This window comes from Phoenix dactylifera, chromosome 4 (assembly GCF_009389715.1).
Source record: "Phoenix dactylifera cultivar Barhee BC4 chromosome 4, palm_55x_up_171113_PBpolish2nd_filt_p, whole genome shotgun sequence".
Classification (NCBI taxonomy): Eukaryota; Viridiplantae; Streptophyta; class Magnoliopsida; order Arecales; family Arecaceae; genus Phoenix; species Phoenix dactylifera.
This window is the reverse complement of record NC_052395.1, coordinates 30,191,313-30,262,526: the sequence shown is the minus strand read 5'-3', so window position 1 is coordinate 30,262,526 and position 71,214 is coordinate 30,191,313. Positions and strand designations below refer to the sequence as shown.

At 42.5% G+C, this 71,214-nt stretch overlaps 5 protein-coding genes across 5 annotated transcripts; 2 read left to right on the top strand and 3 right to left on the bottom strand.

Annotated features, from left to right (window-relative positions):
- Positions 1-3,831: 3,831 nt before the first annotated feature.
- On the bottom strand, positions 3,832-5,063 carry LOC103707202. The gene is made up of 2 exons (XM_039126275.1): positions 4,887-5,063; positions 3,832-4,779 (listed from the first exon to the last, which is right to left on the bottom strand). The coding sequence occupies exons 1-2, from the start codon at positions 5,061-5,063 to the stop codon at positions 3,982-3,984; spliced, it is 975 nt and encodes a 324-aa protein (XP_038982203.1). The 3' UTR covers positions 3,832-3,981.
- Positions 5,064-41,020: 35,957 nt separating this feature from the next.
- Positions 41,021-44,289, bottom strand: LOC103707137 (protein RICE SALT SENSITIVE 3-like). The gene is made up of 9 exons (XM_039126099.1): positions 44,271-44,289; positions 44,069-44,143; positions 43,581-43,968; positions 43,420-43,470; positions 43,174-43,302; positions 42,730-42,835; positions 42,380-42,421; positions 42,204-42,260; positions 41,021-42,092 (listed from the first exon to the last, which is right to left on the bottom strand). Exons 3-9 carry the CDS (start codon positions 43,715-43,717, stop codon positions 41,322-41,324), a joined length of 1,293 nt encoding a protein of 430 aa, XP_038982027.1. The 5' UTR covers positions 43,718-43,968; positions 44,069-44,143; positions 44,271-44,289; the 3' UTR covers positions 41,021-41,321.
- A 3,106-nt stretch (positions 44,290-47,395) lies between these two features.
- LOC103707138 (protein C2-DOMAIN ABA-RELATED 4-like) lies at positions 47,396-53,271 on the top strand. The gene is made up of 3 exons (XM_008791516.4): positions 47,396-47,827; positions 49,116-49,211; positions 52,493-53,271. The coding sequence occupies exons 1-3, from the start codon at positions 47,717-47,719 to the stop codon at positions 52,781-52,783; spliced, it is 498 nt and encodes a 165-aa protein (XP_008789738.1). The 5' UTR covers positions 47,396-47,716; the 3' UTR covers positions 52,784-53,271.
- A 1,783-nt stretch (positions 53,272-55,054) lies between these two features.
- On the top strand, positions 55,055-60,496 carry LOC103707203 (protein yippee-like At5g53940). The gene is made up of 5 exons (XM_039126098.1): positions 55,055-55,366; positions 58,224-58,267; positions 59,643-59,751; positions 60,111-60,166; positions 60,235-60,496. The coding sequence occupies exons 1-5, from the start codon at positions 55,271-55,273 to the stop codon at positions 60,311-60,313; spliced, it is 384 nt and encodes a 127-aa protein (XP_038982026.1). The 5' UTR covers positions 55,055-55,270; the 3' UTR covers positions 60,314-60,496.
- Positions 60,497-61,856: 1,360 nt separating this feature from the next.
- LOC103707139 (elongation factor 1-gamma 2) lies at positions 61,857-70,687 on the bottom strand. Its single transcript, XM_008791517.3, is given in 12 exon segments — positions 61,857-62,393; positions 62,395-62,549; positions 64,669-64,773; positions 64,776-65,100; positions 65,102-65,173; positions 65,251-65,355; positions 65,434-65,486; positions 65,572-65,632; positions 65,719-65,748; positions 65,750-65,868; positions 70,368-70,411; positions 70,557-70,687. Coding segments are annotated over 12 exon segments (1,425 nt in total). The 3' UTR covers positions 61,857-62,168.
- Positions 70,688-71,214: the final 527 nt, after the last annotated feature.

Here is a 71,214-nt window from a genome sequence, read left to right as displayed (position 1 = left end):
GAGGCAGGCTTTGCAGGCTGGCTCGATTATTTTGGAGGACGACTCAGCCACAGTTATCAGTTGGATTCAGGAGGAGCTGAGGGGCGAGGGCACAGACCACCCCTTGGTTCGGGATATAGGGATGATGTGTGGGGTTGGGGTGGCCGTTCAGGCCAAGAATGTATTTAGAGAAGCCAATGGGGCAGCCGATTAGGTGGCTGCCTTCGCGGCTCATCATTCAGGATACACCCTTTGGGTGGGGGAGGGGGAGCTGCCACTCGCTCTCCGTGAGTTAGTATTTTTTGACTTTATTGAGTGTATTCGTACACGTATTATATGAAAACCCGTCTTTAACAAAAAAAAAAAAAAAAAAAAGAGCAACCACACGGGTGCATGAATTATAGGATCAGGATTCAGGAGCCAGGGTAGTTTGATACTACTGCCCCTCCTATAAATAGGGCCCGGCAAGCATCGCCTATTAAATGTATTCAGGCTGCTGCAACGACCATCCCCCACCACTACACACTTAGAGATTCCCAATGAGCTCGTCAGACATGCATATCCGTCCCCAAACGGAAGACGAGAAGACCCAGGACGTCCCCGACGCCGTCAAGGAAGAATTGTTCAAGAGTGCCATGCAGGGCAGGTGGCAAAACGTGGAGATCGCCTACGCCCAGGACAAGAAGGTCCACGGAACCAAGATAACCTGGGCTGGGGATACCCTGCTGCACTTGGCCGCATCGAGCGGCGTAGAGAAGAATGTGATGCTTCTCGTGGCCTGCCTGAAAAAGACAGAGGACGAGCAACGTATACGGAAGATTCTGGCGATCCAGAACGAGAGGGGTGACACGTCGCTCCACATTGCCGCTGCTCTTGGGATGGTGGGTGTGTGCTTGGCCATGGCTAGGTTGCACCCCAAAATGGTGGTCGAGATTCACAACGGGCGCAAAGAGACGCCCCTCTTCAAGGCTGTGCGCCACGGCCAGAAGAAAGCCTTCTTCGCCCTGCAGTCTGTCGTGGACGAGAAATTATATCATACCCACGTCAAGCCAACCCCTGCTGTCCCGAGGGAAGGTGTCAGGAGGGAAGGTGGCGACACCATCCTCCACAATGCCATTTTCGCGGAGCATTTTGGTAGGTACTACTTAATGATAGATTTAATTAGCTGCAGTTAGAAATATTGGAATATCCTCCTAAAATTACAAAGGACTATCGTGTTTGTGTTGGCGTTGATTAGGCCATGTCTTTTTTAAAGATCATATACCTCCTTTATCGTAGTGGATGCATGTGCAAAAATAACTAGCTCGGGATTGCCGACATTACTGAAGCCCTGTTCCTAATTTTGAGTGCTGCTCGTGCTGCATAGATCTGGCCTTGGAGATCATAAACTGCTATCCAGATTTGGTGAACGCCATGAACGAGAAGGGGGAGTCGCCTCTTCATGTCCTAGCCAACAAGCCGTTAGCTTTCAAAAGTGGAACCCGTTTCGGCCTACTTGACAGCGTAATCTACCATTGTAAGTCTCTCTCTCTCTCTCTCTGTGCTCTCTCTCTCTCTCTGCGCGCGCATCTCTCCATCTCTACTTCCGAACCTCATCCAAAATTTTCAAAACCACAGATCCTGTATTACGGTATTGGATTTATTCCCGGGACATACCGACAAATGGAGCCTTTTCTCGTTAATGGTGATAGCGTCCTAATACCAAAGGATTTGTAGGCTCTGAAATTTGGCTCTTCTCATCGGTGTCGTACCGGATGTTTATTTGAAGATGGTTCATCTCAAAAGCTCTGGATCATATTCGGCCACGGTGATTAAGTAGATCCGAGGTCAAAAATGCATAGTTGAGGACTGGCGTTGATATATAAAATTCGTAGGTTGCTGGAGGAGTGCGACTTTCATCAGGCCACGCACGTCTATAGGAAGGCAAATGGTACTGCTGACTGAGTTGTTTTCTTCGCGGCTCACCAATTTGGAGGCTCCGTCGGAAAAAAAAAGCATATTGATGGTGATTAGTTGCAATAAACTCTTAAAATATTTCTAGTTCTATCTGAGATTTCAGTAAAAGAGTAGAAGGGGCAATGAAAAGGAGATAATACAACACTGGCCACTGTAGACGGCGAGGAGGGGAAATTATTGTCCTGAAATCTTCTTTTTCTCATTAGATAAGTCATCAAATAAGAAACAGTCATGGATTTTTTTTAGGAATAAACAGTAATTTAAGAGGATGCTGCGGAGAAATTAAAGTCCTGCTTTCCTAATTTCTCTAAAATGCTCCAAGCATTTAATTTTTGGGTCAAACTAGCACGATGCTTGAATATGATTATTTATTTATTTTTGTATTATTTTTAAAATATAATATAGTTGTATAATAAATTAATTAAAAATATTACATAGGTTCGTCCAAACCATCATTGACCATTACGATATTGCAACAGCTATTATTTAAAATCATAAAATAAATTAAATATTTGCAGGTTAGAGTATAGATTGTAGTAAATTTTAAAAACATAAATATGTCAAGTGATTTGAGTTTGAGTTAAAACTAAATATGAATATATTATATATAATATTAAATATTTGTTAATTATTACAAATATATTTATTTTTTATATATAATTGTTATATTATATTAAATTCATTATGAGTATATGATATATTGATTTCAATTGTTGTATGTATTCTTTGCAATTGTTATGATGTTTATATAACAAATTTTTTGAAGAAAACATGAAGGAAGTGAGGCACTGCCCCAATGGAGGTGTTTATATGCCAAATTAAAAATCATCTTCCCACTAATATCAGTGTCCACATGTGATTAAAAATATTATTCTATAGCCTGCAATTTATTAATACATTGATTTATTTAATATATGACTTTTACTTATTAATAATAATATAGAATGCAGAAAAGATTTAAATTTCATTATTAGTACCAGCGTACACATGGTGAATAAAAAGCTGGGCACAAACAATGCCTCCTTTTTAGATAAGAAAAAGAAAAGTAGAGATGTGGGAAGTAGGCATGGATTTAATTCTTTAATTAAATTCTCTAGTAATTGAACTGTCTAACTATTCTCTAGTAATTGGCTGCAAGCTTTCAAGCCTAGCCAAAGTTTTAGAGAAGAATAAACTGCTTCTGCTTGCAGCATTAATGAGCACGGACAACCCTGCAAGTCGTGTGCCGGCACCACCAAAGCTGTACTTCCATTATGAGCTCTACGTCTTCGATGGCAACCATTTTTGGCAGCTGGCCAGCGAAGACGACAGCAGAAACAAAGTGCTTTCGTACTCCTCGTTTGCTTAGCCTCTTCCCACCTCCATGGGCTACGAACCAGGGTGCTCTCTGGTCAGTTTGTGGGGCAAAATGTGAATTTTGTCTTTTGAAAATAACACCACGGCAAGAGGGCACTGCACCTTTGAGTTATCAGTTTTGAGGGCAGAGCTCAGGTCGTTTGGGAGGAAGTCTCCTATATGAGGCGAGTTTTAGAGATCCAAAACATCATTCTGGAGGGAGAGTCTGCGGAGGTGATTGACCGAATTTTACAGGAGGGGTTGGGTGTGCTCGACCATTTGTTTTTAGAGGACATTTGGTGGCTATTGAGGAAGTGTGATGTCTTCCAAATTGTGCATATATTCAGAGAGGCGAATAGAGCTGTTGATTGAATTGCCTTCTTTGCTATTCATCATTCTGGAGATATTCTATGGACCCGCTTTATATCTATTTCTCTACTTCTGTATAGTATTTTGTCCTTTGATTCAGATGGTAGTGCTCACGCAAGACTAATGTGAGCTGCCGATGTACCAAAAAAAAACACCCCGGTGCCAATGCAATTATTAAGATTTCATTGATTACATCAACAATTAAGGTAGCTTTTAGGAACTAATTTGCAAAATACCAGAAGGAAGAGAGAGAGACACTACTGGGAGTTCCAATGAGATGCACGAGTACAATGAATTATCCAATAGACACCTCAACGTCAGAAAAAAATATGCAATGAAAACTTACGTGCACTGTGCTTCTAAAAATGCATCGAAGTCCTCTCTAGCCTTCAGCAATCGTGGGGTGATGCAAGCAGCGGTCGGAAGTGTTGGATACAAGGTATGGGTTGACGTAGAGAATCTAACATGGCGATTCGATGCTTCATGCGACTTCCTTGGAGTCAAATTTGACGTGCTCTTTTTCAAGACCACCTTCCGATCCTCATCATAAACAAAAGCCATCTTGACCGCTGAATTGGCATCGTCGGTGCAGCTGCTTATCAGCTCCAGAGGCAAGTCGAAATAGGACTCACCAGCTTCATCACCAACATCCAAGATGACAGAGGAAGACCATGACCCGTATTCAAATTTCTCAAGAGAAGCCGCTCTTGACACGGTGCTTCTCTGCTCTCCTTGCTCATCTCGGCTAGCTTCTACTTGTTTCTTCTTGGAGAAAGCAGGCAAAAACAAGCACAATACCCCGCATTTGAAGTTTTCTTCCGCTCGAGGATCAAGCTCTTCAGAGTCCTTACACTTGCCAGCATCGTCGGTGCAGTCGCAGAGAATACGAACTCCATTTTCAGGCAGCTTCATGCCGGGACTTCTACGAATGTTGAACTCATCTGATGGCGCAGAAGATCTCCCCTCACCACAAGACTTGCTCCTACGGAGGGGAATTCCTTGCTGTTGGCTGATATGAGATGGATTTGTGGATCGCTGGCGAGCCAAGGAGTGGAAAGCAGGGTGGGGCTGTTTGTGCTGGAATTCTCCATTTCTTGAAGCCCTTCGTTGCAGCTGAACCAGATTGTGGCGACGAGAACGCTGAAATTGGAAGACTACAGCTGATGAATTTAGGCTTTCGGAGCGGCGGCAGAGTCAGTGGTGATTGTGGCAGATGATCTCCCACCTTTGCTAGTTGCTTCAGTGACAGAGGATCCATAGAGATTTGCTTCTCCTTGTCTGGTTGGACGTGAGGTATAGAGATGGTAGGAAATCGAGCTTTCTTCACTGCAAAGATCCTCCTCCTCTTCCTTCACATCTTTTTTCACTTCTTCCTCGTAGGCTTCACAGCCTTCCATCGCATACTCTTTCTCACAGGCAGCCATGGCATGTTAATTGGTCTTTGGCAAGAGAAATCATTGATGGTTTGATGTGTTTGAAGAGATTTATACTGACAAAGGGAGAAGGTGGCGAGCACGATCAGCATAGTGTTGTGCATGTTCTTTTCTGGCTGTTAAGCTGTTGACCAAACAGACTCCAAAGAATAATTCTTAGCCATCAGTCCTTCATTCTATGATGTATAGAACCGGGGCTGCACTCTTTAGTAATATATTATAAGGACTATTAGTTGTTCAGGTGTCATTCAGTCGTATAAAACACCATTAATGCATTGCTGTTGTCAATCATTCTACACCTGCAATTGAATAGAGGCAATAATAGCATTAATTTCTGACCAAAGTTTGTATACTACTTGGAAAAACCACATTTTGGGGGACCATCTGGTTGACCTGCTTTGGCTATGGATGAGGGCACTATAGTTCCTGCAAGAAATAATGATTGATTTGTTAACTGTCCAACACATGAAGACCCCTCCAGTGAAATCTTGGAAATAAAAAGGTAAAGGCCATTAATCTGTCATAAAATTTGTTGCGATGATTTGGGCTGCATGGAACCTCAATATGAGCAAATGGTGCTAGCTATTCTTCAACAATAGCATGATCTTCGTCAGCAACAAAAGTAGCCTGAGTTGTTCGAGTGAGATAATTTAGCAAGCGTTAACCACTGTTCAAGGACCAAACGATCCAAATAGAAAAGGAATTTTTATTACAGCAACTAGGAACCTTCAGTACAAATTCGAGCAAGAACTTTTAGCTAGAACACATGCAAAAATGCAATCTTGCGCATTTGGGCCTATATATTTTCAATTACATGGCCATATAGCAAATAAAAAGATAACAAATAATGGCTACGGCAGCATAAGGTTGGCTGTATCACAAAAAAAACGAATACCAAATTCATCATCGATTATAGTTAATTACAAAAATCTTGGCAGATTTCCGAAGAGTATATTGACTAATAAATTAGAGAAAAACTTTACAAATAAATATACAGAATGATATATAAATTTGCCAAACTGCTCTGGACAGAATTGTAGAATAGGATCAGTACAACCGACAGGCCAGTTAGAAGTGGCAAAGCTGTCACCAGGTAAAGAGCACCATACCCCTTGCACACAGTCAGGCAATGCGATGTATCTGAAAACATGAACAAAGAGCAGGAAAGATTGAGGGGGGAGAAAAAGATCGAGTCCATCATATCATACTGGTTGCATGCTCATAGGGAAGGATTAAAGCCAACAAAGTGATGATAGTTTATATCAATCAGTCAAGTGCAAAATTTTGGCAGTAAATGATACAATCCATAGTGGGATGGACTCAAAACCGAGACTATTCCCTCTGCACATAAATTTCTTAAAAGCAGGAGTTATGGACTTTTGATACTTACCACAGCAGGGGGAACTTCTGTCTTATCATTCTCATCTCCAGGTTCAATATCAACAGCTGAATCCCAATCTATGTTGAGTTTCTTTGCAGCCACTTCTGGGTCAACGCTGTGTCTGTTGCTTTTGCATATAGAGATTTGCTAGGACTACTCTTCTTTGGTGCTTCAACCTTACCAAAGAAATTAAACAAAAGAAAAAAAAAATGAGGATTGAAAAAGGCACCAACCAATCCTGTTAGATGGGGAAAAGATGCTCCTGGTAAGCAGCATCCGTGCAGGTTCAAGTTATTTTGAATGATATAAGTAAACTAATGGCTCATATATGGTTGAATTAAAGCAAAAATTGAAGGTAATGTAACATTTATATGTAGAGAATTGCAAGAATGAAAGAAAACAATGCTTCTGTTTCTGTTTTTAAGATAAAACACTTTATCCTGCAAACTTGGACCCACAGAGGGGGCAGATAGTTTGGTCAGCCTCTAACCAAGCAAGACCCATGCAGTAAGGCCCCCTGCCCAAGTGACTCAACTCAAACAATGACCGATGGTGTGGTTTCAGTTTCACCAGTAGTTGGTTACCCTAAGAGAAACTTACCCCTGAAAGACTTCTTGCAACAGAAAAGAGCTAAGTCTAGTAACCATAGAAGTCCCTACTAAGATTACCTGGGTCTTGTATCAAGCAAGGTCTTGGAACATAACAGTGATAACACCATGATGTAGGTTGATACAGCGGTTCAAAGACCATGGGTGAATTCAAGGTATAACATAGCAGATATGGTATATATTGTTGCGAGATGAAAGCACTCACCCTTCGATCGTATTATTCCCTTTCCTAGATCCAAATTGCGGAAAGACGAATCGAGAAGAAGAAGTAGTAGAGAATAAAATCAAACAATCACAAAGACAACAATTTTACGTGGTTCACCCCAATACGGGTTACGTCCACGGAGGCCACACACACATATTCAATATATTCAGCAAAGGGTTACAATGATCTCTCTTCCCCGTTGGAGATTGCACACCTGGGGCTTACAAGAGAAATCCAAACCTTCTAGGGTTTACAAGAGAGATAGGACTCAAAAAGAAACTCTCTACAACCGCTCTCTTATATCCTAGGGTTCACAAAAAACCCTATTTATAGGTTTTCAACACATAAGGAAACTTCCCTACGAAACCCTAAATCAAAAAATCCATCTTGCCACTGTTTCAATCAATCCTGTGATCAGGAGTCGACTCTTCACTTTCAGAGGTCGACTCTTGATAAGCTCGAGTCGACTCGGACATCCTCGGGTCGACTCCAAGTATCAGCACCGAAGACTGACACACTCTGTCTTCTTGAGAGAGTCGACTCCTTCAACCTAGAATTGACTCGAGCAAGGCTGGAGTCGACTCCTGCAGGGCTGGAGTCGACTCCTGCAAACGACCCCAAAAAATAGCTCTCTGTTTCTTCATTGTGGCAAGATGTGAGTCGACCCTCTCATCCCTGGGGTCGACTCAAACTTCACATGAGTCGACTCCTAGATGCTAGGGGTCAACTCCATTCAGTTGGCACAAACTTTTTCAAGCAAACTTGAGCCAAATTCAAATTGCAGTCATTTCGAGTTTCGAGGCACATTTTCTCAACAATCTCCCACTTGCCGAAAAACAAGCCTGAAGCAACCGTAACCCCATCGGCAACATGATCTCCAATCATCCTCTATGTATGTGAACCTCCGTCTTCACTTCTAGCTGTGAAGACCAACAGAAGATGCACAGATGTGCAACTTCTCAAGAGTAAACCACCTTTGTCAACATATCTGCTGGGTGTCCATTGTATGTATCTTCTCTAGCTGAAAAGATCTTCAAGGAGTGACCGAATAAAGTGATATCTGATATCAATGTGTTTGGTCCTTGAGTGAAAAGCAGCATTCTTTGCCAAATGTATAGCACTCTGACTGTCGCTATACAACTTCGCATCGCCTTGCTTCATGCCAAGCTCTTTCATCAAACCTTGTAACCAAACCATCTCCTTGCTCGCTTCAGTAAGAGCAACGTATTCGGCCTCGGTCGTAGACAACGCTACAATCTTCTACAGCTTCGAAACCCATGAAACTGTAGCACTTTCCAGCGTGAACACATACCCGGTAGTACTCTTTATGCCATCAATGTCTCTAGCCATGTCAGAATCCACAAAGCCATGTAGGCAAACATCAGACCCACCATAGCATAGACCTAAGTCTCTGGTTCCCTTCAGATATCGCAATATCCACTTCACAGCTCTCCAATGCTCCTGGCCTGGATTGCTTGTGTATCTGCTCACCACTCCCACTGCATGGGCAATATTTGGTCTCGTGCAAACCATGGCATATATAAGGCTTTCGACTGCTGATGAGAGGGTACATGCTTCATCTCATCTCGATCATCCAACGTAGTAGGACACTCCTGCTTGGATAACTTGAAGTGTGCGCCCAGCGGAGTACTCACAGCTTTAGCCCCGTCCATATTGAACCGCTTCAGCACCTTATCAATGTACTCTGCTTGAGACAACTTCAACGTTTTAAGCTTTCTGTTCCTGCTGATATGCATCCCAAGGACTTTCTTGGCTTCGCCCAAGTTCTTCATTGAAAACTCCTGGGACAATTGCTCTTTTAGTTTCACAATCTCTCCTATGTTGGCACTTGCCACCAACATATCATCTACATACAGAAGTAGAATGACATAGGAGCTCTTCAATCCCTTGAAGTAGCAGCAATGATCACCATTACACCTCTAAAAATCATTCTTCAGCATAAATTGATCAGACTTCAAGTACCACTGACGAGGAGCTTGTTTCAACCCGTACAGACTTTTCTGAAGTCGGCACACCCAATCTTTCATCCCCTTCACTACATATCCTTCTGGCTGCTTCATATAGATTTCCTCTTCAAGGTCCTGTAAAAATACAGTTTTGATATCAAGCTGCTCAAGATGTAAGTCTTTGGCGGCCATTATACTCAACACCATCCGGATGGTAGACATCTTCCCAACTGGAGAAAAGATATCGTCAAAATCAATGCCCTCCTTCTGCTGAAAGCTCTTGACAATAAATCTCGCTTTGAACCTCTCAGAACCATCTGGTTCAAGCTTTAGTCTGTATACCCACTTGTTGTGCAAAGCTCTCTTCCCCTTCAGAAGTGTAACCAAATCCCACGTCCTGTTGGATGATAGAAAATCCATTTCATCATCCATGGCAAGCTTCCACTTGTCACTGGCTTTGACCTGCAAAGCCTCCTTGTAGCTTTTTGGCTCACCACCATCCGTAAGCAACAAGTACTGTAGGAAGTCAGCATACCTAGACGGAGTTTTTCTATTTCTTTTACCTTTACGCAAAACAATCGGGATATTAGCTGGCGGTTCTTCTTGTTGTGCTTCTCCCACTCGCTCAGCAACTTTTTCATCGTCTCGAGACATTGTTTCATCATCCAGCTCTGCATATTCCGATTTTACAGTTTTGACGCCTTGGTCCGTCTATTGCTGCAGGTCCTTATACAGAACCTCATCATTGAATACAACATTTCTGCTCCTGATGATTTTCCGATCTGTCGCATCCCAAAACCGGTATCCAAAGTCATCACCACCGTACCTTGGTTCGGTTGTCTGCAGTATCAAGCACGTAAAAGATGCAACCAAAAGTACGCAAGTGAGATAGTTTCACCTCTTTTCCAGTCCATGCTTCCTCCGGCTGTCTAAGCTCCAATGCAACTGAAGGCCCTCTGTTGATTAGATACACTGCTGTACTGACCGCTTTCGTCCAAAAATCTTCGCCAACCCCGCATGAAGCCTCATGCACTGTGCCCGTTCGTTGATGGTGCGGTTCATGCGTTCTGCAATGCCATTTTGCTGTGGCATTCCTGGAATCGTCTTCAGTCTTCGAATTCCAGCTGAGGCACAATAAGCCTCAAACTCATCACTGCAGTATTCACCCCCATTGTCAGACTTGAGACACTTCAATCTCTGACCTATCTCATTCTCCACTAGAGCCTTCCACCTCTTGAACTTCTCAAATACATCGGATTGGTGCTTCAAGAAGTAGACCCATAGCTTTCGGGTAGCGTCGTCGATGAATGTGACATAGTACCTTGCTCTCCCATGAGAAGCCACTTGAGTTGGTCCCCATACGTCAGTATGTACGAGTTCCAACTTAGAATTTTTCTTGGTACTACCTTTTTTTGAAAAACTGACCTTCTGCTTTGACAGTACACAATCTTCACAGAATTCCAAATCCACAGATTTCAGATCTTCCAGTTTTTCTGTGGACATCATCACCTTCATCCCTTTCTGACTCATGTGACTGAGTCTCATGTGCCATATCCTTGCATCAACAGTCGGATTTGCAGCACTGATGGTGGAATCAGTATCAGCTGTCATGTATAGTGTTCCCAACCTTGCACCTCGAGCGATCACCAAGGCTCCCTTAATGATCTTCCAAGTATCATCATTGAAGGTGGTCACAAATCCCAAATTCGACAACTGACTTACCGAAATTAGATTTCGAGCCAGTTTGGGTACATGTCGCACATCTCTCAGAGTTAAAATCATCCAACTTGATGTCTTTATCTGAGCATCTCCATTTCCTACGATGTTGCAACTGTTTCCATCACCAAGATACACCTTGCCGTGATCACCTGCAACATAGTTTGCGATGATTGTCTTGTTCCCAGTAGCATGGCACCTGAGTCGACAATCCACGACTCCGGATGAACATCACAGAAAAGTATCAGGGCATCATCTTCACTTGCAGTTTTGGCTAGATTAGCACTTGCTTTAGTGTCAGAACCACCGTTGTTCTTCGGCACTTTGCCGTCTTTTCTCAAGTGACCCTTGTGCCCACAATTCCAATACTTTCCAAGAGGTCTAGACTTGTTTCTAGACTTGGATCGTCCACCCCTGTTTCTGTCTCCCTTCTTTGAAGTCCTTCCACGTTCTTCAAAAGCCAGCGCGTTCCCAGATGAACTCGCTGATGAATCCAAGGTTTTCCTTCGAGCTTTTTCACTCAGAATAAAAGCCACCACTTCATCAAACCTCGCTGTAGTCTTCCCCGAAAAATTACTAACAGCCATGATGAAGCATTTCCAACTTTCAGGCATCTGACCTAGAAGAGCCCACGCCTTCACCTCATCAGTGAACGTGATCTTCACAGATTCCAATATGGGCACATAGGGTATTGAATTCATTCAGATGTGAATGAACACTCCTACTGTCTCTCATCTTCAAAGTGAATAATTGTCGAATCAGGAATACCTTGTTTGCTCCTGTTGGCTCATCACCAATTCACTGTAGTCTTCCCCGAAAAATTACTAACAGCCATGATGAAGCATTTCCAACTTTCAGGCATCTGACCTAGAAGAGCCCACACCTTCACCTCATCAGTGAACGTGATCTTCATAGATTCCAATTGGGCACATAGGGTATTGAATTCATTCAGATGTGAATGAACACTCCTACTGTCTCTCATCTTCAAAGTGAATAATTGTCGAATCAGGAATACCTTGTTTGCTCCTGTTGGCTCATCATACATGGATGCCAGTGTGTCCACAAATCTTTTGCAGTCTTTACTTTGGATATATTGGCGAGGATCTCCGATGCCAAGGATAAATGGATAGCGGCGAGTGCCTTCTTATCAAGACGCTCCCACTTCTCCGATGGCATGTCTGTCGACTTCGCTTCTTCTCCACCCAGTGGTAGATCCAGATCCTTTGAGAGCAAGTAATCCTCCATCTGCATCTTCCACACACCAAAGTTCTGTCCGTTGAATTTCTCTATCCTCAATCTTCCTTCGTCAGCCATTGAAACACAGGGAACGTAGCTCTGATACCAGTTGTTGCGAGATGAAAGCACTCACCCTTCGATCGTACTATTCCTTTTTCTGGATCCAAACTGCGGAAAGACGAATCGAGAAGAAGTAGGAGAGAATAAAATCAAACAATCACAAAGACAACAATTTTACATGGTTCACCTTAATACGGGCTATGTCCACAGAGGTCACACACACAGATTCAATATATTCAGCAAAGGGTTACAATGATCTCTCTTCCCCGTTGAAGATTGCACACCTGAGGCTTACAAGAGAAATTCAAACCTTCTAGGATTTACAAGAGAGATAGAACTCAAAAAGAAACTCTTTACAGCCGCTCTCTTATATCCTAGGGTTCACAAAAAATTTCTATTTATAGGTTTTCAACACATAAGGAAACTTTCCTACGAAACCCTAAATCAAAAAATCCATCTTGCCACCGTTTCAATCAATCTCGTAATCAGGAGTCGACTCTTCACTTTTAGGGTCAACTCCTGATAAGCTCGAGTCGACTTGGACATCCTCGGGTCGACTCCAAGTATCAACATCGAAAACTGGCACGCTCTGTCTTCCTGAGAGAGTCGACTTCTTCAAGCTGGAGTCGACTCGAGCAGACCCCAAAAAATAGCTCTCTGTTTCTTTACTGTGGCAAGATGCGGGTCGACCCTCTCATCCCTGGGGTCGACTCAAGCTTCACATGAGTCGACTCCTAGATGCTAGGGGTCGACTCCATTCAGTTGGCATAAACTTTTTCAAGCAAACTTGAGCCAAATTCAAATTGTAGTCGTTTCGAGTTTCGAGGCACATTTTCTCAACACATATGGAAGGCAAAACAAATGATTTGTGCTTTAAACTAGAATCCCAACATGAATAGCACTAACCCTATCAAATGCACCAATCCCTCCTCATGCCACATGGCAGGCAATCTATGCAGCACTTTTCTTTTCGTACCAGGGTTAGGCCACAGAGCATTACTCTTAATGAATAGATTGAGGATAGTTGGTATAGTTATACGAAATTAGGATTGTTTAAAACTGGATACCTTCAAGAGTTTTGTAATATTCTCTTTTCTAAACTCAATAAACCAGCACAATTTGTTATTACCTTCAAAAAGTACAATCTTTTTCATATTTAGTTTAAAAGCATAATAAGGATCCTTTAGTACTGGTCCATGCTAAAAGAAACCTCAATAGTTATCGACAGTTCTGCATATCAACGATTAGCGATTTCAATAGGCTATTAGGATAATGAGAAATAACAAGTATTACTTAAAGGCTTTCCCTTCAGGAGGTCTAGGGTTCAAATCCTGGGTATTACACAAAAAAAGAAAAAGAAAAAAAGTATTACCTCAAGATCAGGCCATTCGATCATCCTCTTAGCAAGCAACCGAAGAGCGACATGATTCTCTGGAATTCTCCCTTCATTCGCCTATAAAAACATTAGCATCATTAGGACTGCTCATACAAGATGCAAGATGTGAAGTTATACTTATGCTCAAAGATAAGAAGTTATGCTATCCTTTAAGTGTTCATTAATGTTAAAGTACGAAATTTATTACAGTGGATTTGCACACTTCATTTGTTCACTGTCCATGTATATTGCACAGAAACATCAAACATAAGTGAGTCTTCTTCCCCAAGAAAACTCAAGCTTGTATTTGTATAATGGCCATCTCATAATATCTTCAACTCTATTAAGGGTTTGCAGGGACCATATCTTTAACTTGTCGAGCAGCCTGTAATGTGGTAATATCATTCTACATCTAAAAATAAACCATGCAATGGTGTTTTCTACGAGTTAGTATTCTCTACAAGTTCGCTATATCTGCCTGTTGGAACTCCACAGGTGCTGAGGCCTCCAGGTCTTACGTTAGTATTCTCTCCGTGATAACATTTAAGAGAATTCGATCGAGTACATTAAAAATAAAATAGAATTTGTATTTCAATGGATTATTTCTTAAAGACCAACAAATTATCCAGTGAAGAAGCTAGATCGTCTCCTGAACCCTGCACTTCCTTTTTGATTTCATCTGCATGGCCAAAAGTGCGCTTTTCTTAGAGTCCATTCTAAAAAGAAAGGTGTTTTAGTAGAAATCCCTCTCTGTTCATCTTGCAAGGCATTCTTTCTAAGTCTTCTATACCGCTGATCTGGTATTTTCAACTGGATATAAACCCTTGGGGGAACTGAAAATATGTAGTGGTCGCAGGAGCATAGCCAACGTCTTGCAAGCTAACCTTTTTGCCTCTGCCGCTTAGGAACAGATTTTCTAACTACTCCTATACTAGAAATGCCAAATTTTTCACTAACTTTTAACGATTTAATATAAGAGATTCGGAACAATGAAATTAATGAATCATCGAAGCGAAATCGAAGACAGAAATGATCTTACCTCGCCAAAGAGCATGTCTCTGTTCTTCTTGAGAAGCCCCACACCCTGCCAAAGAGAAAAGAAGAAAGAAATTGAGACCGAGATTTAAAAGTAGCCAACTGAGTGAAGATGAGTGAGAGTAAAAGACCCTTCGGATCTGCTGAACGCATTCCAAATCCTCGGTGTTGGGGCCAAAACAGGGATATTGCGGAATAAACTAGGGCAAAACCAAAACCAACTAGAGGCAATATTCACACAGGCAATATATCAAACACCTGAAGAGCAGAAAGAAAAACACACCAAAATTACGTGGAAAACCCTCCAGTATAGAGGAAAAAAAACCACGGGGCAAATCCAATCAATCCACTATAATAAATATAGAGTTTACAATCCTCAAGTTTATGCCCAAAACTTGAGTTCATAACAAATTGGAAAAACTCCAATATCACCTCCCTAAGAGTAACAATGATCTCACCCAAACCACCACAATGTGATGAACCTAAGAATGTAATGAGATCCCTAACAAATGAATACTATAAACTCCCTATAGCATCCAACACAACTCTTAGATAGAAATCCAATTTGTTAAATCATTGTGTGAAAAACCACACCCAATAAAAAAAATAAAGAAAGAAAGAGAACATGTTTTTCTTCCTTTATTTCTTCTTCGTTTGGCGTGCCAATTTCTGTCACTGTGCCCTCTGCCCAAAATCCCAAGATCTGACGCGCCGTGAACCTTCCCTTTTTTTTCTTCACAGCCGCTCTCTCTGTTTTTGGGGTTTTCATGTGCCGCCCCATTGATTCACGCCTCCCTATTTAACTTTCACGCGCACACTCCCAGGGTCCTGCAAAAGCAAACAAAGGTAAAGCCCTAATGGGCTTTCTGGGCCTCTCCAGGTGGGCTGGACCCACTTACAATCTCCCCCTCCAGCCCACAGAAGAAGGAGACTGTACTCTAACTGGCTAGTTAGAATCCATGCCGGCCAATCCGGCACAAAGTTTCAGCTTCTCTCTTGTCACAACTTTTGTCATCATGTCAGCTGAGTTCTTGTCAGTGTGAATCTTTTGTAGTAATACTAACTGTTCTGCAACTACCTGATGTAGCCAATGATATCTCACATCTATGTGCTTCGTACGTGAATGATATGTAGCATTCTTGCTCAAATCTAATGCACTTTGACTGTCACAATGAACTACATACTCATCTTGCTTCAAACCCAAATCTTGGAGAAACCGTCTCATCCAAAGCATCTCTTTCCCTGCTTCAGTAGCTGCAATATACTCAGCCTCAGTGGTAGATAAGGCAACACACTTCTGCAGTTTCGACTGCCAAGATACAGCTCCCCCTGCAAAAGTAAACAAATACCCTGAAGTTGATTTTCTTCCATCAAGATCACCTGCCATATCTGAATCTGTATAGCCCTCCAAAATTGGTTTTGAGCCCCCAAAAGTCAAGCACATCTTGGAGCTACCTCTCAAGTATCTGAAGATCCACTTCACTGCTTGCCAGTGATCTTTCCCAGGATTAACAAGGAACCTGCTAACAACTCCAACAGCATGAGCAATGTCTGGGCGTGTGCAAACCATGGCATACATCAAACTTCCGACTGCAGAGGAGTAAGGAACTACTGCCATGCTATCTTTCTCTTCCTTTGTAGAAGGACAAGTCTTCTTACTCAGTCTGAAGTGACTACCAAGAGGTGTACTGACTGGTTTAGCCTGCTTCATGTTAAACCTTTCAAGTACTCGCTCAATATACTTCTCCTGTGATAACCACAGCTTCTTAGCTTTTCTGTCACGAAAAATCTGCATACCCAAAATCTGTTGTGCTGCACCAAGATCTTTCATGTCAAAGTACTTGGACAACTCTACCTTCAAACTGCGAATCAACTGAACATCTTGTCCTACTATCAACATGTCATCTACATATAACAAGAGAATAATGAATTTACCATCAGAAAATTTTCTGACATACACACAATGATCTGCCTCTATCTTGGTATAGCCATGACCCACCATGAATGAATCAAACTTCTTATACCATTGCCTTGGAGCCTGTTTTAACCCATACAGACTCTTCTTCAACCTGCAAACCATGTGCTCTTTTTCCTTTACTTCAAATCCTTCTGGCTGAACCATGTAGATCTCTTCCTCCAAATCACCACGGAGAAAAGCAGTCTTCACATCTAATTGCTCAAGTTCAAGATCTAAGCTAGCTGCCAAACCTAGAACAACTCGAATGGAACTCATCTTGACAACTGGAGAGAATATCTCATCAAAGTCAATACCTTTCTTCTGCTTGAAGCCTTTTACCACCAATCGAGCTTTGTACCTCACTAACTTTTCACCATCCATCTTTCGCTTGAACACCCATTTGTTTCCTAGAGCCCTTTTACCTTTAGGAAGCTCTACCAACTCATAAGTGTCATTCTTCTGTAGAGAACTCATCTCTTCTTGCATAGCCGTCACCCAGCTCTGCTTGTCCTTATGAGTCTGCACTTCTTGAAAGCTCTCTGGCTCCCCCTCCTCAGTAAGCAAAACAAACTCTGATTCAGGGTATCTAGTTGATGAACGACGCTCCCTGGTAGACCTCCTAACCCGAGGCTCTACCGCAGTAGGCTGCTCCCCCTGCTCAACACTCTCTGGCAGAGTAGACTGCTCCCTCTGCTCAAACAAATCGTCCTCATCAACAACTGGCCCATCACCTTGGTCTTCAACTTGCATCTCTTCTCTATCAGTGGCACTTTCTGGAGGCAAAGAGATAGATGTAAAGTCAGGAACACCTTCAACTGTTTGACTGGGCTTCTCTACTTTTTCAAAATCTGCCAAGGTTTGGTCTTCATGAAAAACCACATCTCTGCTTCTGATGATCTTCTTCTTCTCTAGATCCCATAGCCTGTAGCCAAATTCTGCATCTCCATAACCAACAAATATGTAAGGAATAGCCTTATCATCAAGCTTTGCTCGTTGTTCCTTAGGCACATGTGCAAATGCCTTGCACCCAAATACCTTCAAATGAGAGTAGGAAACATCCTTCCCTGTCCACACTTTTTCAGGAATATCAAAACCTAAAGGAACAGATGGAGACCGGTTGATTAAATAGCACGCAGTAAGTACAGCTTCACCCCAGAATGACTTAGGCAGTTTAGCCATCCTCAACATACATCTGACCTTTTCTATAATGGTGCGATTCATCCTCTCTGCAACACCATTATGCTGTGGGGTACCAGGAACTGTCTTCTCATGTCTAATACCATGCTCTGAACAGTAATTCTCAAACTCATTAGATGTGTACTCACCTCCATTATCTGTACGAAGACACTTCAATTGCTTCTCTGTTTCTCTCTCCACCAAGGCATGAAACTGCTTGAAGCACTGAAATACCTGGTCTTTTGTTCTTAAAACATAAACCCACACTTTTCGTGAAGCATCATCAATAAAGGTAATAAAATATTTACGACCACCTAAGGATTCTACTTCAATGGGACCACATACATCAGAATATACCAAATCCAATATATTTGGTTTTCTACTAGAGGCTTTTTGAAAAGAAATTCTATGATGCTTGCCAAGTAAACAATAATCACATGGATTCAATGACATACCTGTATGGAAAGGAATGAGGGACTTCCTTCCCAAAATCTGCAATCCCTTCTCACTCATGTGAGCCAGCCGTCTGTGCCACAGATCTGGTAATGCATCGTCTTCAGTCATATTCACTGTACCACCGCACAACTTGACTTGTGTTTTATAAAGTGTACAGCAAAGCTTTCCTCTAGCAAATACCATGGACCCCTTCGATAGTTTCCATCTTCTGTTGCCAAAATAATTATCATACCCAGCTATATCAAGAGCATTAGTAGAGATCAAATTCAAACGCATATCTGGAACATGTCGCACATCCTTGAGTGTAAAAGAGCATCCGACATTGGTAACAAAACAAATATCACCAATTCCCACAATATCAGCATAACTGTCATTTCCCATCTTCACCCTGCCAAATTTACCTACTCTATAAGTAGTGAAGAGCTCTCTCCTTGGAGTGATATGACAGGAACATGCTGAGTCAATTACCCACTCCACATCAGGATCTGCAACATGACAACACTGGTCCTCTCCCACACAGAGAACTGCTACTGCTTCATCTGAAACACAAACAGTGGTGTCTTCATTGTTGGCCTTCTTCTGATTCTTTTCCTCTTTCAATTTCTTTTTCCAAGCCTTGCAGTGTTTCTTCATATGACCCTCTTTATTACAGTAGTAGCACTTGATTTTTCCTCTTGTACTAGACTGACTTCTGTAAGTACCGCGCCCCTTGAAATCTCTGCTCTTACCTCTTCCCCTATTTTCTGTAACAAGAGCCTGTGCACTGTCCTTACCCATGTCTCTTCTTCTTGTTTCTTCATTAAACAGGCTATCTTTCACCAGAGTAAGTTGTAGCACCCCATCAGGAGCAGAGTTGCTAAGTGACACCACCAAAGTCTCCCAACTCTCGGGCAATGAACTCAACAGTAATAATGCCTGCAACTCATCATCTAGCACAATCTTCATTGTGGTCAACTGATTCACCAAGTCTTGGAACTCACTCAAATGCTCAGCAACAGATTTTCCCTCTTTCAATTTCAAATTCACAAGCCTCCTAATTGCAAAGGCTTTGTTTTGGGCTGTCTTCCTCTCATAGAGACCCTCTAACTTCATCCAAAGACTGTAGGCATCTGTCTCTTGAGATACATGATGGAACACACTGAGATCAATCCACTGTCTGATATATCCAATAGCTTTCCTGTGCATCTTCTTCCAGTCACTATCACTAATGTCCTTTGGCTTAGCATTAGCACCTTCAATGGGCTCATGTAAATCCTTACAGTAAAGGATATCCTCCATCATAGGCTTCCAAATAGAATAATTAGAAGCACTAAGTTTCATCATAGTACCAGAAGAATTCTCCATCTACTTCCACAATATCTCCACACCCACACAACCTCAGCTCTGATACCACTTGTTGGGGCCAAAACAGGGATATTGCGGAATAAACTAGGGCAAAACCAAAACCAACTAGAGGCAATATTCACACAGGCAATATATCAAACACCTGAAGAGCAGAAAGAAAAACACACCAAAATTACGTGGAAAACCCTCCAGTATAGAGGGAAAAAAACCACGGGGCAAATCCAATCAATCCACTATAATAAATATAGAGTTTACAATCCTCAAGTTTATGCCCAAAACTTGAGTTCATAACAAATTGGAAAAACTCCAATATCACCTCCCTAAGAGTAACAATGATCTCACCCAAACCACCACAATGTGATGAACCTAAGAATGTAATGAGATCCCTAACAAATGAATACTATAAACTCCCTATAGCATCCAACACAACTCTTAGATAGAAATCCAATTTGTTAAATCATTGTGTGAAAAACCACACCCAATAAAAAAAATAAAGAAAGAAAGAGAACCTGTTTTTCTTCCTTTATTTCTTCTTCGTTTGGCGTGCCAATTTCTGTCACTGTGCCCTCTGCCCAAAATCCCAAGATCTGACGCGCCGTGAACCTTCCCTTTTTTTTCTTCACAGCCGCTCTCTCTGTTTTTGGGGTTTTCATGTGCCGCCCATTGATTCACGCCTCCCTATTTAACTTTCACGCGCACACTCCCAGGGTCCTGCAAAAGCAAACAAAGGTAAAGCCCTAATGGGCTTTCTGGGCCTCTCCAGGTGGGCTGGACCCACTTACACTCGGTGCTGGCATCCTTGTGCTCCACACCACTGGAGACGCCCAGCTCGGTCTCTTCCGTGCCGACGAAGACGACCAGGCGGCGCCCCAGGCGGTGGCGGAGGCTGAAGACTTGGGCGGAGGGCCCGGCGGCGGCGGAGGGAAGATGCCGCCGCCGGGCCCATTCTTCTCTTGGACAAGACTTGGTAGAGGTTTGGGGGAGATCCGGAAGTGGAGGAGGGCTGGCCTTTCAGCGGAAGGGACTGGGAGAAGCGGAGCCCATTCTTCTCTTGGACGGGCTGGGCTGGGCTTCTGGCCTTTGTTTGGCACCACAGGCCGATTCGGGCATCAGGGAACTTTTAGTACTGGATAAGACTATTATTTCTCTTGATCTTGGGCTAGTAAACTATTCTATTATATAAAATGGAGTGGTTTGCTGCAAAATAAAGTGGAGGAGGAATATTCTTTCCTTCTCCTAAGCCAACCTACTCCGAAACTAAACAAAACCTTTATAATTAAGATGTCATGTCCCATCCAATCCATTGCTCTACAAAAGAGGCTCGCTTATCTTGGGCTAGTAAACTATTCTATTACATAAAATGGCGTGGTTTGCTGCAAAATAAAGTGGAGGAGGAATAGTCTTTCCCTCTTCTAAGCCAACCTACTCCGAAACTAAACAAAACCTTTATAATTAAGATGTCATCTCCCATCCAATCCATTGTTCTACAAAAGAGGCTTGCTTAAAAATAGGACTAGCGCTCACCGAGCCGGACTCGTGTTTGGCTTGCGGTGGTTTCCTTGGATTCTCAAGGGGCAAGTACACCTCTCCTATTTCTTCGGGTTGTGAGCAATTGCCTGTGAGCTTCTCACTTGGACTAGCAAATAACATTTATTAGCCAAGCAAAACATGCTGAGATGGAAGATATTACATGCCAACTTTGGTTAGCCAATGACGATAGCTTAGCGGGCAAGTTGAATTCTTTTAAGGCTACATAGAGCCCGGCAAGATTCCATCACAGCACTACCGCAAGACAGAGGTGTCTTCTTCCTGTTGTCGTCTTTGGTCATCGTCTTCCATAATGGTTACAATGGAGTACCATACGTGGTGGCCAGCTTGCTCATGCGATAACATTCAACACATAGCCAGGACATTTAACCTATAGATAAAAAGGAGAGGTCATTCGGTTTGAGCTTTGTTAAAATATTTACGAAAGAAAAAAAATAATAATAATTTTATTTTTCTATTTCATAATATTCATTACATTTTAGAAATTATATATATTCGTGTACAAACTTCATATAAAAAAATAATATAGGCTGATATAAAATTGTGCTAACAAAGAAAAATGTTATGCGCTGATATAAATTGTTATGTGATTTCTAAAATCATTCTAACAAAATCATGCTAAGAAAGAAAAATAATACCGACCAATACAGAATCATGCTAACTAATAAAAATATTATGGGTTGTTACAGGTTATTATGCTATCTTTAAAATTATGCTAACATCCTTTCCTCAAACTCAAGATGGTACTATAGGTGTCAACTTAAGTTTGGAAACTAGTTCACGAATGTACGCAGAAACTGATATACTAGATCAAGAGCTGAAGTAGCAGCTCAGAAGCTGATGTGATAAACTAAGAGCTTACATGGGAGCTCAGAGGCGGACGTGGTGGTAGATCAAAAGCTGACGTAGCAGCACAAAGTCTAATGTGGCAGAACACAAGTTGATATAATAGCTCGGAAGCTGATGTAGCAAGTTAGGAGTTGATATAATAACTCAGAAACCGATATGGCAGACTGATATGTCACTCTGATGTGACAATATAGAATTTGATATGGCAGAACAGAAGCCGACATAGCAGCTTAGAAAGTGATGTGACAGATCAAAAAGCTAACACAGCAAATTGATGTGTTTGACAATGGAGCTGATTGACTTGTCTGATAATGTAGCAACAAGAAGACACATAGGAGATTACAGTTACAGCGAAGACAGAGCTAAGAGAGAAAGTAACCGAAGATCGACGATCCTCATAGATGGAGGCACTATAGAAAAGGAGCAAGAGATCTCAATTAGATAGTGAAGGAGCTAGAAACAACAAATAAAATTGGAGATGGAGAGAAATGGGTTGAGCTTCAATGAGGAAAGACAACCGAAGATCCAAAACTAAGAAGAAAAGTGGTGGACAGGAGCTGCGAATCCATTAAGAAATAAAGGATCTTTGGATGTTAATCTACCGAAAATAAAGGATATGTAGATCTCCTAAGGAATATAGGGTCTTTGAATGTTGATATACTAGTAAATAAAGGATCTGCAGAGAAATAGATGATCTGCGAATCCACTAAAAAAAAAATAAACTTCGAGTGTTGATTCACCAGAAAATAAAGATCGATAAATCAGCAATAGAGATCTTCAAAGCTTCTAAACATGGTAACGACGACCATAGCAAAGGCGGAATAGATGGCGACAACAGATTAGGTGATCGGTGGCTCTGATACCATGTTAAAATATTTGCAGAAGAAGATAAAAACAAGAGAAAGAGAGAGAAAAAAATAATTTATTTCTCTATTTCATCACATTTAGTACATCTCAAGGGTTATATATACTCTTATACATACTCCATATAAGAAAAATAATATAGGCTGATATAGGATCATACTAACAAAGAAAATATTATGGGCTAAAACAGGTTATTATGTGATCCTTCAAATTATTCTAACAAGATCATGCTAACCAAGAAAAATAATACTGACCAAATCCCACTAACAAAGAAAAATATGATGAGATGATACAAGTTGTTACGTGATCCCTAAAATTTTGCTAACAAGCTTCATCATAGAGTGCCCACAAGAAGTTGAACTCTATGGAAACTTCTAAGTGGAGTAGCATGAACAAAGATGGGAGTGCTTCTGCAAACATAAAGAGCGCTTACACACACTCATATAGATAAAGGAATTGTAAAGGCACGATCTATTAACCAACCCATAAGCTAGCACGAATCTTAGCACGCAAGAATCTTAGCATGAGATTTGAAAAAAAATGTATCTCGCATGGCTCGCATGTGAGACTGAAGAAGCAAATTCCTGGAACCTAGAGCGAGTCCATTTTCTTCCCTAATTTCGTCTGGCATAGGGAGTCTAGGGTTTGCCAAAGCCCTAGATTCAGTCTATAAAATTAAGGTCCTCCCCTCTTCCCTATAGGCAACTTGCTCCTAATCCCTGATCAATCGCAAGCAAAATCCATCAAGTTTTCTTGATTTTTTGTTGAGTGCTCTCGGCGAGCCACCATCGATTCCTCGTCAGAATGAGGTAATCCACCCCAACCCCTCTTCTATACCTGCCTTCAAGTCTCTTGGCCATCATCAATAGCTTCATCGGCCAGATTTCCACCAGAGTGTCGCCAGATTTGGATGCCCTATTCCTCTCCATTATTTCTCTTTTCTTCTTCAGCCGGATCGGCTGCTATCATCGAACATGGCCATGTTTTGATCACCGACGACCAATGCTGCTGCTACCATTGCTAGGGGTCACCGCCATGGTGGTGGTCGACCCTAGAGCCCTCTTTCTTTCTCTCTTTTGAGAGAAAACAAGGGTTGACACCATTGGGGCGGCCGACCCTAGAGCCCTCTTTTTTCCTCTCTTTTGAGAGAGAACCGGAGGTCTCTCTCTCCCTCTTATTTTCTCTCTGTTTCTCTACGTAACTTATGAACCAATGGAGGGTCCAGATATCTAGATAAATCTAAGTTGACCAGTCGACCCTTGGAGGAGTCCCAAGCTGGCATTATATGACCAAGGGCTCTGAATCGATATTTCATAACCAGGGCTCTTAGGCCAACATTTGCGTCCATCTACTCGCCCATCTATAATATTTCAATATTATTAATGGTGGTTATTTACGATTAATTTGAGGATAAGATTTGATACAACCATTTGGGCAAGAAGGTGTTGAACAAGAAACCTTGCTCCCGAGTTCATAGATCAAGGAGTGGATTTGTATTCATTATAATTGAGGTTGTGGCTAATAAAAGTAAGAATTCTTTCACGCAATCACCTATATAGATATATATATAAGTTTTTTTTTTTGTTACATATATCAAGGATTTTGGGTTTTACATCATCTACAGCATGCTTGTCGATTGATTATTGATCTAAATATATATATATACACACACACACACACACACATATCTATAATATACATGTATCCAATATTTGATGATCTTGGTTGTTTCGAATATGATACTTGTTGTTTTGGATTTGACAAGCAAAATAATATGAAATTATATTTATTTGGCAAAGATAAAAGTGAAGATCTTGATGGTTGAGTAAAGAGGATTTGGGCTACCTATGCTATGGATTGCTAGTCACATACAAAATCGTGACATTTTCGTTTGCTGCCATAGGTCGAAACTTGGGTATTATGAATTGCCTATCACAAGTCGAATCATGACATCTTAGTTTGCCATCACATGCCAAAATATGAATATTATAGTATGATGCTATAGGTCGAAGTATGGAATTATAGTTTGCCAGTTATGGGCCGAAGCATAATCATGGATAGTCCAAACTAGAAATAAAATTGGGAAAATCTAGATGATCATGAAAGAAAAGATATCTGAAACTACTTTTGAACAAAAGTTTTAGATTGATGACATACTTGATATATTTTCTTGAATAAAATTTATATTTGATGACGTAAATTTAAATGTGCATATCTATATGGATTTATTTGAGCTCTGCTAAATAATCAAGATGATATTTCATGATTTTTGTTTGCATTGTCGTATGGTTAAAAACTAACTTTTATTTTAAACTTTACTTTATCCATATTAGTGTGAGTGTGAGAAATTCTTATCGGGCTGTAAAAGCTCACACCATCTCTTTTTTTTTTCCTTACAAAGTTGTAGGATGCTTAATCTCGGATTGGTTGGGCGTGGAGTTCGAGTATCGGAATTATTAGTTAGATAATTGACTTTCTGAGATTAGATGAATATCTGAATTTTTGTAATTAAGTAAACTTTGCTATTTGATAATGATGGATTTATTTAGTTAGATTATGGTCAAACTTTATGATTGACTATTCTGGTGTTATTAGATTCACCTTATAGGCTTTACATGATATCTAAGGCTTTTCTCTAGAATTTTTGCGTCCATGTCACGTAGCCGATTGGGTTTTGGGTTACAGGTGTAACAGGAATAATAGTAATAAATTTGATTTAAAGCAAAGAGGGCAAAGATTTTCAATTTTTCAAAAATTAATTTGATTGTTTTTTAGAGATATAGGACAAAGCTACATCCCTTTTTTCGGAGCGTATCGGAGAGTCATCTTCAGTCGGCAACACCAGATATATCGAAGCTCAGGTGTTTACCAAATTGATGGGCTCAGAGTGTTATGGTCGAGTGAGGGGTTATGGTATTGGAGTTACCCCCACTCAGTTGTCTACAGTGGGTAGATATACTCAAGATAGGAGTAGCAATCGGGTCGGATCGGGTCACATACAGATCGAATCAGAAAATCATAAATCTGAACCCGACTTGTTTATTAAACATGTCAGAAATTACAATATGAACCTGTCATGTTTAATAAACAGGTAACTCGACTCGATCCGTTTAACCTATTTAATAAACAGGTAACCTGTTTGCCCAACCCAACCCGACCTGTTTAACCTGTTTACCCAACCCGACCTGTTTAATCTATTTGCCCAACCCGACCCATTTAACCTGTTTAGACCTGTTTAACCTACCCAACCGAACCTGTTCAACCTGCCCATCCCGACCCATTTAACCTGTTTAGACCTATTTAACCTGTCCAACCAAACTTGTTTAATAAATTGATAATCTCTTAGACTGTTAGCCTTAGGCCTTAACTCAACCCAATCCGACCTAACCTATTTTATACATTAAGCAGCATAAGAAAAAAATCAAAAAAATAGATCCCATTCATTACAAAAATCAAGAAAATAGATCTGTCCCAATGTTGTAACCTTTACAACTATTATCAGTGGGTGGTGTGGTTGTAGTACTGCCAACATGGAGAATGCAATAAGAGTTTCTACAGAAATGTGTGAATCTGGTGTCTCCCAATACAAAGACCTTTGACATGCTTATATGGGGATATGGCGAAGTAAAACAACCATGGAAAGTAGAAGAAATGCTTCAGACAATGAGAGAAGCTAGAGTAATGCCCAAAAAAATAGCATGCGCCTTGTGGCTGAAGGCTTTATCAAGGAAAACTCTGAAGCAACAGGTTACAGATGATAATCCAAAAGGCGTTCGCAACTCAAATCTGTAAACAAAAAAAGAATTTTTTAAAAAATAAATGAAGGAACAGAGCCAAAATTTCAGATCCCACAGAGAATAGAAGAAGATAGGATAAACCCTAACCCTAACTATTGCTGGAAATTGGACCCGGGGGCAGCCGTCGGTTGAGAGGGCAGAGCTCCGGCGAGAACTAGCTGGCGGCGATCCGTCGGCGGGCGGCGTCCTCTGTAGGGCCTGCAAAAAAGCCGATGGCCGGGGTTTCCGGCGTCGGCCCTCCGATGCCTAAGTCAGAGGGGGCAAAGATATATGGAGAAAAATATGCTCAGAGTTTCGGTGTCCAGCCCCCTCTAAGGTGGGAGGGTTCCCCTTCTATAGAGGGGCCTTGGATTACCTGTGATGTGACGGGACGGAGTTTACCGTATGATTGAGCACGTCGGCTGGATCAATGCAGGATCGTGTGCATTAATATCTTGCCGTAGGAGGTTAGGCCGGGGCCAGGGAGTTGTCACGGCTGATCAGAGGCAGCCGAGCTAATTTGCCGTGGAGAGCTTGAGATCCGTAGACAGCAGGAGCCATGTGCATTAATTGTTGAGTAAGCCGGAGATCTGCAGAGTCCATGCGCATTAATTATTGAGAAAGCCGGAGGTCTGCAGAGACCATGCACATTAATTGTTGATGGCAGTGGCAGGGGATGGTCTCTGGTTGAGCTGCAGAAGGATATGATCGCGGTGAGTGGATGGCGAGGTCAAGCTTTCGAGGTCGGGAGCTTCCAGGTCGGGCATTTCGAGGTCGAGGGCTCCTAGGTTGGACGCCTAGTCGGGCGCCAGGTCGGTCGTCCGAGGTCGGGTGCTTCCAGTCACGTGCTTTGGGGGGGCTTGTATTTTCCTCAACACTACCCTCCGACTTTCGAGTTCGAGCTGCTCGCGAGCTCGGACGTAGGAAGTAGTTGCTTTTATTGCAGTGGTGGGGGCTAGGGAGACTTAAATTATGCCGGCGCTCTGCGCGCTTCGAGGTGATTTTAATGAGGAGAGAGGGGGCGACGCCCTTTCGTCCTTCGAGGCTGTCTCGCGCGGTGAGCTCAAGATGGAGCCCCAGGATCTGATGGGACGCTTTCTTGATTTCATATTCGAAGCGTCGATCCAGGTTAAATGTGTCGCTTCGATTTTTGGACTGGCACGTGGTGCGATCTGGACGAAAGGCGGGATCTAGCCCCGCCGATCTGGGCCGTCGGGAGGGTCTAAATTAACCTCCGACTTAGCCCTAGGAAGGTCTCGCTTGTTTGTTATTGCTGCCATCCTTTCTTCTTTTTCTCCTGGTTGCGACCGAGCTTTCCTAGCGGCGTTCAGAGGCGATTTCCGGCAGTGTTCAGAGGCGATTTTCGGTAACCCCATGGTAGGTCGTTTTCCCACACTGGCTCGGAAGTCCTTTTCTTTTCTTTAAATACTTGCTTTCTTCTCCTTCTTCGTTTTCGTTTCTCGCTTTTTCCTTCATTTTTCTTTTTTCTTTTGAGATGGGTTTTGGTCCCGGTGAGGTTGGATCTACCTTGACCGAGGAGGAACTAGAGCTAGTCCGTTTTCGGTTCTTCTTCAAATCCAGATTTCATCTCGAACTCGTAGGGTCGGAAGACCGGGTAACTAGACCTCCGCCAGGTCGGATCGGGGTGTACATCGATGCGCTCTGGGCCGGCCTGCGGTTCCCCCTTCATGATTTTGTGAATGACTTGTTGGTGGAGTACCAACTCGCCCCAGCACAGCTCACTCCAAACTCATGGAGGACCATTGTCGGGTTCGCGTCCCTCTGCCTTGCGCATGGGACCCGACCTCGAGTGAGCGTCTTCCGTCGGTGTTTCATGTTAAAGACGAACCCGGCGGACATAGAGTGGCTGTATTTCGCCTGGAGGAGCGGTATGTCGCTCTTCCGAGGTGCCCCTTCCTCGATTCATGAGTGGAAGGGGAGATTTTTCTCTCTTTCTTCCGACCTCTCGTGGGGGTTCGATCCGAGGTGGGGGCGTCCCGGGCTGAAGGCCCTGAATAGGTTTAGTGGTCTTTCGGTGGACGAGCAGTGGGCTTTTGATGCTCTGCGAGATCTCGGGAGGGACATCCTTCTGACCGAGTTTCTAACCGAGAAAGCTCTGGTGAATGTCGGCCTGAGCTCGGCGCGCCCCGAGGGTAAGGGCAGTTGCACTGCTCTTTCATTCTTCAGTTTTTTGCCTTACTTGTTCCTTTCCTTTGTTCTTTTGATGTTGGTTCGATACTTAGAAAAAATTTCTTCCTTTCTTTGTTTCAAACATTCTTCACATGCCGACCAGCAATGCATCTCTCTTCGCCCGACTGAAGAGGAGGGCAACCGAGGCCGGCGGGGCTCTCCCTAAGCCCCGTAAGAAGGCTAAGTTGACTGCTACTTCTGCCCCTGCCGAGGCGAGGGACTCGGGGGCCGGAGCTTCGGGGTCTTTTCGGGGGAGAGCTCCAGTTACCGAGCGCGCGAGCTCGGGTTCCGGGGGAGCATCGGGCTCAGCATCTCCGACCTGCCCCGCTCCCATTCCTCAGTAGGCGGGCCGGCCAATTATCCGCCTGTGGCGCTCAGGGCCAGAGCCAAGCAGGGGCCCCGGGGTCCCGAGCGCATCCTGCCCCGTCGCCACGACCTCGGGGGGCCAAGTTCTTCAGGGGCCGAAGGGAGAGCGTCGGCTGAGCCGAAGTCCCCGATACGCGAGGGTAGCTCGGCCTTCCGAGACGGTGATGTTGCGCGCGAAGTATTCCGCCGTGCAATGCTTCCGGCAGATCGGGCCGAGTTCAGAACCCTCATGCTGGAGGAAGTTGTCGATCAGACCTACCGTAATACTGTTCGGATAAGTCACCTTTTTATTTTGCCCTTAGTCATCAGTATTTTCTTCATTTTTGCTTATCGTTGCTTTTCCTGCAGCATATCCATGAAGTCGATACCCTAGTATTCATTGCCTCGAAATGCCAGGAGGAGTCCCGACGGCTCTATAGGCAACTGGAGCCGGCCAAGAAGAGGGTTGCCGAGCTGGAGGCTGCGTTGGCGGAAGCCGTAGCGCGGAGGGAGGCCACTGAGGCGGGTCGGCGAGCTATTGTTGACGAGCTTGAAGAAGAAAGGGCTGCGCATACTTTGGCAAGATCGGAGTTGTGCGCCTCCGAGGCGCGCCTTGCCGAAGCTCGCTCTGAAGTCGCTGACCACAAGTACGAGGGCAAAATTCTCCGCCTAAAGGTCGAGCAGCTTGAGGCCCGAGATAGGAGGGCACTCGAGCGAGCTGAAAATGCTGTGGAGCTCTTTAAGGAGTCGGAAGAGTTCCGCGACATGCTGGAGGAGGAGACCGTGGACGGGTTCCTCCGGGGCTTTGAGAATTTTTGAAGGCAGATGGCGCGATACTACCCCTAGCTCAACCTTTCGGGGATCCGTCCAAGGATGGGGATAGGCGCCAAGACCGAGGCCGATGTCCCCGCAATTCTTGCGGCCGAGGAGGAGCTCGCCGAGGCCGAAGCTGACATGGCCGATCAGGCGACGTTGGGGGCCCCTCCTGGGGAGTTTGCCGAGGGCGCTTCCGAGGCCGCTGACGAGGCCCCGGCTGAGGCCGCCGCGGTGGGTTCCGAGCCGACGCACGCTGAAGACCCTTGAGTTATTGTTGTAGCTGATCCTGAGGGTGACACTGGTGTAGCCGCCCCCCCTAGGACTTTAGTTTTTCCTTCGCTTTTCTTTTTGTAAGTGAGTTCGGCCCTTGAATATGGCCGAACCTTAATTTTGTACTCGACCTCCAAGCCTTTATTAATGAAAAAGTTCTTTTCTACATTTATATTTGTCTCTTTTTGCATAGTAGGTAAATTTTTACCTTAGCTGCTTAAATCAAATTCCTCTTTCGCAAATTTTTCTAAGTGTTCAATCTCGGCTAGGTCTGTAGACTTAGATTCTGGTGGCGTTTGCTAGATTATCGGGCTTAGCTCTGATAGGGATCGCGCTAAGGCTCCATGCTTAGATTTTAGGAAAATTCGCTAAGCCTTCAAGTTCGGGATCCGAAGATGTCCCGCTAATCCTTCAGACTCCGAAAATTCGGCCAAGTCCTTGGGCTCGGTTTCTAGGATAGGCTTGTTAAAACTTTAAGGTTGGATTCCGAAGAGATCCTGCCAAACCTTCAGATTTGTCTTTTGAAAAATTTTGCCAAGTCTTTGGGCTCGGTTTCCAGAGTAGGCTTTAAAGTCGGACTCCGAAGAGGTCCTGGACCGAGGTCAGGCCATTGTCAGGGTCTTCATGCCCATTAATTTTGAACTCGGTTGGAGTATCGACAGGTAGAATCCAAACTTACGGTGAGTGTTTTGGCGCCCCCGGGCTTAGCCGTAGGATCATTGGGCGGAGCTTGAAGTTGTCACCACAAGCCATCTCGGCTTGGGTTAACGTTTGAAGTCGGCCGAGCCCTCGCTCGGAGGGGTCTGGAATAAACGAGGATCGAGCCGCAGATCGGTGCATGGGGTCGAGAAGACCTCGGCTCATAGTTGGTTCAGAAGAGCATCCCAACCTCGGTCGGGATTTTGTCAATCGTTATGGTATATAACAAGTAGATGCAATAATGGAGGTGCTAGGTGGAAAGTACCTTTCGCCCCGTTGGAGCCGAGCCCCTTGCATCGAGGTAGGTAGTTCCGCTCTGCGGTCGGTTCTTCGTGGCGTTCTTTGGCCCGTAGTTCGCTTCCATAGGCAATGCCATTCGTTGTGGAATAAGATGGCGCTTTGATTGGGGCCTCGCACAATAGAGTAGCTCGCACCGGTCGACTAGGGGAAATGTCGTGTATTTGGTGTCTACTTTAGGCGCGCCTGCATGCTGGGGGGTCCGCGTAGGGGCCACCTCGTCGTTGAAGGTCAAGGGGGGCCGCAACGGTTCTACCCCCGCTCTTGTCTTTCCGAGGTCGAGGGAGTTCAGGACTCTACGGTCGACACACGGGGCATCCCGACCTTGGTCGAGGTATCGAGCATGAGGTCAAAGAAGCTAAGGCTCGCTGTTGACCTGGTGATGCTTTCCGAGTTTGAGAGAGTTTGGGACTCTACGGCCGACACACGAGGCATCCCGACCTTAGTCGAGGGATCGTGCACAAGGTCAAGGGGTCTGAGAATGCACTGTCAACCTGCGATGCTTTCCGAGGTCGAGAAAGTTTGGGACTCTATGGTCGATACACGGGGCATCCCGACCTTGGTCGAGGTATCGAGCACGAGGCCGAGGGAGTTGGGGCTCGCTGTCGACCTGATGATACTTTCCAAGATCGAGGAAGTTTGGGACTCTATGGTCGACACACGGGGCATCCCGATCTTAGTCGAGGGATCGTGCACAAGGTCGAGGGGTCTGGGAACGCACTGTCGACCTGCGACGCCTTTCGAGGTCGAGAGAGTTTGGGACTCTACGGTCGACACTCGGGGCATCCCGACCTTAGTCAAGGGATCGTGTGCAATATCGAGGGGTCTGAAAACGCACTGTCGACCTGCGATGCTTTTCGAGGTTGAGGGAGTTTGGGACTCTACGGTCGACACTCGGGGCATCCCGAACTTAGTCGGGTCTTTGAGGGAGATCGAGACCGAGCTCGATATCAATGCGGTGGGGTGTTCCAGGCTTAGCTGGGGCATCCGAGCTTGGTCGGGCATCTGAGCTGATTCGGATAGTCTGAGGATCACAAATGTCCCAATATCAGGAGAAACGTAACATGATTAAAGAAGAACTGTAGATGAATTATCGTAAGGAGAGGATGGGATTCATGTTTCCGATCACCGAGGACCCCTTAGGATTTTACTGGTAATACATCCGCGGATTCTCGAAATTCTAGCTTCGTGAGATGAGGGTTCCTCCGAAGGATTCCAGCTTGTACGCTCCGGGCCGCTGGACTCGTGCGATCCGGTAAGGTCCTTCCCAATTCAAGGCTAGCTTCCCTTGCTCGGTTGGCTGAGAGGCTTCAGCTCTTCTGAGGACGAGATCCCCCACTTTGAAAAGCTTGGGCTTGACTTTGGAGTTGTAGTACTAGGCCGTTTTCTATTAGTATCTCGCCATGCGGACTCGGACGACTTTTCTTATCTCTTCAACGAGGTTCAAGTTGTTCCTGAGCTAAGAAGAATTGGAGTCGGCGTCATAATGCTCCGCTCGGGGAGGGGAGACCAATTTCCAATGGGATGACAGCGTCCGTCCCGTATGCTAGGTTAAAGGGGTTTCGCCCGTGGGTAGTCGGAACGTAGTTCGATAGGCCCAGAGAACGTTGTATAAGTCCTCGACCCACTGTCCCTTGGATCGATCGAGCCTGGCCTTGAGCCCCTGCAAAATGGTGCGATTTGTTACCTCGGTTTCTCCATTTGTTTGGAGATAGGCAACCGAGGTGAAGCAGTAGTCGATGACGAGTTCGAAGCAAAATTCTCTAAAACGAATGTTGTCGAACTGGCGGCCGTTGTCGGATATGAGGATGCGAGGGAGTCCAAATCTATAGATGATCAACTTCCCCACAAAGTCTCGCATTTTCTGCTCGGTGATCCGGCCACTGGTTCAGCTTCGACCCACTTGGTAAAGTAGTCGATGGAGACAACCAGAAATTTTCTCTGCCCGGTTTCCAGGGAAAATGGCACCAGGATGTCGATTCTCCACTGGGCGAATGGCCAGGGGGCACTGATCGAAGTCAGCAGGGCCGAAGGTCGACGCTGGATATTGGCATTCCGCTGGCATCAGTCGCATCTTCGAACAAAGTCCGTTGCGTCCTTTTGGAGATTGGGCCAAAAGTATCCTTGGTGCAAGATTTTATAAGCCAATGCTCAGCCTCCCAGATGGTTTCCGCATATCCCTTCATGGACCTCTTGCATAGTATAGTCTGCCTCTGACGGGCGGAGGCATCTGAGGAGAGGAGAGGTGAAGGATTTTCGGTAGAGCTTGCCTTCATATAATATGAATCGGAAGGCTAGACGCCTGATTCGGCGAGCCTCGAGCTCATCATTGGGGAGGACTTCACTTTGTAGATAGTTAACGAGCTCGTCCATCCAGCTCGGTTCGGTGCCGATGCACATGGTCAGCTTAGGTTCTTCTGTACTGGGTGTTTGGAGATATTCGAGTACCATCGCCTTGGGGAGCTCGCTCATGCGGGAGGTCGCCAGCTTCGACAGTTGATCGGCCCTGAGGTTCTCCATTTTGGGGATATAGTGAATGTTGAAGGAGCCTAGGGCGTATGTGAGGTCTCGTACCTTTTGAAGATATTTCTGCATTGACGGCTCCTTTGCTTCAAAATCCTCCAGAACCTGGCTCATGACCAGTTGGGAGTCACTAAAGACCTTCAGGTTTTCTGCCTTCAGCTCTTTTGCCAGCTTGAGCCCGGCAATGAGCACCTCGTACTCCACTTCATTGTTCGAGGCTGGAAACTCGAGGCGTAGGGCCTGCTCAGCCACTACCCCATCCGGGCTGGTGAGGATGAGACCTGCTCTGCTACCCTCCGAGGTCGAGGAGCCGTCCACATATAGGACCCATGGCGGCCTTGGGGTCCCCTCCATTGGCATGAGCGGGAGCTCGGGATCATCCGGCAAAGTGCACTCCACGATGAAATCGGCAAGCATTTAGGCTTTGATAGCCGGCCTTGGTCGGTATTCAAAGTCGAACTCTCCGAGCTCAACTATCCATTTGGCAATTCTTCCGGCACGGTCTGACCTCTGCACGATTTGCTTCATAGGCTGGTCAGTTAGTATGGCCACAGTGTAGGCCTGAAAGTAGGGTCGGAGTCTCCGAGCTGAAGTGATCAAGGCAAAAATTATTTTCTCCAGTTTAGAATATCGGGTCTCAGTATCTCTGAGGACCCGGCTAGTATAATAGACAGGCCTCTGAAGCTTGTCCTCATTCCAGACTAGGACTGAGCTTACTGCAACCGGGAGAGATGACCAGGTACAAATAAAGAACTTCGTCTTGCTGAGGCTTGGTGAGTAGCGGAGGGGAGGCGAGAAGGCACCTAAGCTTTTCAAAAGCTTGCTGGCATTCCTCTGACCATAGGAAGTTCTTCGGTTGTTTAAGGATCTTGAAGAATGGGAGGCAGCGCTCGACCGACCTGGAGACAAAGCTCCCCAAGGCCGCAACCCGCCCGGTAAGCCTCTGCACCTCTTTGACCGTCTTTGGAGGCACCAACTCTTACAGCGCTCAGATCTTCTCGGGGTTAGCTTCGACTCTGCGATGAGTTACTACAAAGCCCAGAAATTTGCCCGAGGTGACTCCGAACGCGCACTTTGCAGGATTGAGCTTCATTTGGTACTTCCTGAGCTTGGAGAATGTTTCGTTGAGGTCAGCCACATGGTGCTCTGCTGCTCGGTTTTTCACCAGCATGTCATCTACGTAGACTTTCATGTTTCGGCCTATCTGATCTTTGAAGATTTGGCTGACCAGCCTTTGGTATGTAGCTCATGCATTCTTCAACCCGAATGGCATCACTCTGTAACAATAAGTGCCCTTGTCGGTGATGAAGGTCATCTTCTCCTCATCTTCAGGCACCATTCGGATTTGATTGTATCCCAAGAAGGCGTCCATGAAGGTGAGCAGCTGATGTCCCGAGGTAGAGTCGACGAGCTGGTCAATATTGGGGAGGCGAAAACTATCCTTCGAGCAGGCCTTGTTCAGATCGGTGTAGTCCACGGACATACGCCATTTTCCATTGGCTTTCTTCATGAGGACCATGTTGGCGAGCCAGTCCGGATAGGAAACCTCCCGGATGAAGCCGGCCTCGAGGAGTCTGTCTACTTCCTCGGCCGCCGCTCGCTGTCGTTTCGGGACAGAGCCCCGCTTCTTTTGCCTCACAGATCTGCAGGTCGGTTTCACCTAGAGTCAGTGGACCATGACCTTGGGATCGATTTCTGGCATGTCGGCGGACGACTAGGCAAAGACATCCATGTTGGCCCGGAGGAATTCAACCGGGCGCTCCCTTTCGCAGGAGCTCAGGCAGGAGCCGACCTGCACGGTTAGTTCTGGACAATTTTCTTGTAAAGGGGTTTGGGTAAGAAGCTCACCAGGCTCAAATCGTTTCTTCCAGAGGTTGTTCCATATGTCTAAGGTTTCAATGGGCATCATGCGGTCCATTGCTTGAGTTGGCACCTTGGCCGGTAGCTCCTGTTGGCTTGACGCTTCAGCCGGTGGTTTTGCTTTGTAGGTCGCCATGTAGCACCGCTTGGCCACCATCTGGTCTCCACGAGCTTCGCCTATCCCATGATCAGTGGGGAACCGCATGAGCAAATGGTAGGTTGAGACTACAGCCCGGAGGGCGTTAAGTCCCGGTCTTCCCAAAATGGCATTGTAGGCTGAAGGCAGGTAGACTACAAGAAAGTCCGTCCTCACGGTGCTTTCTCGGGGGGCGAGCCCAACTGTAACAAGAAAACCGTTCTCACCCTCAACCGGGATTGAGTCCCCAGTGAATCCGACTAGTGGAGCGTTCATTCTCCGAAGCTGGTTTTCTGTCAACCCATTTTCTGATAGGCATGGTAGTACAAAATATTTGTCGAGCTTTCATTATCAACCAAGACGCGCTTTACATCAAATTTATTTACAATTATAGAGATGACCACAGCGTCATCGTGAGGGGTTTCAACCCCTTCCAAGTCCTCGTCCGAGAACGAGATGGCTTTAGAAGTGCGCGGGCGCTTTAGGGGGACCCCTTCTTCGGCTGGCTCTTCAGCCGAGCTTCCTCCTCTAATGACATTGATGGTGCCGGCGATGAGCCCATTGTCATTTGGATTTTCGGGCGGCACGACCTTTTCCACTGGCCTCCTTTCCTCGCGTCGGTTCCACACGAACCGGATGAGTACTCCGCGGCAGATGAGCACCTCGATCTCATCTCGGAGCTGGAAGCAATCCTCTATGTCGTGGCCGTGGTTCCGGTGGAAATGGCAATACTTCCTAGGATTGCGCCAAGCTCCTATGTCCTGTATTGGGGGTGGAGGTCGGAAATAGTTCCGACCTTCGATCTCCATTAGGATCTCGGTCCGAGGTGCGTTGACGGAAGTGTAGTTCTCGTACCTTCCCGAGTAAATTCGAGGTCGCGATGGAGATCTCAGTCGAGGCGGGGACCTTGGCCGCAGTTGTCCCCATTGTCGAGGTGGGCTCCTCAGCCGAGGCTGGTTCTTATTTTGGCGGGAAAACCGGCTTCTTAGGCGGCCGCGCTCCTCACGGCGCTTCTTTTGCTTCTTTGAGGCCTGCTCGGTCGCTCCCTTTCTGGAGGCGATAGCCTCCTCGGCCTTCGCATACTTCCGAGCTCGGGCCAGCATTTCTGTGAAATCAGCGGAGAAGCTCTTCTCGATGGAGAAGAGGAATCTGTAAGAGCGAGCCCCAGTCTTCAGTGCCGACATGGCTATCGATTGGTCAAGCTCGCGAACTTTCCAGATTACAGCGGTAAAGCGGTCGAGGTATTCTCTGAGGGATTCCCCTTCCCAGATTACTTGGGGAACCGGGTCGGCCGGAGGCGGCAAATTCTGGACGGAGTGTCCAGGACTTGGTGGAAGATGCCGAAAAGCATTGGAGGCTCTTTTACTTCTCAGCTTCATAGCCACGACTCGGACCCTTCCTCTAGCGCCAACTGTTGCTGGAAATTGGACCCGGGGGCAGCCGTCGGCTGAGAGGGTGGAGCTCTGGCGAGAACTAGCTGGCGGCCATCCGTCGGTGGGCGGCATCCTCTGTAGGGCCTGCAAAAAAGCCGGTGGCCGGAGTTTCCGGCGCCGACCCTCCGATGCCTAAGTCAGAGGGGGCAAAGATATATAGAGAAAAATATGCTCAGAGTTTCGGTGTCCAGCCCCCTCTAAGGTGGGAGGGTTTTCCTTTTATAGAGGGGCCTTGGATTACCTGAGATGTGATGGGGCGGAGTTTACCATATGATTAAGCACGTCGGCTGGATCAATGCAGGATCGTGTGCATTAATGTCTTGCCGTAGGAGGGTAGGCCGGGGCCAGGGAGTTGTCACGGCTGATTAGAGGCAGCCGAGCTAATTTGCCATGGAGAGCTTGAGATCCGTAGACAGCAGGAGCCATGCACATTAATTGTTGAAAAAGCCGAAGGTCTGCAGAGTCCATGCGCATTAATTGTTGAGTAAGCCGGAGATCTGCATAGACCATGCACATTAATTGTTGACGGCAGTGGCAGGGGATGGTCTCTGGTTGAGCTGCAGAAGGATGTGATCGCGGTGAGTGGATGGCGAGGTCAAGCTTCCGAGGTCGGAAGCTTCCAAGTCGGGCATTTTGAGGTCGGGAGCTTCCAGGTCGGGCGTTTCGAGGTTGAGAGCTCCTAGGTTGGACACCTGGTCGGGCGCCAGGTCGGTCGTCCGAGGTCGGGTGCTTCCAGTCACGTGCTTTGGGGGGACTTATATTTCCCTCAACACTAACTACGAAGAAGCTAGGATCTTTCTTACCTCGGTAGAGTAGAGGATCTGACCTCGCATATATGAGAGGAAAGGCGACGGGAGCCAAAGAAATCCAAAGGCCAGGTCCTCTTTATGAGCTCTTCCGTTCAACTTCAACCTTGGTTCCCAGGATCCGTCAAGCCACCGCAGTCGCCGTTGACGGGGAGGCGGAAGTTGTCAGCAAGGGGGAGGAGAGGGCGGAGGCGGAGGTCCGGTCCGTCCGGAGGAGAGGGCTCGAGAGGCGAAGAATCCGGAGGAGAGGAGAGGAGAGGGGAGAGACTCGAGAGAGGGAGGGAAATAGGAATAGGGCTCGGGCGGCGCACAAAGCCACAAACGGCAAACCCTAACACCCCCTAAGGAGAAGTGAGAAGATGAGTAAGGCTTTATCGAGGAGCAGGCTTATGCACCTTGGACTTCTTTGATAGCCTGGTGAACATCCACAGCGGTGGATAGGACGATGTTGGAGTATGGAATTTTGTTTTTTGAAAGTGGATATATCCATCCTGTCGCAGACGAAACGTCGAGACGTTGGACTTGGACCTCGCCTCGCGCTAAAGTTGGGCTGAGGAGGAGAGTAATTGAGCCGACGCGGTGAAATCGGGCTGAGGCAAAAAGTTGGGCCGGCCCTAGGCTTTGTAGGTTGTGGCCCTTATCTATTAGCCCAACAGTTAAATAGGTTAAACGGTTTAAACAGGTCAGACATCTAAAATTCGTATCCAACCTAATTAATAAATAGGTTAAACGGGTCGTCCTGTTTACGACTCGAATCTGTTTAGGCCAAACCTAAACTTGTTTATGGCAGGTCGAACATGGGTCGGGTTGGTGGGTCGAATCATATTTTGCCACCCCTACTCAAGTTGCTAGACAGAGTAGTACCACTGCAGAGGTTAATGATCTGAAGGCAGAGATACAAGAGTTAAAGCAGAGCCACGAGATAAATATACAATCTTTGAGGGCTTAGATTGATCAGATTACATCTTTGTTGCATTAGTTTATCCCTCCTCAGGTAAATTACTACATCTACTTGAACATTTTACATAAGTATCATATTTTTGTTAATAAGCTTAATAATTTTCATATTCTTAACTTTTTTTTTTACAGGTTTCTGATACTTCATCTGCGTGTAGAGATGGTGATGCCATCGACCCTTGAAACTTTTATTTTGGAGTTTTATATGTATTTTTTTATGCTTTTTGAAATACATTGTAAACGTAAATTGACAGTATGAATGTAATTTGACAATATGAATGTTTAGATAAATATGTTTGATTGTGCCATGTGTATATCTCGTTTAATGTGTATGCGTTTGATTTTGTAAATAGAGTTTTAAATTTTTTTTAATTTTTTTTTTAAAAATACCCTAACGATGCTTTAAAGCATCGTTAAAATTACGATGATAAAGCGTCGGTAAGTTTGATTAACGACACTTTAAAGCGTCACTAAATCGAGTATTTACCAACGCTTTAAAGCATCGCTAAATTGCGATGAAAGCGTTGCTACGTTGTGCTTCATTGGCAACGCTTTAAGAAGCGTCGCTAAATGACCGACGCTAAGAAGCGTTGGTAAAGCGTCACTAGTTTTCAACGCTTTTGGAAGCGTCGGAAAATATTTTTTCCACTGTAGCATAGGCGATGCTTTACCGACGCTTTCGAAAGCGTCAGGAACATTTTTACCGACGCGTAAAAGCGTCGCGAATGGCCAAAAAAAGAGTCGCTAATGCCCAATTTTCTTGTAGTGATATAAGATTACTAAAGTCTAAAAAAGAGATAGCATGGATTGTGTAAAAAGTTGGATAGGGCAAAAAGACTAGATGGTGCAAGTTTGTTCCATTTTGCCATCCTTGGTCTAAATTTAAGAACGATCCTTTCTTCCTTGCTTGCTTCCTTTCTTTCTTTTCATGGTGCAGAGAATATTTTATGACAGTTAGCCTGCGTACTTCATCGAGGGATGGATTTGTTTGCACCTCAAAAAGTTGTATGGAGCATTGGATTTTTTTTTTTATTCAGAATTTTGTAGTTTAAACATGGTTGATTGTAGGGGTTGTTCATTTGGTCAATTACCACCAAAAGAAAAACCTTGTCTCATCAGAATTTTTTTTTAAAAAAAGCATGGATCTTTAAGCAAAATAATTTGAAGACCATATAAAATGCCGTACAACTTTGGTAGTTAGCATGCAAGCAATCTCAACATTTCACATGTATACATGTAATCTAGGGTTGCACATCTACATATTAGTATCATCCAAGTCCATATCCATTTTTATTTGACAAATATAGATACCAATATGAATATCAATCTGATATTAAAATTCGTTTCATATTTGTTTTAAGTGGACATTAATACAAATCAGATTCAAAAGTATGGATACAAGTGCAAATATAAATTGGAAGGTTAAACTTAAGAACTACCAAATCAATTATAGAAGATATATTAAACTAATGATACCATACCAAACCAGTTCGATATCGATATCCGGCACAGGTAGCATATCAAGTACGTCAAAAAAATTTCGTACCATACTATAACGACATTGTGCTAGTATGGCACCGATACGAGATCCGATACCGAGACGACAAATTTTAGTTACTATTGTCACTTGTTTCTTTAGAAGTTCATTAAAGCCATATTTAATATTGAATAGGAGCAGAGCTGTATCAGAAAAAAAGAAAAAAAACAAAAGCAGAGAGATATTTGGATATGGAGTAAGATCGTTGCCTTTTCATATCCATCTCCATTGAGTTTAAGAAATATGGACATAAATACAAACATTGCTAATAATATAGCCATATCCAATAGATTTAGAATGGAAATAGATCTAAATAGGTATTATCTGGCCGACCATTAACTCTAGCCCCAGCCCATGTTCTAATGCATCCACTGATTTGCAAGAAGCTACATAGCCAACTTAAGTATAAAGATACGTTTCTCTCCCATTCAAATTACATTATGTGGGCACGTACTACTTACTTTTTTCTTAAAAGAAAGCTGTCCTCGGCATCCTAATAGATGGCAAAAGGAAAATAGCCTGCTGGATTCCAAATAATGCGACTCCATACGTCCCTACGGACGCGCTACTTCATTACTTAATTTCTTGTTGCCATACCAGCAGCGTTACATGTGCAGTCCAAACACTAGAGTACTCTAGCTAGCATTTTTTTCTGAGGGGTGGTATACCAACTCTTACACGAAACGATCTGCAGGTCATATTAGAGAGTAAACAAGCACTTGAAAGCGAGGGGATGAGGTTTGAAGAGCGGGCGGGCCATTAAGAGAAGGAAAAGGTATCATCCCCTAGGTAGGTTACACCCTCCTCTCACACTTCCACCTCTCAGATTATTCCAAGAAGGTCTCCATGATGTCCGAGTAGATCCCAGCCTCGGAGCTCCGGTACTCCATGGCTTGAGGTGTTGTTGCATGGTGATGATCCAAAGAAGACGACGAGGAAGATGGAGTCATTCTTGCAGGCAATGTGAGGCTCCTCTTGAACTTAGTGTTCTCCATTTTCCTTGCCTTGTTGGAATGGCTTTCCGAGCTCAAGTAGTCCTCTGTGCTGCTACGACCGAGCGTCGCACCGGTTTCGCCTCTGTTTCCCTGGCTTTGAAAGTTTGAAGCTCCAGCGACCGCCTTCACCTCATCCGTGATGTTCATAGGAGAAGCAGCAGTCGGTGGCTTGTCGCCGAGGCCCTCGGTGCCGAAGAGAAGCTTCGCATCATCGGTCCTTCCGGTGAGAGCAGTGAAGAAAGACAGCCCACTGGGCCATTTCAGGTCGGGCTCGTGGTCGGCGATCATGTCATCCATCGGGGGGGCCTCCGAGGAATGAGGGAGGAGGAAGAGCTGGGTGTCATCTCTGCTGTTCGGAAATCCGATCCTGGCCGAAGGGTGGAAAGCCGGGGGAGCGACCGGGGAGGTGGAAGGGAGCGGCGGTTGGCTCCAATTAAAGATTGGCGGCGGAGGGCGCGTCGGAGTTTGTTTGAGCGGCGCAGATGATGAAGGTGAGCTGCTCCTGGTTGAGGAGAATAGCTGAGAGAGGAAGAAGCCGGACTGGTAACCCAGTGATTCAAACATGTGTCTCATTCTCAGCACAAAATGCAAGTCCTCGGGTATCTGACATGGATGCAAAGTTGAACAGAGACGACCGTGTTAAGATTCTGTAGATCTTGCGATATCTCGAATCCTTCCATAGAAGACACAACAAAGGAAGAAGAGCAGACTCACAATCTTACAAGAACCCAGCTGTAGGAGCCCATGGCCAGCTTGAATCACAGCTATAGTCTGTTCGAAAGGACAGCAACAACACTTTTCTTTAAGAAAAAAAAACAATCAACTCAAGTAATTAGAAAAAGACGTCAAGAGGGGAGAGAAAACATTGGAGAAAGGAGAGTAAGATTTGCCTGAATTCCAGATGCAAATTGATCGGTCCATTCAGGAGGAAGCTGCAGGAGTTACACGCAAAATGAAAGAGAAAATTCAGGTATAAAGCTTTAGCTGCTGCAAATCTGTGATCATTATTCTTGTCGCTTATAAGTACTCGAATGATGGTTATGGAAAAGGATAATAATAAGGGCGAAGGCATCAAATTCTCTCGCTTTAGTGGTGCAGATCTTTGATGCAAAGACTGCAGGGGTGTTCAGAAACAGCACATCATCTCTCTCTCTCTCTCTCTCTCTCTCTCTGTGCCTCTCTGTGTGTGGAGTGGGTGGTAAAAAAAGTGGAGCAAAAGAAACAGTATTAGGTCACATACAGCATCAAAAGAGCTCTGCCAGTAGTTGGAGATGTTGGGTTCGCATTCAGAAGGTTCTTTGAATACCCATTTGTGACACTTATCAGAGGCCACCTTACCCATCAATCTGTTCAAATCAATCAATCAATCGAGACCGCACTAGGCATAGGAGGGGTTAAAAATCAAAAAAAATTAAACTAAAAAAGAAGCCTCAAACAAACAGCAACTTGTCCGATTTCTACCCCTATTTATTTTCCATAGCAATAAGTAACAAACTAAGCAGCGCCCAGTTAATAATAACTTGATCCAAAGGAGTTCTACAAAGATGAACAATCTGTAAAGCAATTAAAGAATTTGAAAGGCATGAAGAAGGGCAAAGTCAAAAGTGAAAAATTAATTTTGCAACAGTGGAAGTATTTATTACTCCTCCTAAATAAAACTTAACAGCACCTACCCAGTACCCACCCTTCTCCATAATTGTACAGCTGAATGGACATCTTGCTGAAGGCCTTCCTGACCGGATCCTCACCGTCCATCTCCTCCAAGCACTCCGCCACCCTCGACCGGCAGAAGCCATCCTCCCACATCAGCATCCTATCACACCCCACCCAAACAAACCAACCAATCAAACCGCTCCTCCACCAAAAAATTCCGACACCTTTCAATCTAATTCAAGCCAAAGAAGAGTCATAGACATAGGAAACAACTCACAAGCTGCCATTGTCGTCGCCCACCTTGCAGCCGTTCCCTCCTCTGCATCGCCTGCGGAAGCCAACAGCACCAAACCCGAAGGCAAGCTTTAGAAGATGGAAGGGAAGTAATGGGGAGAGAGAGAGAGAGAGAAGAAGAAGAAGAAGAGAGGAGAGGTGTACGGTCGAGGACGGATGGTCCAGAAGACGGAGTAAGTCCAGTCCGAGTTGAGGCAGACGTTCCTGAGGGCCTCGTGGAGAGCCATCATCCCCACCGCCTCTTTGCTCCTACTATCCCCTCCTGCGCCCGAGCCCACCATCGTCTCTCTCTAGAAACTCTTAACTCTCACTCTTCGGCGTGGCTCCTTTTCCGCCCCCTACGGAACCGGTTCTTTTGATTTTATCCCTTGCATCCACAGTAACCCAAACCCCACTCCCACGTATTGGCAGCAGCAGCAGCAGCAGCAGCAGGTAAAAGAGAGCAGCCGGGCCACTCGACCCTTCTCTCGTTTATCTCTTTCTCGCCGCAATGCTTCGCATCCGCGCCGCAGCCTCAGATTTTCCCTGTGCGCTGACGGAGAGCCAAGATGAGAAAAGAGGAGCGGGCTGAAGGAGAGGGAGTGAGAAGAGGGCTGTTTTTGGGGTAGATTTGGGAGCTGCTCGACTCTCACAATAAAAAAAATGACATCTGGTACCGCTTTCCTTTTTCCCCCTTGGGTAAGTGGTCCTGACCTCGTCTCTTTTCCCTGTAATTACGGCAGCACCGGTGGTTAACCGGGGGATATGATAGAAAGACATTGAGGACATTTCAGTAATTCTGGATAGGAGAGGTTAAAAAAAAAAGTAAATGGGACTGGGAGAAGGCTGGCTCACGTGCGCACGTGCCGCAGCAGTGGGGCGGTGCCTCGTTTAGCATAAAGAATGGAAAGGCAGCAGAAGCCGGTATGCTGAAATAGTGGGATTTGTAATCATTAATAATAATAAATATTAAAGAAGGAAGAGACTAGAGAGAGAGCGAGAGATGGCGAGAGAGGAGGAGCGAATGAGCTGAGTTAGCGCACGAATTGCGGGGCGCTGTGCCCCGCGCCCGCGACATCCTCCGCCTAAACAAATCTTCTCGCCTCCGCATTGACCGCCCACTCCCTCTGCCAACCCTGGCACGGCCGTATCTTGGCCGAGCCCCCTACCTTTCCAGTGGGACCCACACCCTGCTCTCCCAACCTAATCTAATCTTATCTCCTCCACCCGTGCCCAACCTACTCTTTAACTCCTGATCTACCCTGCTTCTAGCCCCTTTACCGGCTCCATTCCCTCTCTCGCCTCTTCAGCCACATATGGGAATCTTTGTGATCATTGCTACCTCCGCACGGTCTCCAATCTGCATTGGCTCTGTATTCTATCTTTTTCTGACACACCGGCGTGTGTGAGGTAAAAGGGATCAAAAATGTTTGATTCACCGACTCCTTCGGAGACCCAATACTGCACCTAATGTCAGTGAACGGGTGTGGCTGGGGGTGTTACTGGTGACTGGCGTGAGAGAAAGAGAAAAGCATCTGTATATGTTGTTCGAAACAGAGACTTTATTGTTGTTTAGGAGGCGTCCATGGAAGTCAGTGATTCATCTTTTCCGGTGGCGCGATGTAAAAGTCTCGGACCTGCTTTGTTCGTGTCCGCTGCCTCGGGAGGGAATCGGTGAGCGTGCTGGAACCAGCCGTAGGTTTGACAGAGCGTGGTTCTTTGCTTGACACGTAGAAGATGGCCGCGTTCATCGTGGTATTTGTAGCGGAATAGTACTTAATCCTTGCACTTGTATCAAAAAACCCAAGGCTGCACCCTTTGACTGACACATGGGCCCCGAGGATGTGGGTCCCTTTATGTCAGCTATAAGCTGTGGGTCCCGGTACTGTGTACTATGTATTGGTCTTAGCTGTGGGCTCTGTCATGAGGTCAAACATTAATAACTTAGTCAAAGACCTATTTTGTGGACATAATTAATTGGCGATTAGGAGCCCAAAGGAACCTACGCGCATCCCTATGTATATTAGTACCTGGCGTGGGCTGGAGAGACGCCACTGCTGGTGCATTATCGTAATTATAGGATCAGCTGCCATCTCTGGCAACTCAGCACCTTGGGAAGAAAAAAATTTAGCTAAAAAATATTATTTCATTTTTTTAATTCTATATAAATATTTAAGACCTATTCAATAAATAATTGATGTTGGAACTAAATACACTCCCGTATCGATCATTATCACTCATAATCGGCTTGAATATACTTCTATTGCAGTATTTTATAGCATACCAAAAAATATTATTTATTTTTTAATTGTATATAAGTACTCAAGATTTATCCAGTAAATAACCAATTTAGTACCAAATATGCGTCCGCATCAAACATCATATTTTTTTAAATTCAAAAAATAACTAGAATTTGGGTAGCAATGATCTAATTAATATATTTTTTTTTTTTCACAATTTGTGACATCAATGAATCCATTTCAACGCAAGGGAGAGGGAGGGGAGGTGAGGTTTGAGCGCGGGGGGAGGCTTTCTCAACCCTTCTTTCTTTGCCCTTTATTATTAATTGTACTAGCACGGAAAATCCAAAAGCACCCACTCAGATTAATCTCTATTGTCGAAGGGGGCAAGATACAAATAATTAATTATATATATTCCTTAGAAAATATAAAATATAAGCTTGGGATTCTAAACGAATTTATGGTCTGCGTCCAATATTACTGTCTTGTAGATTACTTTAATCCATGATTTAATTTTTATAATTTTGTGACTATGCACCTTGAGTGAAATCTGTTTTATATGAATTAAATAAAGCTATATCCGCAAAAAATATTCATCTATCATCACAAAATTGTGGAACCTAATGATTGTTCTAGCAATCCAAGACGGTTAGCACAATAATCAAAGACATATATTTTGACTTTTATTTTTGTTCTGTTGTTACATTTAATCAAGGAACATGAAATTGTTGAAATTTTATGTTAGATAATGGCCTTCCCAGCATCCGAATGCCACAGGCTGAGAACGTGGCAACCATTCCGTCCATAAAGCTATCATCGGAAAACTTTGAGATTTTATAAGCTTTGCAATTCATAATATATTTTATCATTTTTTAGGTAGAAAAAACCCTGGATTTATATTTGGTAAATTTCTTTAGTATTTCGTCCAAACCGCACATTATCAAGCCAAAACTTTGGATCGCACTTATAAATCTCCATCTGTTTTCGCATCTCGATGCTATTGTGACCGCTCCCACTTTAAATTACTCGACCGTACGCATCCACTTTTCTAAGTTGAATTTTTGGTTCTTACGTTGAGAGAGAGAAAACGGAGAAAAGTGCGCTGTTCTGAACCTCAGGACTAGTCGTTTATTGGGACGGGGGCTTGAAGTGAACGTTCAATTCTTTTTAAATAAAATTCGTAGTCATGTTTGAACCCAAGATCTTTCATTTGGAGAGGTAGGTGCCGGCGATACTTTGACTTCAAACTCGTTTAATTCATAAAAACAAATCCTTAAATACATATTTTTTGAGAAGCTGATGCTTAAAAAAAAACTATTTTTATATATTTGATTTATCATAAAAATGTAGCATATTTTAGAATAATTTATTATGCTCCTAAAAAATAAAATTTGTATCTCATTCTATTCAAAAACTTAAGAGGACATTTTATCCTAATTTTCAGTTGGTAGAAATTAAACTTCTTTATATTCTACACTTTTTTTTTCCCACACGAGCTAGGCTTTATCCCGTTCTATCTAAAAAGTTAAGAATACATTTGAAAAAAATATTTATAATTTTCAATCGATAGAAATTAGACTTTCTATATTCTACGTAATTTTTTTATAAAATATAAAAATTTTACTTCTATAAAAAATTATTTTCTCATCTTCCTCTTTCAAATCCGTTGATCCTAGTTTTCTCTCTTTTTTATTTTTTATTTTTTGATGATCTAGAAACTGCATTTGAAAATATCTGGTATTCTTGCCGGCCCAAATGGCCGAACCTTAGTCTAGAAGTCAATCCCGCCGGCCCGGTCCGTTGACATCTTCGCTGGGATCTCGTGGTCGTTCTCCTATTCGGAGGATGGCCGGAACGGAAGCCGCTCGTGTTGACCTGGCCCGTGAATTCTGGGCACCGCGTTGGCCCCGACAAAAATAGCGACAGAAACGGAAAAATAAGGCGGAAGACATCCGGCCAGTTCGATCCTTCATTCGCTCCATTCTCTCTCCGTTCCCTTCCGCTGAGCGCCGAGAGAAGAAAGAAAGAGAGAGAAGGGAAAAGAAAGGGGAAGAGAAAGGGATGGAGCATCTTCTGGGTCTGATCCGCGTGCGCGTGGTGAGAGGGGTGAACCTCGCCTACCGTGACACCAGGGGCAGCGATCCCTACATCGTCCTTCGTATGGGCCGCCAGGTCCTTTACTTCTAATCTCTTTCCTTTACTCTTTCCCTTTCTCTTTTCCAGTCTGCTTTCCTTTTACTTTTTTTAGGTTTCGATGATTTGGTTTTGATTTAGATGGTTTAAGGGCGTTGGTTTTTTGGCTCTACTTGCTTTGATACATGATGCTACTGATAAAAGATGGATATGAGATTGAAGGGTTCGTAGAGAACATATTTTTGGACATGTTTCGCTGGAAATTTGTCAGGTTGGACCGGCATTGGGGGTTGTCATCATCCGTTGTTGAATTTAGGTGAGGGAGTAAAGCGAATAGATTCTTCGACCAAGAATTCTGTTTTCCTGATGTCTGCTGGGCGCATGGAACAGCTTTCCTTAATGTTAGTGCAGCATTCTTCGAAGTTTACAGAGAGAGAGAGAGAGAAGGCCTTGTGCTTGTTCATTTGGCTCTCATGAAATAATATGATGTTGTAATTAACAGCGTCATATTTTTTAATCCAGGGATTTAGCGGCATGGCTATGTTTCTGGGATATGATATGCGTGTAATTATGCAGTTTCTCTGAGTAATATTAGTGTGTTTCATACTCAAAAAGTTTCAGGCGATAGCAGACTATAATCTATGAAGCACGTCATCTGTATGATGGCATAGTTAAAGAATTTTAACTTTAAGGTAGTAATTCTTGGGTTGAGGAATTTAAGCTAGTGTAAGTTGTTGTGCCGTGACGGTTGAGCAAGGTTTTAAATACCGGTGGGACAGCACGGTGCCCCACCATCCTAATTGTCTGGACGGAGCACCATCCCAAGTGTTGGGATGGGATGAGACACTGAATAGATCAGGACGGGATGCGATATCTATGGTTTAGTGTCGGTACATAGAGCATCCTGTTCTATGGAAAAATTAGGGCAACCCCATCACGATATGTAAAACCTCGGAGCCAAGTGTTCTCTTTCTTGTGGAGTTTTTCTTTGAAATAAAATTCAAACAGGGGTTCACCTCCTGTAGATGTTAAACAAGTAGTTAAAAACGTTATCCTGGGTAAACCTTGACTTCGTTTGGGAGTTTAGCAAATCATTGATGTGAAAGTATCATGCCTTCATGGTAGTATATTGTACTAAATACTGGTACGCAGTGACTATCTTCTCGTGTAGTAATAAATCCCTATATTTCTTATTGCGAATTTGGTTTTGATGAAAGAGCATTATACAATCTACTTACATTTTAATATTTCTGTATTGTCACTGCAAAGCTAATAGTGGCTTTCATAATTATGTCTACACTTCTCATTTATCCTTTTTATGGTGCAGAAATTGAAGACCAGTGTAAAAAAGAAGAATGTCAATCCAGAATGGAACGAAGACTTAACTCTTTCTGTTTCAGATCCTACTCAAACGATTAGGCTTGTATGTATATCTTTCCCTCGTGATATTTATGTCTTATGATTTAAATAATTTTAAGTACTTGAATATTTTCATACGTGAGATCATTTACCATGCTAGAAACAAATATGATGAAATATCAAGACTGGAAATCCCAGAAGTTGCAGACATTTGCTTATTTGCATCGAGTGGTCAAAGAATAGTAGTTTTGATGGCACATTGGCACTATAGAGGGTTTTGATTTAATGTGCGATTTTGAAACATCCAAATCTTTTGGTGTTGTTTCCATACTGATTTTAGGTTAAGTATTCAAAAGAAAAAGGAAAAAAGAAAATCAATGGCAGTATCTCCAATGGATTTTCTGGACAGAAACAAGGATATCTGGAAAGACCTATATTGCTATATCTTGTCTTGTATTCTATGTACAGAAATATGGATAGCCGCAAGTTGATACATCATAAGATATGTGATGCCAGGATGATGCACTGATATCCTTTCTTGTACCATGCTGATGACCTACTAGCATGGTACATATCGTAATTATGGTACTTGCAGGATCGTCGTTTTATCCATGCTATAATGATAATAGGCATTATCAAGGATTATATACATCTTGATGGCCCAAAAGCTAGATAGGAGGATCGAGTTTCATTATGCCAAGCATAAACTTCTTGAATAAAAGAAAGTATTAAGGAATTCCTAGTCATTTTTATAAATAGATAAGCATATGCAGCTTAATGATAGGTGCCTATGAACATGACATGATCACAATCACCTAGCATGAAGCAAGGTGCAAAACTTCTTGAATCCGCAATATAGGGGCTTGCTTGAAACCAAAGAAGCTTAGCAAAAATAGTAGATCAACATGTTGGAGTACATGGTAGATCAACGGAGTACATAAGAGTGTCTAGATAATATTGGTGTTGTCATTAGGATCCTTATGTGGCCAATTATTGATTTAGTTGCAAGGACGTTAACAAACCATGACACCAAAATTAACTGCTGCACCATTGGCATCGAGCTAGTGGAGTGAAAGCCCTATGTAATTTCCATTATGCTTTACTGGAGAGCCTCAAGTTACCAATTGAGCTTTGTAATGTTCAATGAAATCATTTAAGTGAGTTTAACACCAAAGCTGCATGAAATAACTCTATTCTAACTCGGAGAGGAAAAGGGAACCCAAGTCTGCATGCCTTCGGGAACCGTCACTGTCTCAGTTACATCCTAGCATTCAGGACTACAAGCAAGTAGCGACCTCTCGCAGTGTGATTATTTCAGTATTGGATTTTCATTGGGTAGCTGCTGAAAAAACATATTGAAACAAGGAAGAGTAGGTTCTTCATATACATAGAAGTGTAACTTAGCTTGAAGAATTTGGTCATAGGAGGGTAATGACATCCAAAGGGATCTAGGTAATATTGTGGGGATCTTAGTAAAACGAATGATTGACAATACTGTGAACCATACAGGATAACCTCCTCAAATGCATCAACTATTTCCTAGCATTGCTGACATCAGAAAACTATGGAAGAGTAGAGGCATCTGCAGGAACGATAGGAGGAGATTGCCCTGCAGTGAAAGGGGAAGAACAGTGGTGATATAGGGGGATTAATCTATGGACATGATTTTGGTAATATCATGCATATCTAGTGGGATCATAACATTTAAAGGGTAAACAAGTGTTTGCATAATGCATTGTCAAGTATCAGCCAAGCTCAAGATAAGTAAGACAAAGCAGAAAGAAATGCATATGCCATATGCACATAGCCTTTATACGCATACATGTAGACTCATACACTGAATGAAAACTTCATCACTGCACGGGGCATGTCTTACTCCAAATTTTTTCCCAATCTAATATAATAAAATATTTTCTTTAACATCCCATCAAAAATTCAAGGATAACCTTTACCAAGGTCTGCCACAATAATGGTGGACTAACCATGCAAAGAACATAAATCCATTCATCAGATTAATGGGATTCCAAGAGTGAAGTAGCTGATGTGAGCTTTAGAATGTGGCCTAGTTTCCAAGTCTAAATAGTGAGTTGTGGAGATGCTGGCTGATGCATGACCACGAGAAGAGGTCACCAGTGCAAATGCATTGTTGTATCTGACAAGTTGAGGTTTCAAACTTGTGCTTGGGCCAATGTCATTCCCCGTGTTAAGTATCCATAAAATATCATGATCCTTATGAGAGACATTCCCTTGTCTTGGATGCACATGGCAAAATCTCATAACATTCTAGAAGAACCTGTCTTCTCAGTGTACTATGATCTAGTTCTGTTATATTATAGTCATTCTCCCCTATCTTCTATATATCTAGGATGGTGAAGATGACCATGCTAGGAAACATTTGGGCCAATGTGGGCTTCATTGTGATTTATATTTCAACAGTTTCTGCTTTCTATATTCTGTATTAGTTCTTCTAATTATGTAATAAGTAGCCTCCATGTTTCCATTTCTAATTTCAATATTTAAGCATATTCCCGTATGTAGTTGATATTCTATCATCCATTCTGCACCATGCAACTACTCTTGAATTTTCTTTCTTTTTTTCTCTTGAGGGAACAGAAGGAGGCTTCAAGCCTTCACCTAATTTATTGAGGTAATAGATTTTAAATTGGTGTAGGCAGGACTGGTACCCACATTACTGGTAACTACTTCCAGCAACTTTACCATGTAAACTAGTTGACACCCGCCTCCTCTCAAATATTAACAGCAAGTGCTTCATGGTAAAGACCACTAAGATGATTATTTCTATAAATTAAATATTAAAAAGGCTGTATTGGGTGATGCTCCAACTTCAATTCGTACAGGAAACTGCCATGAAGTATCTATAAATTAAAATGCATGGCCTTTTCCAGGATGACTTTGAAATCATCAGTCCTTGTTATTATTAAAACTTAACAAAATCTGGTTTCGCTGAACGAAAGTCCATTACCATTCTACACTTCAAAATGGAGTAGGGATTTCATCATTTTCCAACAGTTTTATTGTTTATTGTTTGTTTCTATTGGTTTGTTGTTTGGAATTGTTTGTTTTACAGTTGACAGCAGCTAACCTAGATTTTTGATTCTGGACATAACAGTTCATGGAAATGCTCTTGTACATGTGTCTTGCAATTTTGGTCCTAAATTACCGAAACAGTTCATATTTTCTATTTTTAATCAAAGTTAATGTCCTTACAATTGTGATTGCTGTGAAACTGCTGATGGAAGATGAGATGATCTGGAGGATTGCATAAGATCATCTTACTTAGGTGGCTGTAGTAAAGTTCTCATCTTTTGTTTATGTGTTTTGTAGGAAGTCTTTGACAAGGACATATTCAGCCGAGATGATAGAATGGGTGATGCAGAGTTTGAAATGCAGTCATTTTTAGAGGCTGTAAGGATGGATTTGTCCGGTCTTCCAAGTGGTACAATAATCACCACAGTGAAACCTGAGAGGACTAACTGCCTAGCCGGTGAGAGCCCCATTGTGTGGAAAGACGGCAGAATTACCCAAGATCTTGTTCTTAGGCTGAGAAATGTGGAGAGTGGTGAAGTGGAACTGCAACTGCAATGGGTTAGCATTCCTGGTGCTGCAGGCTTATAGGGCATGCTATGATACTGTTCGCATATATGTGGCACGAAGCACGACCAGATACAAACCTCCTACTTCCATTGCTTCAGGTTTTATACAAATTATGGTACAGTGTGCTTGCTGATGCGTATATGATCTCTGACTTCAAGCAGCACCTTATTCAGGCCAGCTATCCAAACTTCTTATTATTAAGATTGCAAGGCCAGCTCACCATTGAATCTACAAAATAAATACACCTCAGCTCTTTTTTTCTATGGTTATGATTCTCATAATAGTTCCATTTTAGTTCTTTGTGTTGTAGAGATATAGCCTTTCAGTTTCTCGCCCTATATAATTTTCATTTGACTTTACATACCAAAAATTGTATGGAAAACAGAGAGGCGGGCTGTAGGAGGTGAATAATTTGGAACTATGGATCGGTAACTATCGGGCACCCACAGGATTAGAAACATCTGGATATGAAATGTCTCTTTTTGATAAAGCTGATCCTTTGAAGCCTATTCTTTGGCATCTACTGCCTAATTGTGCTATGAGATTCATGATGCCTTTGATTATTTCGTAATGAGCTGGCAGATGTTCTCGGCTGGATAGTTTCGGTTCTTGTGGAACTTGTGCTTCCTTGGGGTTGTCGGCTTGACTTAATTCTAGCAATACCTGTTACCTAGATGATTTCTTTGCCATAGCCTTGTGCCAGAGTTTTCTTCATCATGCATGTCCTACCCTGCACACACAACTGAAGGATGAAAAACTCCAGAATGATTGAGAGAAAGTAGAAATATTCTTTTCATTCTGTTAAATTCCTAGGGACCCATACTGGAATTAAGCATTCAACAGAGGATATCACACTCTACAAACTATGGTCTAATTTCCTTAGCAGCCCTCTTTCCTGGTGATTTGTTTCTTTTATGTTCTCTCACCAAGTTAAGTCATCTCATTACAGTGGAAAAGGCAGAAATTTGGTATGCTTCGGTACTAACTAGAAGATCATCTAGATTTTCTCTAGGTTACTACGATAAATCGTCGGTTGGCCATGAGACTTGATGGATCCTAACTTTCGATTAAAAGCAAATGAAAGTCACAATCCTATGTGGAAATATTTTTTCAGCAACTCATCATCTACGCACAAGATCCTTTGATGAACGCATGATGCCACCGAATACATGAGCGTGCAAGATATGAACTCTATGTTGATTGTTAGAATTATATTGGCAAGGCAAGAAACCTTACCCATAAATCACCCTCATCCTAAAGAAGAAAAAGGAAGACGACAGCTTCCCTCTTTTACAGCGACAGCTGAGAAGACAATTGAAGAGATTTGTCCTTCACAGGAAATCATTATCCTCAGGTCTCCATCAAATCCACAGCCTGTCCGGATATCCTGTGTGGTCGCAATTGTGGACTAACCGGCCTAAAGCACTATGACGTGCCCCTGGGTTAATCCCATGTAGAATGAGGCTGGCAGGAGCCAGAGGAGCGTTTGACAGGTTCATCCATCCGGTCCAAAAATTCTATATTTTGTTTAACTTGTTGGTCTAGGGGTGGCAATCCGGATCAAAAATTTATCAATCTGGATTCAACATATTTATTAAACAAGTTAAAATTTTAAATCCAAATCTAATCTATATAATTTATTTATTAAACAGATCAAGCCAGATTAAATGGATTACAAAAATTAATTATATTTTTAACAAATTATGTAAATTTAAATATTAAACGGATTAGGTGAATTGGGTTAAACAGATCAAAAACATCTTGAATAATTCAATGTATAATGCCATCTCTCTGGAGCCTGCTTCAATATCTAGATTTTTGCCGGAAAGCAATTTTTCAAAAAGAAAAACTGTTGTAACAGAGTATCTTTAGTTTGAATCCGATGCTCTAATCTACCTTCGACTTCTAGAAGAAGCAAAAAAAAAGTCAAACCTGTTAGGCTATCGGGAGTTTGATTCCACGTAAGGGCTAACAACTCAAACAATCTGCCTGTTGAAGAAGCACAGAAAGCAAAGAATATTTTTTTCCTTACCAACTTGATCTTGTTGCATCCGGTAACAAACAAATTTCAAATATATGGAACATATCAAATGAGTCGGATAATGACTTGACTCAATTATTAAATATATCAAAATAAGTTAAACTATTAAACAGATCAAAGAATTTAATATGAACCCAATTTATTTAATAAATAGATGTAGACGAATTAATTCATTTATATTAAAAAATTATTTATATCAAACTTAAATTTATTTAAAATAAATTATTCACGAATCCAATTGATAGCTCGGATCTATTCTTATTCCACCCGGATGGAAGCACTATCTACTGGACCTCTCGGACCGGCGTTATTTATTATCCTCGTCGCTTGGATCGGATATCATACATATCTTATCGGAGCCGGGACAGCGAATATCTTGCACAGAACGGCTTTCTTCGTGGGTTATCGCACTTTCCTTTGTCCGGTGGGGGAATTGTGGGGTTGGAACAGAGTGGGCAGGAGAAGCGATGGGGAGGATATTCAGGGTGGAATTGGACGGCAGGATCTACCGCTGCCGGTTTTGCCAGACCCATCTGGCCCTCGCCCAAGACCTCATCTCCCGGGTACGTAGAAGTCGAGTCCTATTAGCTTTTGGACTCTCACCTCCATCGTACGCTGTTACTTTTTTCTCCCCCTCACTTCTTCCTTCTTGTTCATGTGGCAAATTTCTCAGCCCTTCTCTGTGGCTATTTTGCTGTCGCTATTTCCATGCTTCTGTAAGAATGCTTACATGCCACAAGGATTAGGTTTTCTGACGATGTTTCGGGAACTATAGTGAAGATTTTTTTTTTTCCCTTGAATTAACCTAGCTCTTGGGTGATAAATTTAGCTTGTAAGGAGTATTTTTAGCAAACCGAACTCGGATGTTGAGATTATTAGGGCACATTGCGTGCGTGAAATGCTGTGTTTTAAGAAATTTGAGGAAAATAGTAATATATTGTTTCTTAAATTTTACCTACTAAAGAAGATTACGTATATCTTGCTTAGCAAATTATCAAAAAATAACTGAAATTGATGAAACATATTATTGTAAAAAAAAGGGGAGAAGAAAAAGGTTAAAATATTTGCAAAAGATGAGAAAAAAAAAAGAGAGAGAAGTGATTTTATTTTTTTGTTCCATCGGTACATTTTAGGAGTTATATATAATCATGTATAGACTCCATATAAAAATAATAATATAGGCTGATATAGAATTATGCTAACGAAAGAAAGTATTATGGGTGATACATGTTGTTACGTGATCCCTAAAATTACTCTAATAAGATCAGGCTAACAAAAAAAAATAATATAGGTTGATACGAGATCACACTAATAAAAAAAAAATATTATGGGCGATGCAGTTGTTACGTGATTTCTAAAATTATGCTAATATCTCTCCCAAACTCAAGATAGTATTGTTGGTGCTAACTTAAGTTTGGAAACTAGATCACGAATGTACCCAAAAACTAATGTACGAGATCAAGAGCTGAAGTAACAGCTCAGAAGCTGATGGACTAAGAGCTGACATGACAGTTGAAGTTGTGGTAGATCAAGAGCTGATGTGGCAGCACAAAGTCCGATGTGGTAGAACACAAGCAGCTCAGAAGCTGATGTAGCAGATTAGAAGTTAACATAACAACTCAAAAACTGATATAGCAGACTGATGTGACAATACAGAATTTAATATGTTAGAATAGAAACTGATATACTAGCTTAGAAACTAATTTGGAAAATCAGAAAGCTAACGTAGCAAACCGATGTGTTTGGCAATTCCAACATAGCTAACTGATGTGACAAACTAATGTGTCCACTAACATGGCTGATTAGCATAGCAAATTGGTGTGTCTGTCGAGGTGTCTGGCTAACGTGTCTGCCGACGTGTCTATCGACGTGGTTGATTGACTTATCTAATAATGTAGCAACAAGAAAATACATAGAAGATTACAGTTACAACGAGAACAACTCATAGAGAGGGCAGCCGAAGGTCGACGATCCTTTTAGATGGAGGCATTATAGAAGAGGAGCAAGAGACCTTGACTGGATGGTGAAGGAGCCGGAGGCAGCAAATAAAATCGAAGATGGAGAGAAAGGGGCTGAACGATGGTGAAGAGAGACGACCGAAGATTTGAAGCTGATGAGAAAAGTGATGGAGGGGAGCTGTGGATCCATTAGAAAATAAAGAATCTTCGAATGTTAATCTACCAAAAATAGAAGATATATAAATCTACTAAAAAATATAGGATTTTCGAATGTTGATTTACTAGTAAATAGAGGATCTACAGAAAAATAGAGGATCTGTGAATCCACTAAAAAATAGAAGATCTTCGAATATTGATTCACAAAAAAATAGAAATCGATAAATCGGCAATAGAGGCCTTCAAAGTTTCTAGACATGGCAATGACGACTATAGCAAGGACAAAAGAGATGGTAGCAGCAGATTAGATAATCAGTAGCTCTGATACTATGTTAAAATATTTGCTGAAGAAGAGAAAAACAAGAGAAAAAGAGAGAGATAAAGGTGATTTTATTTATCTATTCCATCATATTCGGTACATCTCAGAGGTTATATATACTCGTGTACAAACTCTATATAAAAAATAATAATATAGGTGATACATGTTTTTATGTGATCCCTAAATTTATTCTAACAAGATCATGCTAACAAAGAAAAATAATATAGATTGATACAGGATCACGCTAATAAATAAAAATATTATGGGTGATGTAGGTTATTACGTGATTCCTAAAATTATGTTAACGGAAACTTCTGTTTTTTTGACATGAGTGATGAATGCATGTGCTTGGTAAAGAATTTATAGGGATAAAAAGGGATCTTGGGTATGGATCATACCTTGATTCATTCCCAAAGTCCCATACGGTGATCGCAATTCACAGTTGGCCAGTTAGATCAGGGATAAAACTCACTGGTGGTCTCTAAAAAGAAAAACTGAAAGGGGTGAAAACTCCTTATGTTTCCTTTTAGTTGAAGAACATAAATATATATATGTGTGTGTGTAACATTTATAAAATTAAATGTATATTACATAATCGACTTCATCGTGCAAAACTATTAGTGGATCTTAAATTTTTGTGTTTTCCATGAATCATTGTAAGTTGGATGGATGGGTTTCTGAATATATGGTGAACATTGTGGTGCAGGTAAAATGCCTTAATGGTTGGAATTGTTTCCTTCAACAATTAAATTGTTAAAGTTCACGAGCAGAATTACTCATTCCCTTCTTTTTGGCCGTTAAGTGTTGTAATTGTTCGTATTACTTCCCCCATCCCTTATTCATGGAAAAGAAATAAACCTTTAAATATCTTTTTTTTTTGTTGCTTTTTTTTTGTCACATTTTTAGTTACTGCATAGGTATCTTCTGTCTAAAAGTTAATCTTAATTGGATTTGTTGCTAATTTGTTTCTTTTCCTATTTGTGCCAGTCTTTTAACTGCCGTCGCGGAAAAGCATATCTTTTCAATAGTGTGTAAGTTTCTTGCACATTTTATTCATTAAACTTTTATCATCCTTTCTCTCTCAAATTCCTGCTAGTGTCAATCTCGGTTCGGAAAGTTCTTATAAACATTTTTTTTATCCATAGGCAAGAGATAACGCTAGACATAATCTGACTGGCCCTTTCCCCTGATGGCTATTTAATCTATTCATCATTCTCGTAGATAAACACCTCATTCTTGTAAACTACCACCTTCCAACCCTTTTGCTATATATAGTAGCTCAAAAGCTTCTAAACAGAACCTGCTCAAGCATATAGTAACCCATGAAGGGTTCATTTTCCATCTCCACCATTTTGCATAGTTACTAGCCTTATCCCTGTAATGTTCTTCCAAAACTTCAAGTCATGTAACTTAAGCTGAATACCTAGTCATTATGCTTTAGATAATTATCATGCAGTTATACTCCATATCAAGATGTGGCGTCTTGGTACTATGCCTTCTACCGGACCACCTTGTTACTGTATTGGAATGTCCGATATGAGGGCCGGTTCGGTGTTCTAAACGTAAGTACACCCCTCCGGACTGTAGACCAATATCGAACCGGACAGTTTGCTATGCACCTTACCATTCGGTTCGGTACAATATAGCATATGTTGCTCCATATATTACCATTGTTGCAAGCCATGCTCCAGAATTGCCTCAGAAATCAAACACTGTCCTGCATTATTTGCTCACATCCACCTCACAAAAATTGCTGTTGTATCCATATTGACAAATTTGATTTGTTAGGATTTTATATACTTAACAAGTTCTTTAGTTGTAGGTTTTATAGATCAATGGAGAGTTGGCCTTTCTAACATGGAGCTTGAGCCACCATAATGGCATTGAAAGTAGGTTTTTCTTATTCTGAAATCTTGCTCATGGATATAGGCACTATCTGAAATGTCATGTTTCTTGTATCCTTGAGCTAATATCAGAGTTTGGATGAAGAGCATGCCTGTTGAAACACTTAAAACAAATAAATATATTTTAATTTTTCTACTATAAAATATAAAAAAATTGAATATGTATTATACAATTTGTTAAAATTATCATTTTTGTCTGCATCCTTGTATCACCTTTTTCTTTTCCCCTTTCCAATCAGACACATGCATGCTAAGCTGGATTGTCCTGTCCTTCTTTGCATCCATGCAAGACTAACATTGTGCTATTTCTTTCTCGAACCATCTTAATTGGAAGAGCATGTGGTCTTCACCCTGAAGGTGTCCCTTCTGACTTGTTGCTATCCTCAGAAAGTTTGCAAAACAGCCTTAAATTTCCAGAGGGAGTCTGCAAGAATGAATTTTTCTGTTGATAGGGAATCAGTTGTATCCTTTTAAACTTATTCAACTGCTTTACGTTTTCCAGTGCAAATGTCTCAGTAGGAGATAAAGAGGAGAGAATGATGCTTTCTGGGTTGCATACTGTTGCTGACTTATTCTGTTGCTTATGTGGGCAAAATGTGGGCTGGAAATATGTAAGTCTCCTTTTCCTGAATCTTGAACAACCATCAAAAGAGCATATTTTCATTATTTGATCTTGTTTACTACATCTACGATTGATGTCAACGCTCTTGGATTGATTGTGATACAAAACTCACACCTCCCAACTGATTCTGTGTGTGTGGTCTCTCTCTGGTTTATGAAGAACCAAGGAACTGACTGCAAACCTACTAAAGAAACAAATCACTGACGCATCTAATGAAAAGAATAGGATGCTTCTTTATACTGCATAGTGACTGTTAAGCTGTCAAGGAGCAATGGTATCGGCACCTATGGGTTTGGAACCTGTGGTTGCATGCACAACTCATTGGTAGTCTTGCCTTGTTCCTTTCAGGAGCTGGCGCATGACAGAAGTCAAAAGTACAAGGAGGGCAAATTTATTTTGGAAAGGTAGTTGTTTAAAATTTGCTTGATCCATCGTATGCATAGACCTGAATTGCCAAGACCTTATTTTGCAGGGGCAAACTAGTTGATGGAATTAACGCGGAGTTCTATATTGATACCCGCCCAAGTGGAAGTGATGCTGATGAAAATTAGCACCCTCTCTCTCTCTCTCTCTCTCTCTCTCTCTCTCTCTCTCTCTCTCTCTGTGTGTATGTGTATATTTGTGTGTGTCAACTTGATGAATTCTGCCAAAACCATCAATGAATTTGCTCAGGCTATCAGATATTGATATTTTCAGCAGCTGGCTGGATATAAATCAGAAATGCGCTTTATTTATCCCACTTTCCTATGCTATTTAGAGTTTGATAGAGGTGGTAATTTATTTTGTTCCATTAGGTACACGATCCTGATGAGGCTCGTTTTACATGACCTACAGAGGATTCAGAGCAGCTGTGGGTAATAATAAATCTAACTTTGAATCCGATTTAGATATACATACAAACTCTTCACAAATTTTTTCCAAAAATTAAAAAAATAATTTGCATAAAAAATATATTTTTTATGCAAATTGCCTAACTGGTTCCATCCAACCTATTTCGTCCCACTCTATGACTACCTATTCCATCCTGACTCCTGAGGTAACTTTGGGGTTAGAGTTTTGAGTTTAAACACCGCAGGTTGATACTCTAGGAATGCTTATGGTTCTGCGTTGTAGATGCAAAAAAAAAAAAAAGTCTCAACTTCCCATGCTGGTATTATTATCCTTGATCCCTCTAAAAGAGACCAGAAGTTTTCCCCTCTTAATATATAAATTCTATAGGCTCGTTTGGTTCGCGAAAAGTATTTTTTCTTTTAGAAAAATGATTGCTGAAAAGTAGATTCCTAAAAAAAGCATATCTGAAAAAAGTATTTTTGGCATGTTTAGTTGACCATGACAGATTTTCAGAATACTTATGTTTGATTAATCATCTGCTTTTCTGAAAAAGTTATGTGTAATTCTTATTATATCTTTAATAAAAAATAGATTTTTAATGTCTTTTTAATGCAAAAGATGTTTTTGGAAAAAAATAAAAATTGAGTGCTTCCTGACTTTATAAAAAAGTAATTTTTCCATGTTCAGGAAAAAAATTTTTCATTAAGTATGAAATCATATTCCTATGAGAATAAAATTTTTCCATCTTTTTTTTTTTGAAAACTTCAACCAAACAAAAAGCACCTCACTATTTTTTCGTTGATGATATTTTTCTCCATTCTTTTCCCACAAACCAAACGAGCTCATAGTGATCGTAAGACTTCCTAGATATATCCTTATTTCAAGCTCGCACCGTCGCACGCTGGCCTATTACGGACCGATATATAGCCGGTTTAATGATGACTTCTCGTTCTCCACTCTTAGGGCTTTATCCTTCAAGACAAAAAGGCAGGTCTTTGCCTTTAACTAAATCAAAAACACAGATGCACGATACCAGCTAGGGAAATTTGAAGTGATATTTTAGCTCATCATTAATGGTCCCGCCCACTTTCGGAAAACCTATGGTTCTGCTAATATCTTACAGCAGCTAACACAGGTCTATATAGGCAACCCACCTTGCTCTCCCATGGCTTCAGAGCATCACAAATGTAGGCTCGAAAACGTCACGGATTATCCCCTGCAAAATAATATTTCCATGGTGAAACAGGGCAAAAGCTTTTTAACTATAGGGGCCAAAAGACCTGAAATCTGTTAAAATAATAATTAGCATATCTCGCCATGGAAAGTAACTCTTTTCCCCTAGAGGGTCAACATAAAAAAAAAGGCATCATGATCCCAATATAACTAAGAAAAAAAGAAAAAAGAAAAACCATCCACCCAAAAAACAGGTCTCTTTTTTTGTGTGGCAAAACACAATAACATGAAGTCCTGAATATGGAAAAAACTTGTAACCGGCGACTAATAAGATCACCAGAACGAAGGTACCAGCGCTCCAGCATGAAAAGGGCCTCTTAACGGTGGAAAGCCGATCAGAGATTACTTGAAGCACTTGGCATCCAACAAGGCTTCACCCTCGAAGGGCTCCTGATCCTCAATCATGGCATTTATCCGCTCCTTTTGTGCTTCATCAGTGATGTCCGCCTTGGTCCACTCGTAAAGCTCCATGTCATAGCACTCATCAAGCACAAACTGTGGGATCTCCTGTCCTCGGAAGAGCCAAAGTCCCTTGACCTTGTATGGTGGCTCTGAGCCTATTACAAGGCATCTTGCCAAACGCATATTTGCGTGCCAAGTCCATACGCTGCAGGAATCCACTAACCTTGTTTAGAGTCACGAACGAGACTGTGTTCTCATCATTATATTTGTAGTCGCAGAACCATAAAGAGTAGCCCTCTGGATCATACATATCCCAGAAACCTGAAACAGCACAAAGATTAGCATGATATCTCAAGCACAAACAATGCTTCCCATCCATGTAAATGCATATACATATACATATACATACATACATACATACATACATATATATATATATATATATATATATATATATATATAAAGAATGGTAAATTTGGCTAAGCTCGAGTGGATCTCCACTCAAATTCCATCAAGTCTAGATCGGACAATAGGAATCTCACATCAATGATCCGAGCCGTTAGGTGTGACCTACTACTTCTAAATTGCCTACGCACCAAACATCATGTGATTTGAAGACTAGTATATACATCGCCACGATCCACTTATTCGACCACATAATGTATAAGCTAGATGTCTCCAAAAGTCCAAATCATATGAATTTTTATGTAAAGATAATAGATCACATCCAATGACTTGGATCATCAATATAAGAGCCACATTGTCGATAGACCTGATATATAAACACACATACACACACATATATATACATACATACATACATACTTAATAGATATATAAATACATATATATATATATATACACACACACACACACATATACATAAATACCTATATTAACACACTTAGTGACCTTCCCAAAATATTCCTAACCCTACAAAACCTTGGTAAGATGGGATTAATCCAGGATCATATTAGAAGTATTATTAGTAAATGTCTCCTAGTTGCCATATTAGCAAATGTTTCTTTAGCAATTGTAAAGCCTCATTTACTTTTACCCTATATCTCACATCATCACAAATCTTGTCTCAGATCCCCACTCCTTCAATAAGAACCCACCTACTTTGCAAATTAAACCCACCACTGACCATGTATCAGGCGTATCAGGCACAGCAATGATTATTTTCATTGCCAAATTATTATACAAACTATTCTTAAAAAAAAACGAATCATAAATTATTTACTAAAAAATGTTAAGGTTTTCATCACCTATTAAAGGTGAAACTGAATGAATTAAAAGTATAATGAAGTATGTTTAGTTGAAACTAGGAAGTAGCAATGTTGCTATGATGATTATTCTTGCCTTTTGTGCTTGCACCCCTTTTTTCATTAAAAAGAAGTTAATCAAAATATTCTGGATTTTGTGATAAAGCAGTCTGATTCATTTTCAAATTCCAAATAATTGCCAATTGCCCTAACTGAATTGTTCCCAAATTGCAAAATAAAGACTCAGATTGAATAAATTAGCCAGTCTAGGACAATCGAGAGTGTTAGCTGATAGCAATACGTAACCTAATAATCCAATGAAAATAAGTTGGATGGCCACCCAGTATACCCAGCTACTTTCATCCAAATACTGATCTCCATATAATGAAGGGGGAAAAAGGACTTTACAAAAACTAGATCTCTTGCCATCACCTATATTTGATTAACACAACAATTTACTTTACCAAGACTTCAAAACAAGCTAAATGTGCTTAAAACATGCTTCAAATATATTAATAATACATGAAGTAATCTATTATCAATGGTATATGCATCATGCAAGACCCTATAAGGAAAAGCAGAAACAAACATCGTCTATCAGAGAGCACACACTTGTACACAGGCTCCATAAGATGATACAAATGTATTGGCACTCCATTGCCAAGGAGAACTAACATGCTTAAGAAAATAAATAAGTTGTCCTCTAGATTTTTTCAAAAAATAAACCGTCCACCACCCATGCCCAAGTCACAACAGGTGATGCCATCAGAATTATCTATATGAACAATGTATCAGCATTGTATTGCTCAAAAATGTGCCGCACAGAAGGGGGGAAGGGTGTTAATTGCTTCTGATGGCAAAAGGACATGCTATCATGAAAAATTACATAGTCCTGATATAAACATCAGAATGTCGTGTTATTGAATTAGTTAATCATTTTCAACAGCTGCAAGTTAAACCTACAAATATTTTTTTTACCATAGGTCAAGCTGTGGCATTGTAGCTGCCTTCTGAAGTTACATGTGACTTCAATTCTAGCTACTGATTGAGAGTGAGAATGAGCAGGTTAGTGAGAGAAAAAGAGGAGACGGTTCCAGTAACTGGACTTGCAGGCACTTCAGATTGCTTGCAAGTTCCAACCAAACCACAACCAAAGATATAGAGCAAAGAAATACCTTTAATGGCAACCTCACGGAAGTTGGTCTTTGTATTCGAATATAGCCTCTTCCACTCATCTAATATCATCTTACTAGGAGGCAGCAGGTCAAGAGGATTTTCGGTTTAGGCTTGGGTGCCTCTTCTTCCTCTACGGCCTCCTGAACCTTAGGCTTTGCAGGCTCTTTCTTGGATTCTTTCTTAGCTTCCTTCTGCTTAGAGTCTTTAGGTTGAGCAGGCTTCTTCTGTGACGGAACAGGTGGAACCGAATCTGCCTGTTTTACCATACCCAATATCTTTGAGAAATTTGGTTGATTAACCATAGTCCAGAAGTATCTTTCAACATGAGGAAATTCTGAAGTAAAATTCTTGGTCATGATTCGGATGAATCCCATATACAGGTTGCATGTCGTGATAATATCAGCCAAAGTCACAGAATGGCCAACAAGGTAAAGTATTTGTGGCTAGATGAGTGTTCAGAGCACCTAAAGATCTCTTCAAAGCAGTAATTGCAAATTCCTCAGCCTGTACAAGGGCAATCCTTTAGTGGGCAAAGATATATGTTAGAACACAATAACAAAATATGAGGATTTAAAACAAACCACAGCAGCAAATGGAACGAATCCCAGTCTTGGAAGTAACCATCGTGCCAATATGTGCATCGATCTCCCATTGATGCAAAGTCAATCCATTGCCTCAATTCGGGCCTGAAAGCACATTCTGAAACATAATAACTAACTGAGCATAATGATAAGTTTAAAATGGTGGCAGATAGGAAAACTTACATATTCAATAAGTGAAGAACCATAAAGAGGATTTTCAGCCTTCAAGCGGGTAACTGGGGAGAGAAGAAAGACAAATAATTACCATCATTTCAGTTTTCATAAAAAAACGCAACATGACGGTATAGGATCCTTCCATACCATAGCGTGCTATTGCATTACTCTCAAAAATGGGACCATCAGGTGTCTCCAGTACAGGAACCTGCACGAACGTAAACCATTTTACTCCATCAGAAAACAACTTGACAAGCATTATACTAAGGATCTTTATATGCACAGTTACCATACCTTCCCTATAGGGTTCATCTTAAGAAACTTCAGGAGTTTTATTTGAAACACCCATTTCAAAATTCTTGACCAGTTCAACCTGTACCCCACTGTATGCTGCTGCAATTAGTGCTTGAAACCATTCTTGTTTGTGTTGCCAGCATGCAAAATCTGTGAGACAGTTATCAATGCATCATTTTGAATATACAAAACAACTCAGTCAAAAGTTTAACATATCAAACAAGCTTGCATTACCAACCAACAAAAGTAAAACAATTTCTAAGCAAAAGTAGCAACATGCATTATATGTTGGAAATGGATGATAAGTTTCAAATGAAAAGAAAGATAATTTAAGGACTTAATTAACTGTAATATAATGCATGTGATAGTATAATGCTCGAACATATGATAACCAGAATTGAATTGAAAGTGAAATTAGAAAGGGCATGGTGAATAGGGAAATAACGGAATTGACAAATTTCCAAGTAAATCACCTTTCACCACATATATTTGCCAAAGTTGATATCTTATGATGACCCTTATCAATAAATTAGAAATTGACCATCCTTCACATTCCCAGATATCCCAACACTAACATCCATTTCACCACTCTCCACACCCAAGCATACAAGCCCTAACTCCTATCCAACCACCACTTCTCATTCCACTCAATGTCTGCAATTTTCGATTTCCTTCTGACATTTCAGCACATCCACCAGCCCCCTGTGTATTAGAACCTATCTCTCTCCTTAAAAATAATCCTGGAAGGACCAAAGGCTTTGGCAAAGGGAAGCACCACAGCATCCGCCAAAATTTGCTGCAAGAAGCAGCCGAACTATTTGATCTTCAAGCTTTAGGCATCTTGGATATTAGTGAATATGGCCAATGATGTAGCATCTTCATTTACACAATCCACAGTAATCATGCTATAATACAACAGAGAGGAGTATTAAAGTCTCATGTCATGGCTAAAACCCTGACATCATGCAGACCACTTGTATCTCATAATAGTTGTCAGCAATATGACAGAAAATTCATGTTGTCCATCATAATCTACAAGCCAACAGATATGGCCTAGGAATATCATAGAAAAGTGTCATGGCTTAAAGCTCAAAACTCAAAATGTAGCATGGTCAAACCCCATGAATCTCATAGCAGTGTTGAACATACAATCAAAAACCCACATTGTTCATCATAAACTTCAAATTTTTAAGAAAGAATCCAAAATCCAACAAGTCATCTTAGACAAGTATCATTATATAAAACTTAATACTTGATGCATAAATAGAAGCCCATGAATATAATGATCGAACAACATATATCCTAAATTTAGGAACTCCTGCACAAGTATATCAGTTTGAATTAGGAATATCAAAGTCATGCCCGGCCATGATCGATGGTTATTTACCATGGAAAGGGCTAGAAACCATCCAGGCCAGGTGGCGCCAACCCCTTGCTCATGTTCAGTCAGAAATTTTTTTTCAATCTTCAAGTCATGCCTCAGCTCAACAGTATATACAAGGCTGGATAGGAGCACAACTCAAGGTTGCTGCCTCCTTCCTCTGTCAAGGTTGCAATCAAGGTTCATCGTACCGGAATCCAGTAGGCATACCGGTCGCCTACCGGACCGGTACAGTTCCGGTTCGTTTCGGAACCGGCCGGCACGAACCGGCCAGCTCTTCCCCGCTGGAGCCAGGGAAGAAGAAGAGAATGAGAGAGAGCACGGGAAAGAGAGGGAGGGAGGAGACCCGTGGCCGCCATCGGAGAGCTGCGGAGGTCGGAGAGCTGCGGAGGCCGGAGGGCGGCGGAGCCCGCGGGGGCGAGGCGGAGGCCGCGGCTTTTTTAATTTATAGATTGTTAAATGAAGTCAGCAACCGATTTGCCGACTTCACTTAAAATTTTCAAATTAAAAAGTCGTGGCCACATCCCCTGCACGCTCCGCCGCCCCTTCACGGCAATGCGGCCTCGGCCTCGGCCTCCGCCGCGCCCCCGCAGGTTCCCCCGCACGCCCTGCCGCCCCTTCACGGCAATGCGGCCTCAGCCTCCGCCGCGCCCCGCGGGTTCCACTGCCCACTCCGCCGCTCTCCGATGGCAGCCACAGGTCTCTTCCTTCCCTCTCTTCCCCGCGCTTTCTCTCCTCTTCGTCTTTTTCGTCTCCGGCACAGAACCAGCCCATACCGGTTTCCACTGCTCCGGCGTACCGATTACAGGCCGGATCGGTTCAAACCGGACAGTACGGGCCGGTTCGTCAGACCTTGGTTGCAATCACATTGCCATCTCCACCTCCTCATAGTCACTTCCTACTCTGCCTCAACCTCCACTCGCAATTAGATAGATAAAGAAAGAGAGGAGATCATCAACCTCCACTCCCTCTCCTCATCTTCCACCTACACTGACAGAGAGATTGGGGAGGAGAGAGAGGAAATAGACAAAAGGGCTTTTCACAGCCCGTTGGGCATTCCATTGTCCACTATGCTCGAGAAATAAGATAAGGGGATGAGGTCGGAAGAGATTGAAACTAAGGAATGGAATGTATAGGGCAAATTGTTAACTGCCCAACCTGTAGGATTATGTTATGGCTTTCAGGATGGATTATGACTTTTAAGTTTAGGGGGTCCAAGTTAGGCTGCAAGCCGAGCCAACGCTTGCTCAAACGCAGCCCGAAGCTCATTCAAGCTCTAGCTTCCAAACCAAAAATGTACTTCTTGGGGCCAAACCCAAAGCCCAATCGAGACCTCTTCAAGTTCGGGCCAAAACCCCAGCTCAAGTCCAACTTGGGCCCATTTCCAACCCTATCATTAGCTGTTCAATGTACATTCAATTTACATAGTATGCATAGTGGCATAGCAGCAATTCAACATTACTTTGAAAAAGGAGCATCAAGTTCATGCTTGTATCCCTTAATTGTTCTTCCCTCTACCTCTCCCAAAGTGAGAGCATAACAACATTAAATTTGTTAAAATGGTTAAAAGTACCGGAAGACTTGACATCTAACCACATACAATAAAAAAGCTCAAAACCACCCTTATAACAAAGGATTAGAGGTCAAATTGTGAATAGGAAAACTGGAAACTGTAAAATGTTCGTATCCACAAAAACAAAGACAATTCTAGAATAACAGCGTAAATCTGCCAACTTTTTACCAAGCAGAAATGTGATGTATTATTTTACCACATTTTCCACAATGCAGTATTAAGAATTTAAGAGAGAACCCTAGCATGCAAACAATTAGCGGTCACATGTCAACACACAAAAAAAAATATGCCATGAAGATAAAAAAGAGAAATCAAAGAAATGATTACATTTATGTAACATGACGTATTAAGCAGTACAATTTCCCATTAACTTATACAATAATGTAAATTTATCATGGGGGTGAAAAGGTGCAATGATTTTAGAAAAATAATTGCACCAAAAAATCTCAACATAAATGATGAATGATCAGCAGAGAAAATACTAATCAACTCATAAAGCATAAATTAGTATTTGAGAACCCAAAAAGGGAAGTGAAGTAGCTTTCACACTCGACGAACCGTTTAATGATCTAATCCCAAGGCAGTACTTCATTAACCTATCCATGTGAGATGCACGTGGCCATACTCCTCACAAATCAGTTTGTGGCAATTCACTAATTCGACAAGCTTAATGCCAACTAGCTTCAAAAGATGGTCCACCTTACCTGCATCTGATCCCTAAGCCTATCCAGGCCACATGACCAGTTGCTAGGTGTCATCCCACATAAAGAAGCAGCGAAGGCAAACCTAATGGGGATGACAAGGCCTTGTTGAATCTAGATAAGGTTCATCTGGCAAAGAGACCATCTATTAAACAGTGAATAATTTCTTTGAAGCTTCAAGACATCAACCAAAAGTCTTGTCATGGTTGGCATCAACCAAAAGAGGGAGCAACCACACAGCCATTTGAAAAATAATTGCTAAACTCTAGCATAATACAAATAATATCAAATATCATGATCTAAAAGATAGCAGAATGATTTTTTCAAACAATAAAGAAGCTTAAAGAAACTGGCATACAAGATCATAAGGACTGTACTTATCATAGCAACAAAGTGACCATATGTTAAATTGTGCCCCAGACAAAGTTTCTGGGGATGAGGATTCCCATCCAACTAGTCATTGCTACAAAGTGAGATCCGACATTGCCTTTAAGACGAATCTAATAATGACACAGGAAACCAAGAATTTAGTATCCCACCCAGAATCCATGAAACCAACAAATCCTTTCCGTTGAAACCCTAAACAAAACGCCAAATCATCAGTTTCCCATTACAAAATAGAATGCCAAATTCCTAGCGGAAAATATGAAGATATGGGAGCCAAGAAAAAGGCACAACCAATTGTAGATTACAGTCCAGCAAAAGAACAACTTTGGACCATTTGAAACATATACGAACGTGCCAAGAGCAAACAAAGAGAGCACACGATTATGATTATAATAACACAAATGCAATAAAAAATATTACAATTTGAATCACACAAAAAAGAACTAAGCATCTTATTCTCTTTGTTTCTACCTTTTGTGAGAAGAAAATATACATTAAAAAAAAAAAACTTTTAAACCCTAAAACCCTAACACCGCCAAAAAGAAAAAAAAATGAGATCATTAAGAAAGATACTACAGCAACAACCCTAATCATACGACGAACTCACCAGCGCCATGGAGCCGATGGTATGCCTCCGCCTTGATTTCGTATCTAAACAAACCACAAAACCCAAAAACAAACCAAGACGAAGTTCAGAAGAAAAAAATTTCACAGATCTACTTGTGAATCGAGAAAAGGAGAAGAACAAAGAATCTTGGTCGGAGTATTGAAGAGTAACAGTTAGAAAGTACATTACCCAAAGAAGAGGCCGGGAGGCGCTGGAGAGTAAAGGACAACCGCGAGGAATAATAACGGGAATACTTCTTTTATTCCTCCGGCCTCGCACCCCGCTGAGTATATAAGTCCTTTTCTCCCTAGGGCGAGCATTGTGCCGTCATTCTCTTTTGAAGATCTCGCATAAATATTTTATGCGAAAATAGACCTGCCGTTGAGAATTCTATTAAACTCATCCGGTCCCTTCATTAGTAGCGTCAAGCGAAAGGGCTATTTCTTTCTGTGGTTTGACGATTTCCATCGGTGGACTGTACGGCTTCGAAGGGGGATGTGGACGGCAGATCTAGAGGATTTTCTGTGCGGAAACATATAAGCCGGTGCGCGGACTCCGGAGTTCGACCCAACCCATAAAAGATGTTGGGTTGGGTTGGGCCCATCTAACATTTTAGACCGGACTTTGCACTCCGACCCTCACATGAAACGCATTGAATCGCACCCCCCCCCCCCCCCCCCCACAAAAAAAAAGGGGTAATTAATTCCCCACCCTCCGAGTCAACACCCCCCCCCCCCCCCCCCCCCCAAAAAAAAAAAAGGGGTAATTAATTCCCCACCCTCCGGATGACTCGGCTACAACAAACCGTCCCTGTTGACCGAAAATGAAACTTACGGTCCAACGGCTC

Excerpts from the sequence above, each read along its gene's own strand:
- LOC103707202 (XM_039126275.1), bottom strand. The coding sequence starts at position 5,063 with ATGGCTGCCTGTGAGAAAGAGTATGCGATGGAAGGCTGTGAAGCCTAC. Across the intron at positions 4,780-4,886 it reads CAAATCTCTATGGATCCTCT|CGTTCTCGTCGCCACAATCT; the intron begins GTCACTGAAGCA and ends TTCCAATTTCAG.
- LOC103707137 (XM_039126099.1), bottom strand. The coding sequence starts at position 43,717 with ATGGTGGGCTCGGGCGCAGGAGGGGATAGTAGGAGCAAAGAGGCGGTG. Across the intron at positions 43,303-43,419 it reads GGCGACGACAATGGCAGCTT|GATGCTGATGTGGGAGGATG; the intron begins GTGAGTTGTTTC and ends GGGGTGTGATAG. Across the intron at positions 42,261-42,379 it reads AATTTGCATCTGGAATTCAG|ACTATAGCTGTGATTCAAGC; the intron begins GCAAATCTTACT and ends CCTTTCGAACAG.
- LOC103707138 (XM_008791516.4), top strand. The coding sequence starts at position 47,717 with ATGGAGCATCTTCTGGGTCTGATCCGCGTGCGCGTGGTGAGAGGGGTG. Across the intron at positions 47,828-49,115 it reads TCCTTCGTATGGGCCGCCAG|AAATTGAAGACCAGTGTAAA; the intron begins GTCCTTTACTTC and ends TTTATGGTGCAG. Across the intron at positions 49,212-52,492 it reads CTACTCAAACGATTAGGCTT|GAAGTCTTTGACAAGGACAT; the intron begins GTATGTATATCT and ends TGTGTTTTGTAG.
- LOC103707203 (XM_039126098.1), top strand. The coding sequence starts at position 55,271 with ATGGGGAGGATATTCAGGGTGGAATTGGACGGCAGGATCTACCGCTGC. Across the intron at positions 59,752-60,110 it reads AAAATGTGGGCTGGAAATAT|GAGCTGGCGCATGACAGAAG; the intron begins GTAAGTCTCCTT and ends TGTTCCTTTCAG. Across the intron at positions 60,167-60,234 it reads GGCAAATTTATTTTGGAAAG|GGGCAAACTAGTTGATGGAA; the intron begins GTAGTTGTTTAA and ends CTTATTTTGCAG.